The sequence below is a fragment of the Phasianus colchicus genome, chromosome 1 (genome assembly GCF_987193195.1).
Source record: "Phasianus colchicus chromosome 1, bPhaCol1.hap1.1, whole genome shotgun sequence".
Lineage (NCBI taxonomy): Eukaryota > Metazoa > Chordata > Aves > Galliformes > Phasianidae > Phasianus > Phasianus colchicus.
The window spans coordinates 115,703,381-115,775,469 of NC_143436.1; the positions used below are offsets into that span (position 1 = coordinate 115,703,381).

Consider the following 72,089-nt stretch of genomic DNA (forward strand, 5'->3'; position numbering starts at 1 on the left):
TTCATTTTACTCAGAAAAAAATCTTTATTCTTTCTGTGTCCTCTGATTTCTGTAGACCTTTTCAGTATCAGGAAAGCTACCTGCTGTAGCTACAAGATCTGAAAATAACAAAGGGGCAGATAGTGAATTTAGCCTCCAGGAAAGCAATTCAGAAAATGAGCTGCTTTCCTTATGTTGGTTTCATTGCTATATCTTCATGTTGATCTTTATTCTTTACAGCACTGTGGAATTTCAGGTCAACCTGAAATTTTACCTACAGGGCTAATTGCAGATATTGAACCAAAGTTCAGACTATTTCAGTTTTGCTCTGATTTTTCCCACCTCTGAGCAAATGAACATTTGTTGTCCTCCTTGTGTTGTGTGATTCATGCAAGGATAAACCCCTCAAATGAACAGTGAGGGCAAACTACAGAATATGTCCCCAGAACTGGAAAGCAGCAGCAGAACTGTGTAGTTTGTGGCTCTTCTCTGAAAAGAGATTATACAGTCTGGGTGAGAAAAAAAACATGCACTAATGGTGAAAAGAAGAAATGCAGTTTATTGTTTGTTTGAGAGGTCAGACATAGAGTTCTCTGAAAATTGTCAGCCAAACCAAAATTATTGTTTAAACTGCATGTCATGGACCACTGCTTCTCTGCAAAATGCATAGAGCAGTTGCATTATGGCAGATTTGAAAACAGTGCAGAGCCTTGGAGCACTGGCATCAAACAACACTGAATAAAGACACTGTCATCTTCCATATCTGAGTAAACTAAAAGCTTAGAAAATTTTAGAAAACCAGCAGCGATTGCATCGAATTCTGTAAATGTATCCACTCTTGAAGAACCTACGTTTTATTGGTATATCTTCATTCAGTAGCTAAACAGACAGTTCTTTTTCAAAGCTGTATTTTCATTCCATGTTTTGTCATTTCATCTATTCCATGGGGGGTTTTAATCAGCCTATAACAGTCTATACTGGTATCCTTCACACAGATCTTGACCATCCTTTACTTTTTCTGAACTTACTAAGATTGTACTTGAATAAGTAGGGTCAGCTATAACCTTAGAAGTTTATTGAAATCTCCTATTCATTTTTTCTCTTTTAACAGTTCCTTCTGAAGAAGAAAAAGGACAAGGAAAAAAAAGAAAGCATTAAAAATTTACTTTCCAACAGGGAATTTTACTTCTAAAACCAGAGAGGCAGAAGGAGGCATGGTTGTAAACAACAGTTTGTGAAGGCTTAGTGAAAGTAATGTGCAGTGCTGTTCAAAGGAAAGAAAGTTGTCCTTTCAGTTAGAATGAAATCACACTAAAGAAAGCTGCTATCAGAGAGCTGTTCATGGCCATCCCTGTAAATAGTACTTAATGAAAATAACAAGTGGAAATTGCAAAAATCTTCCACTTTTTATGTTTTAGAAATGAAAAAAAAAAAAAAAAAAAGACAAATATATGGAGACTTTGCCTAGTGAAACTGATAAACAGAAGATAGAAGAGACTTTAGTATGGGGTTCAGCAAGTGTTGGGGTTTAGCCCAGTGGGAAGCTCAGCACATTTACATTACAAACAGCCATTTACTGGCTCCCTGAGCACAGTGGGATGGGAGGGAGAATCGGGAAAATGGTAAAGCTTGTGTGTTGAGATAAAGACATTTTAGTAGGTCTGGAAAGGAAAATAACAGTAATAATAGTGATAAAAGAATATACAATGATGCACAGTGTGATCACTTGCCACCGACTGATGCCCGCCCACCCAGCCAACACCACAATTTTTATTGTTCAGCATGATGCCATATAGTATGGGTCACACCATTAGCCAGTTTGATCTACCAGTCCTGTTTCTATCCTCTCCTTGCTTCTTGTGCACACCCAGTGCCTCACTGGCAGAGCAGTTTGAGAAGTCCATAACTTAATATAAGCATGGCTCAGTAACAACTAAAACATTGGTGTGCTAACCTAAACACAGCACCATATTACAAACTGCTAGGAGAAAGTAGGCTCTATCCCAGCTGAAACAAGAGCAGTGACTTACACCATTAATATGGTGCATATGACTTACAATTACATGATTACATGCCTTCACTATCCCAACAGAGATGGTCTGGCTATTGTCCAAAGTAATTTCTGTTAAGAAATTTGGATTTGTATATGGAAGACGTCAAAGATGCAATGCATTGATATCCAGCTAAAAGGAAAGCTATTAAGTATGTAATTTTTTTCTGTAATATTAACAAATAATTTTAGAAATAAAGTACTAAACGTTAACAAAACTGTGGAGATGACTTTGGCCTCATCCTCACAATCTGCTAAGCTGAAAGGATGCAGAAAAATAATTAACGCAAGAACATCTCAAATGATTCTATTTAGGAAAAAAATGTGTTCAGCTGGCATATAAAGGATTGATATCAGTTTGTGCTGATGTAAGAGACAGTGGAGCAAGTTAGAGGTGGGAAAAACTGTTCAACAATCACAGTGAAATACTTCTGCTCATGGTCTGGATGGAGTAGTGCTGTTATTACTCTCCCAGGCAGTTGGATACCATAGCAAAGAGAACACAATTGCAACTAGAATTGACAAAGAGAGAAAAGAAAAAAGAAATTGCAGTGATAATGAAGTTCAAGCCATCGTTCCAATGTTTCTAAGGCTCTGAATTTCTGTATTTGTACCTGCATGAATACTGAAAAATATTACAGAACCCCATGAGGCCTCCAGAACATTTGTGCTACTCATGTGGAATAGTTGTCTATGGGCAACTATTTTAGACAGAATAAATTCTATGTCTGAGAGTGTATTTTGGAACTAGCAGTATATTTAGTATATTATGTTTATTTTTCTCTTTGTGTATGTTCTGCAAAACAATATTGAGTTTTCTCAAATGGATTTTCTATTCAAATAGTTCTGAGTGGCAGTTTGTTCCCCAGCTATTCCCTGTAAATATTAATAATTTGAGAGGAGTTTTTCAGTTGCACTCAGATCTCATGCTGTGGTCTTGGCTTCTTGGTTGAATGAGCTTAATTCCTAGCATCATGTTTTCGATGTGAGGGCTTGCACAGGAATTTGATGTATTTCTTACAAGTACTCTTGAATATTCATATAGTATCTTTTACATTGAAAAACATTCCCAAAAGTAAAATGCAGATTCACAGAACATGAAGCAGCAGTGAAATAAATAAGTGTAAATTCAATGCACGCTTCTGAAAGCTTTGGGAATAGAGGCACTGTATTGGAATCTCTCAGAAATTATAAAAAGTAAGTTCTACAGAAAAAAAAAATGCTAATTTTTCATCAAAAAATGAAACAGTTAAATTTGTGAGCTTTGGGGGAAACGGATCTTATGCTTTTTGATTTCATTTTTATTTTTATGCTTTACTAGGCTTGAAAGTATGGGGAGAAAAGTCTTCCATGAAAAAAATGAAGTCAACAAACAGCTCTCTCTCAAAACTTGTTTTGGAAGGGAAAAGTTATAGACTCTTTTTTGGTATTTGTCCTATTAGGAGAGCTGGTAACACAGGAGCCCACCCAACAAATGCAGATGGAGAATGAAACAGAATCAATAGCGAAGGGAGCCACAGGAGAAGGAGGTCAGTAGCTCCTTTGTCCTTGAGCTAGGATTCAGGGAAAGCTCATCTCAGTGACAGCCACTGCTGCATTGCTGTACAGCAGAGGAAGAGTACAGCTACTCTGCACAGTGCTGCAGCTCAGTGAGAGAGTGGCTCTGGGATTAGTTAAGATTCTAAAATTTCAGTGAATTCTTCTAAAAAATATCTGTTGCAATAACTGCTGAACTTCATTTTCATTTCAAACAGCAATCATTTTTATGACACAGAAAAAAAAACCTGCATTTGAAATTGATGTAATACTACATGTATTTACCCCTTATTTACTTATTGCAATAATGAAACAGTAGTGACAACAAAATTTTTCTGAGACAATAGCTTAAGTTTCACTTTGGGCTCATTTCCACAGCCACAATCCCTGTGTTCAGAGAGAGACATATAAATTGACACAGCTTTAACTTTAGATGTTAAAATGTACAGCTAAAAAACATTTGCACTTATTTGCTTTATGTTCTCTTCACAAACTGGTCCCATTGGAATGCTGTTGCTTTCACACTGTACTGCTGAAGTTACTTCATTTAACAGCTTTGCTGTTCTTCAGCTTGGCTGCCTTAGTATCCTGAAAGTAGATAATTTTCCCCCTTCTAATATACTGATGCTAAACTTTGTGGAACAGAGGGGTGATCCTTGTAAACAGACCTCAGTCAGTGCTTTCTATCTAACAACTGTCCACAGGTTGACCTTTTCCTCTTCCATGCTCTGAGTCTCCAACTCTCCTAAATGGTAGATGGTCATTTTTAATTTTCTTTAAATTCAATGACAGTTATAAATTGAAGCTACAGCTTGGTTCACAGGTATCATTGGAAAGGAAGACTATCCACAAGGATTCATACAGATGCAACTGCATGTGCATGGGGCTTAAGGAGACAGCATTATCTGCTGCATCAACTTTTCTGTGCACAGAATGGTCGACTAAAGAGGAGGGGGATCCCAATAGACCCTACTTGACTAGACGTAGATGGCATCTGAAAACACGGTGCCAACAGCTGGTAAAAATCACCTCTTTTCCCAGCAGTGAGCGCTTGAGCAATATAAACCTCAGTGCCTATGTGGGGCAACACCTGCTAAGTATCTGTTAAGATAACATGCTGGTACACTGTGGATGAGCGAGTATTCCTTAGTGCTGCATCTCCCACAGTTTCTGTGAATGTTTATTAGAAACCAATGGCTAAAAGCAACTTTGATCCTGACTCAATATATTTGGTCCTCTGGGACAGACAGGGTAAGAAGCCTTTATTTATCATCCAACTGCAGTGCCCTACAAATTCCTTTTTCCACTGCCGCTCTGACCTCCAGCACAGATCTTTCCTCATCTTTGTGACCTGTTTCACCCATGCCCACTTTCCTTCTACTGTGGACGGAGGCACAGGGGTAGGAGTGCTTCTTCCAAAAGGGATGCTTGGGCTATCAACTGTTTTTGAAAGCAGTGGTGGGAGAAAACAGTGTTGACAAAACAGTGCTGTTAAACAAGGGCATAGAATCATAGAATAGGCGTTGTTCTTCCTGACCTAGACAAAGAAGATTTTAAAGTAAAGTAAGGAGCAGAGCCTCCTCAGGAAAGTGGATTGAGTGGCTGAAATACAACCGCAAAGTCCCAGGCTCTGGGAAGAGAGGCTTTTTCTTCAAGAAAGGAAAACAAAGATGTTTAATACTAGACTGAAGTAAAGGTTGCTGACATCTGATTGGCATGAAGTTAATGGCAGCATTTAACACTTGTCCTGTTTCCTGACTCAGTCCATGTGGAATGTCTTTCCTCTCAAATCCAACCCATTTTTCCTACACACTAATCTAAGCACACTAATCTGAGATCTTTGCTTTCTTTGTTCCTGGTTGTATCTGAGAGCAGACCAGTTTTGCCAAGTCTGGGCTCTAGGACACATCTCAGGGAAGTGATGTCATTATAGTAATGTAAGAGGAGAGGAGAGTGTGACACGTAGCCGGTCTGGCTCTCCCAGGCCAGATGCCTAATTATTATAATACAGTCCATTAAAAAAGCAAAAAACAGCCATTTATAATAACCTACTTTGCCCTCAAGTCCCTTTCTTCCAATCCATCATCCTTACAAATGGGTAAAGAGGCACTCTTGCTCTATGAGTTGGTAGGAGAGTAGGTGTTTTTGACTTAAAAATGAGTAACTGAATTTTACTAGGCAAACTACCCTGGTTGGATTAATGTCGAAGTTGAGTGTGTCTCATGCAGAAAAATTAGTCATTCAAAAAAAGCATTGAGGATTTGTTGCATCCATACAAGAATTTCGAGTCGAGTGTATTATTGAGTGTGCTTTTAAAAAAATGTTGATGTAGTTGGTTGAAGGTAATTTGCATTAGGAGAAAGAGCAAGCTGAAAGTCAGTGACTTCTGTAAAAAAAAAATGGTGAGTTGGTGAACTGCTTCCTGAATTTTTGATTTCTTTTGCGCTGAGGGAAGCAGCAGTTTATTTGCATTATTTGAAATAAGATGCATTTAAGGGAAGTAATATTTGTCATCACATTACTTTCTCCTCTTCATGGCAAAAACTATGGAAGTCCTGAAAACTTACTAAGGGAAGTTGAAGAGGAAATACTATAGAAGATGGTAATAGTGATCTTTAATGAGGAGTCAGTAATCAATGTAGATAATAACCAGCTTTTTGAAGGATTAGCATCATTAGTATTTTCTCCTAGCATGCCTGTCATTGACTGCAGGCACGAATTAATCTCTTAAATCCTGTTCAGTGAAGTGATCTATGGCCTTCTACAGCATGTTAGGAAGTTAAAAGTCAAGCTTGATGGATTTGGCCTTTGCATTTACATCTTTTAATCAGTGCTATGCACTGCAGTCTTGTGTATTTAAAATACTTGACTGTACAGAAAGATACAAACGGTTGGGAAGGCTCAAAAGTCTTCATTTTTCATCTTTGCATGCCAGTAGAGTTCTTGACTAGCTTTAGTTCTAATTAAGTTAATTAGATGTTTATTCCCGGTGTGTTGTGCTGCTGTCCCACGCTCATACATGGGACAGTAACTTAGGGAGAACGAGCTCTCGGATAACTATGGTGTTTTAAAAAAATTCTGTAGATATGCACTAAAGATTAAATTATGAACTCTTCTATATTACAAACCTGTTGTGAGACTATATTGCTTTATCTGTGTCCTTATTGCAAAGGTTGAAGGAAATACATTTTATTGCACCAGCTGGGCTTGTGTAAGAATCTATGTCAATATAGATTAGCATTAGAAAGAAAGGCTTGTATTGCAAGTAATTTAATTGAATCTGGGTGGAATCAAGTATTTGGTTTATGCACTTCATGAATTGGACTTGATGAGCTTAAATATTTCCAAAGCAGAAAACTGATCATGAAAATAAATCTTAGATCATAGATCTTGACCATTAGAATGAATATTTTGAATACACCTGCTACTTTTGCTTAACACTCCTCACCCCACTAAAATCCAAATAGAAGTATAACTGGTAAGTTATTAGTAGTTTTTCAGGGTATATCATGCAAGTCCTTGAAACAAGCAGCCTTACAGTGAGCTAAAAAAAAGTATTTTAAAAGGACAAATCAGGGACATCTATTACAATATTTGATCTGTTTAAGATAAATAGTACTCTTGGATGAGCTACGGAAAACTAGATCTTCAATTACGAAAGAATAGGAAGTATTTAGGTGACATACAGTACTAACATCTTAATGAAAAGGCAATGGTCACGCTACTATAGCAATTCAGGAGAAATATTTCAAGGATTTGAGAAGCAGACTGAGCACTGACAAATCAGATTAAATGCTCCTAAGCCATGGGAAGAATAATGTTTCTTCTGGTAACTGACAACTAGCCACATGTAGCTAGTAGTGATGGTCATCTTCAGAATTTTCATCATTTCTGTTTGCCTTGGATAAGCAGCTGAGAGCTTAGATATCTGTGAGAAGACCATCCAAGTCATTTCAATATGGAGAAATGAGCAGGAAATCTTTCATAAACAGATTTTTCTCATGAGATTTCTTGCACTCCTAGGCCTGGCCCTAGGAAAAATGCTCTTATGTACACTGTTTCATAGTATTGTTTGTCTCATCAGCAAAAAATATGTAGATATACCCAGATCTACCAGAAACCAGGTGTTTAAGACATCATAAATATTTATGGCATAGAAAAAAGTCACTTCTCAACTCAGAATTATTGAAAAGGCCATTTTATATTTCACATTTTCTTATCCAGTACTTCCATTCATCATTTACTAATCTGGCAGCATAAAGAACTTAGGGGTAGACAGTGTTCCACAATATTCATTTCAGTAACTGGGATCCAGGTGACCAGATTTTGGTAACTGGCTATGCTGTGAATTCAATGTCTCTGCACAAAAGTTCACTGCTCTGTAACAATTTCTCTCTATCCTATATTTGTCTGTATAAACTGAAAATCCTAAGACTGGGACATTACAGTTTTTAGTTAAATAGGTATGTTTGCTAAGCTTAAAAGTAAGAAAGGAAGCAATATTACCAAAACTCAGCATAATGTCAGTCGTGAGTAACAGGAATGGCTCTTTGGGTAAGAACCATGCTGTTCCCAAACAGGCCACCAATAATTAAGTTTAAACATCTGAAAATTGATCTACTAAACAGTGAAAAAGAGATACACTGACAATAGCAGGACCTAAGTCACTTCTTAAGGGCAATCAATGGGACTCAAAATTGATGAGAGGAGCTGAGAAAATTTGTAGGCTAGCTAGAAGATGAAAAAATTAGGCACTTTATAGAACTTTATAGTTGTCATATAAACACAGACAATAATAGTTGTCATATAAACACAGGATTATCATAATATCAGAACAGAAATTTTCCTTGGAGAACTGCAGAAATAAATCAGATTTTTGTATTCAAAAGCTATGCAATGTCACCTTTTCTAAGATCCGAAAGAGTTAATGTGTTAGTAATTTTATATTTCATAAATATATTTTTATATCCTTTCCTCTCTCTTATACACTACCTCCATCTCTGACACTTCCTTTCAGTTTCTCTCTCTCTTTCCCTTCTTTTTCTAATGATTCAGGGGTTACTTCTCTTCCAATCGTTCTTCAGTAGAATTTTGTAATAAAATTTCCATGCTCTAAATCTTGGGAATTTGTAATTTATTTCTGAATTTCCGTAAATAGACCACATTTTCATAGACCACACTTATCACTTTGCATAACTTCTTTAGCCTTTATTATCTATATAGAAAATACTGTTTATTTTTTGGACAATTTTTTTTTCCATCATCAATCTGTAGACCCAATTGTATTGGGTTTCCAGTAGTTTTTTTTCCCAATAATACTTTCTGGAACAAAAGTTTTATTCCCTATAACTCAATGAAAACTGTCTATCTTCTGGTTACGTGGATTATACTCATTGTCTTCTAACACAAGTCCAACAGTTGCTAAACTCTGCTAGCTAAAAGAGACTTGCAGAGACATGATACCACTTTGAATATTTATTTTTTTCTGCAGCAGTATCTTAATCACTTTATTAGCAATATTAGCCTATCAATCACAATATTTATGCTTTTCATTGCAATTTATGTCCAGCATCATTATGCGTTCTCCATTATACTTGGGATTCTAAAATCCTGAGCTGCTATGGAGGCCATAACTTATGCTGAATCTATTTCTTATATAGTCCTTGACCAAAAACCTAGGGAAAGTTATAAATAAGAGTTTTTTTGTCCACCTGAATGAGAAATAATGATTAGCCAAAACTGAACCAACAAATGTGTAACATAGGTGAGGACTGTTTTATACTAAAGTGCAGTAAAGTTACAGTAGAAGTGTAACAGAGGTGGGAATGAATGGCAGACTGCTAAAAGTTCTCTTATTTATTATTTCACTGAAATGAAAAGAGTTGGACTTACTTGGATTTTGCTTCTATAAGAAAACTATTTCAGTGTAAATGTGGCTTTTTGTTGGTTTGGAAATAAATCTTGGATCTGAGAAAATCAGGAAAACACAAAAATATATCAGGAGAAGAAATAGTTGTAAAGGATAAGGAGTAAACTGAGGAGTGTGCAATATACATGCTATTGCATTTACAGTTTGACACACTGTATTGGTTAGTTCTAGCATTTTAACTGTATTCCTGTGGGAAGGTTTACCAGTTTTTTTTTTGAAGGAAACAAAACTCTAATTTGTATGCCACAGCAAGCTTTCTCAAGACCTAGGAAACCTGATTTCTAGTTTTTGTATTTGTTTTCTTTCTTTTTTTTTTTTTCCAGTACTGTATGCTGCAGAAAACCAGTGTGATATATATTTTGATTTAATGATGCTCAAAAATTGCAGAGAAGCCAGTGAAACCCTTAGCTTGCCTTCATAACCCAGAATAAATAGCAAGCAAATCAGTGAAAAAGCACTACATGCGTTAGGTAGTACAGATGCCTAATAGATCAGAAGGCTTGATAAATGCATTAAAGATTATTCCTCTCGTCTAAGAGTTGGTTTTGGAAAAAACAATAACAGAGCAACAGCAACAGAAAAAACACCAGCAGCATATTACACCAGAACAAAAAATAAATTTGTGGAAATATTCCACATTTCCAGTTTATTAAATGTTTCTGGTTTTTATGTCGATTTATGACTCTTGCTTTCCTAATTACTTCATGGGGAGAAGAGGAGGGTCTTTTTTTTTTAATTATTACATAGTTATTTATTTATTTATTTATTCCCTCTACATGACCTTCTTTCTTCATGATTCAGTCAACCACTGAAGGATTTAAAGGATGGGATAGATAGCTTCTCTCAGCATTGCCATTGAAGTGGAGCCAGGAGGAGGGAAGGGAACGGATGTAGAAGTACTGTTGGGCCAGGAAACACAGAGCAGGTAGGTAGCACAGGGGAGGTAAAAATGCATTTGCAAAATATAGTGTCGATATTTGTGCCCAGTAATATTAATATTGTTTGCTACTTCATGAATCTAGAATGTTAATAAATGAATGGTCTATAGAGCTCTTGCTATTAATCAAAGACTAATTAGTACTTCTAAATCTCTTTTGCAACAGGGTAATTCTTCTGTTTTCAGAATATGGGATTTTACACTACAGTTACCATTCTTATGGAAAAATGCAAAAGTATGTTGCAATTACATTGCAAATTCAGTGCACAGGAGCTTTAAAAATAGGCTAGCGGGAGATGAAGGAAATAGTGGAAACTATGGCTATAATTTTGTATAAGTGGTAATTTGTCCCAACTTTAATTCAACAAGGGTGCCAGCAGAAGTGGAAAGTGCTGCCTTAGACGAAAGAAGGAAGTATCAGGTTCAAAGGAAAAGAAATACATAGAGTTAAATTTCAATTTTCTTGATAAGGCAGAAGGTCACAACATTTAGCCAGGTTTTCTTGTTTCCTGCAGCCAAAAGGCAGATGGAAACTTTTTATGAATAATCAGGAAGATGGGTTGAAGAAGGAATGCCAAAAACAGCCAAGACTGAAGGAAGGAACAATATGAACTGTTGCTGACATTCTTTTCTGCATTAGTAGAGGCAGTATGTGTAATGTAAACAGTGTTTGCAGGGTGAGATGATAATTATAAAGAAAAAAATCATTAAGATAAACAATATCCATGAATATATAGGGAATCTTGCACATGTATTAACTAAAGCAAACCCTAAAATTACGTAGGATTTACAGAAGAATATGGGTTATAGATCAAGTTCTTGAGAAGTAATCTTGAGCAGAAGAGAGAGGAGAAGGGATAAAGCTACTATAATATTGACATATCAGCTCTCTAAAGGAACTGAGAAAGAGGATGGCTGCCAACACAAGGATCCATAGGAACAGCATATAGGAAGACGAGATATTTTAAAATACCAAGGATTCTGATCTAACTTGTATTTATCACAGTAAAGTCACTGAAAAACATGCCTACAAAATTACTCCACAGATTTAACTTTCCCTAAATATATCACAAGTGAAGCTAACTAAGATCACAGAGGAATTGCTCACATGCACCTAAATAAGAAATGCTACTCAGAGCTCAAGAGCTGATCTAAGACAAATAAGCTTTATGACAGTGGCTTAAGGCTCTAAAAGAGATAACTCTTGTTCTGGAAAGAGTACTCACAGATATCAATAAACAGTAATATTGACCCCAAGCAGAAAAATGGTCTGCTGTAAATCTTTTAGTGCCTGATTCACAACTCTTTTTGTCTATGGAGAGATTCAAGCTGGAGTAAGAGAACCTCACTGAGTGATGCTACGGAACTTCATGTATTTTGTCTGCATATCTCAGCAACTACGATGTTTAATGAGCATGATTTAAAACAAATTGGAGATTTTCTTCTTATGATTTCAGAAGGCAAACTGACTGTTGGATATGAGCCAGCAGACAGGTATATAAAATAAAGTTTAAAACTGAAACTTAAATCTACCTGTATTGTCTGGCCAAAAGGACAAGTGAAGCTTCTTCTGTCTCTTATGTTAATTTTGCAAAATATACTATTTTATTTCAATAAAACTGTAGAATTCTGATGTTGGCCTCCAGTGTAAAAGTCATGTGAAATTTGATTTATTGTATTTTTGCATTGTGGTAACCCCAGAGAATTCAACAAAGAAGTTTAGCTGATCTACTGTGTTTCTCTGCTTGTTAAAAGGCAGCAATATAGATATCAATGAGTAGGCAAATGATTACTGACTAAATTTGAATCAGTGAGAACTTCTATGGACTGAATATGTGAAGGGAAAATGTCAAGTAAAAACAATTGAAAACTCGATATTAAGACTTTTATTTCTGAAATTCTTATATTGGTTTTACAGATAAATCCCTGTTAGTTTTTGCAGTCATGCAGATTATGAGACATAGCTTGTAGTCAGAAACAGGTGGTCATATGCATGAAATAATCCTTTCTTCCCCTCCTTCAGTTCCCTTCTCACAGCCATTTGATACAGCCACAGCTGAGGTGAATAGAGCTTAATTTGGTTTCATTTTGAATCAGGAAAAAAAAAAAAACAACCACACACAATATATATTTTTCCCACTTACATACAAGAAATAGTAGCTTTAGAGCATCTTGTCAAACAGGACACAGTTAAAGTTTGAAAATGGAAATTCTGAAGAATGTGTTTTTTTGTGATCTCGACAAAAACAGCATATCTACACTGTAATACTCCAGAGCTTATTAAAAAAAAAAAGGACCACATTGATGAAATAAATAACTTAATGGGCTTCTTGAGCTTTCATCAGATCTGTTCTCTGAGAAAAGACTACATCATTTCTCTTGTGTGTAACGAAGTTCCTTCCTGTGTAGTACAATATGTGTGTGCCATGTGCTCATAGGATTTACTGCACTGAGTTGGATTAAACCTGGCTTACTTCTGGACAGATGGAAACAAACCAAGTTCAAACAGGTCCACAAAAGCCTGTGCAGATGTCTACTCAGCATTGGTGGGGCCACATCTGTAGTATTGTGTAGTTCCAGGCTTCCCAGCACAAGAGAGATTCTGGTGAACATACTGGAGAATACATCACAGAGTATCCCTTCTATGAGGAAAGACAGAAATATGGAACTGAGGAAAAATAAAATTTGATTGGGATCTCATCAATATCTATAAATATCTAAAAGGAGAGGGCAATGAAGACAGTCAGGCTCTTTTCAGTGGTGCTCATTGCCAGGACAAGTGGCAATGGGCACAAACTGTAACACAGGAAGTTGCATATAAACACCAATGTCCTGTTTTCAGCTGGGACAGAACTGGTTTTCTTCACAGTGCCTGGTATGATGCTTTATTTTGACTTCGGGAGAAAACCAAATGCGATAGCATACTGATGTTTTAGTTGTTGCTGAGCAGCCCTGCACAGAGCCAAAGATGTTTCACGTTTTTATGTCCTGCCAGCAGAGGAGCTACGAGGGCACAGGAAGCAGAGAGGGGGAAGAATCAGGACAGCTCACCTAAACTGGCCAAAGGGACATTCCATACTATATAACCTCATGCAAAAAAGCTTTAAAAATGGTAGAGAATTGGTGGGAGGTTGCTGCTGCCTGGGGACTGGATGAGCATCAGTCGGTGCATGGTGAGCCTTTGTATCATGCATCAATTGTTTCGTAAATATATATTATATTATTTTCATTACTATTATCATTTTCCTTTTGCCTTCTTTTTTTGTCTTAGTGAAAAGTTTTTATCTCAATGCACAAGTTTTTTTTCCCCATTCTTTCCCACTGGGAGAGGGACAGTGAGCAAAGAGCTGGGTGGTGCTGATTTGCTGCCAGGTTAAACATTAAAATCAGGTAACACTTCTGTACTGTGTTGGTGACAGAGCACTGGCACAGGCTGCTCAGAGATGATGTTAATCTCAATTAAAATGACAAAGAAAAAGAGAAAAATGCAGGTATACAGCTTTCTCTCTAATTTAAGAAAAGACTGTTTCTTGTTATGAAATGTTATGATATATTACTACTTCCAATAATAAAATCACATTTTAAAACTTATGTCTAGGAGAATTAAGGGAATGGAGATAAAGGATTTTTATATCTGAATGATTAAAAATATTTCAAGTATCTTGCATATTTTGACAGCCTGTTTAGTAGCAGATTTGATGTACTGACACACAGAGACACAAAGACATTTTGGAGCCCAGGTCTCAAGGGACTCAGAGATCCTTAAACTCCTAAAGTCTTTCTGATTCTCAGTCCTACATCAAAGATAATGTAATACATTTGCTGCTTAATTTTTTCCAGTTTTAATCTTTAAATTACAGAATTGAGTACTTGCAAGAGTGACAACTTGAAAATAATTGTGGCACTTTTTTTAACAATAATGAAAAAGCATAACAAATGACATTTAGAGATTTATATGGTTTAAAGAGTTCCAAAATGAAGGCTTTACAGCCTTTGTTTGCCTGACGTATCATGCAAGTACCATAAGTACATTTAGAACCTTAATTTTCAATATTGAAGCCTGACAGTTTTCCCCACCTCTATCAATAATTCCCCATATTTCACCACCCACACGTAATGGATGAGATATTCCTGCTCCTGGCAGCTAAGCACTGCTGGCTGTTTGCTGCTTTGATCTTTGTTTCTAATTCATCAGTGTATTGCTTTTGTCCCAGAGCTTTGTTTGAGCTTCTTAACAGATTTACCTAGGATAATTCGTTTTCTTCTGCTCATTTGCAAAGTAAAGAATCACCTAACTGAGTGTCAAATGGTGCTTGCTAAACACCTGTTGCCTACAGACTTCTAGTTGAGTATCCTGTGAGTTATTCTGCCTTTAATTTTCATCTTTGTTTAAGCTTCAGGATGGATGTTGGCTTTGAATTAAAGAATTGTTACATCCACGCAGGCATTTTTGTACAAGAATACCTTGTTTTCTATGTGTCAGAAACAAACCTGGATATATTCTTTCTGCTATCTGTGATCATACAAGCACACCCTGGAACTGCACCCTCACTGTTTGGGTAATGCTGGCTTATAGTCTTCAGCCTCCCTAGATGCAAGCAGCTGACAGGCACTTCAGCAAGTCTGTACTTAAAGCACTTTGATTCAGGAACCTTCAGTACTTGCACCTTTACCTTCAGCTACTGGGAACCAAAAGGATGCAGCAACAAAAGAGGATTGCGTGGTTTCTTCCAGGAGTCTGAAGTCAGCTGCTGTGGTACAGTTAGACAGGAAGAGTTAGTTGAGCCAATTTATCTATTTCAGCAGAGTCTCAAAATCTTATTACAGGTGTAGCTCTCAGCCCAGTTTACAGCCCAAGAATGACTTGGGAGGGGCCTAATGCATTGCAGACTCAGTCCTGTGGAGGGCTGGTCCCCAAGAAAAATGGCAAAAAAATTTCAACACATTAAATCTTTAGATCTCGTTATATTGGTATTTCACAACAAAAATGTATCTGGTAAGTGATACGCATCTGCACAAAGGTTAAATTAAGAGATATGAGTGTTTGTATTTCCTGTTTATTTTTATGATACAATGACAAGGTAATGTTTAGAATAGTTAATCTTCACTTTTTAAAGATTTTTTTTTATAATTCAAGTCTCCTAACTACATATATTTTCAGAAGTAACAAAGGTCCAATCCTAATACTTTTTCCATGAGATAGTAACTTTTGCTGTCTCAAAAGAGCTCCATATTATTTCTTTCATCTAAAATTTCAATTGGAATATTGAAAAGCAGTAGATTATTACAACTCTATTACCAGTGAACCAGTGTACGGTGTTACCACAAGTATACTCCCCGTCACACCAATGCATTTGACCATCTGAAGTCAAGATGTCACCAGTGTCTGAGACAGTCCAACTTTCCTGACCCTCGCTACTTACTTACATACTCTCCTCTGCTATGACTTAGCAAAATTCTGCTCTCTTTTGTTGCTGCACCAGCACAGGCCAGTCTGACCCTACTTTTCACCTCCATCTTAGAATACTTAATGCTACCTGTGGCAAAACAAGTAGCACTAAAAACCAAACCAAACAACAATGGAAAATGAATTTTAACTCCAATAGTTGAACCATTTTCCTATTCTTAAGAAGTAATGAAAAAAATTACCTTTTGACAAGAAGGGGCTTTGATGCTTTTGGCACAAAAGATGAAAGTGTTGGTGAGCATAAACCCCTAGAAACATAAGCCCAGAATAAACATTTCATGTGATCATCTATATTTGTATTTTATTATTTTGCAATCACATACAAATCTACTAAGTACCACAACTCCAGAGACCCAGGCTTATTAATGCTAAGACTTGTGCACGTAGTTTTTTCTCTCTCCTGTACTCTACATGCACATTAGTGATATCATAGAAGTAAAATGTAACTTACACACTGCATTTATTTCTAGTTTCCTACTGAAAAATAACTTTTTTTTCCCTATTCAAACTTGATCTTATATGGGACTACTGCCTACTAATATGTTGTGTCTACTTTGCTCTTACAATTTCTTGTTGCCTATTTTCATGCTCAGGAAGGTATTCTGTTTTGAGAAATAGAACAAAACTATATGTTTATAACTCATCTATTTTCTTCAGATTCTCCAGTAAAATTTTATTGCTTTGTAGTAAACAAAGGTAGGAGAATTCAACTCTAAACATTTTTCTGACAGTTCTCAGGTAATCAGTGGGTGTTACTAATTAAATTTGACAGAGTCCCTAACAATGTCATATTAACATATGTATGGGAACTGCTGAATCTTAGCCTGGCTCCTCCTCTCCTAGACCCATTTAAGAGCTGACTGCCTCTGGGCAAGGGTCTCTTCTGGAGATCCCCCCCCCCCCCCCCACTGGAGTTTCATAGCAAGCCCAGGGTATGGGTGAGTATTCTATCTGTTTTGGAATAATAACTACGTAGCCAAGCTCTCTGATATATTTCATAACTATAGCATCTGAATGTTCATTGATTATACAACATATCTTTCTAATTTGATTCAAGAATATGGTTTAACTAAGGGACCAAGATCTAAATAAATTCCTTTGGATTTTTGTGTTGATACGCGTGTTTCTGTATCACTGTTACTTCTCCAATTTAGGATAAAAAATGTCCTTTATACTCCTATCTAAACTGCTTGGATCTAACTGTTTCTCTCATGCTTGCAGAATAGTGGAGTGTTCCTTAATGGTAAATAGAAACTTTTTCTCTATCTTGTAAAAATGATTAATACTTTAGAAACAGCAACCTTTGTTTTATTGGAGAACTTGTGCCTGATTCTGCAGTCTCCAAGAATTTTTTCAGTATCTCCAAGGCAATATTCAAACATTAAAAAGACTTATTTTTTTAAGACTTTAAAAGTTGGTAATATTTCTCTCTCACAAACTGTCACTGTTTCCATACAGATGACAATGACAAACAAAAAATCTTTTTATTTCTGTATGGAATTGCAAGACTTTCTTGTGGTCTTATGGCTGTCATTTATAACCGTGATCAAACATCAAATGGAAACTTTAAACATGGAAATTAATGGAAAGTAACTTGCTTGCACTTAAAAGAACCAGTGGCCTTAAAGTACACTATTATAAAGATATAGGAGTAGATTAGTTTCCTTTTTATAAATAATAGTGGAAACTACTCACCAACACCTGCAGTCTGAATCAAGAAGTGTGACCCAGTTCTGGAAGCTGCTTTTATGTTCACATTTAGTTCATTATGATTTAAACCTGTACCTGAACCTCAGTGTGCAGATGGGTTTTAACTTATTTATAAATTGGGATGTTTTATGTATATGCGTATTCATACATATGTGTATATCTATGTGTGTATCTATCCATGGATTAAAAATGTAGACTATGAGAGCAGTAAGCGTGAAGAGCACATTACATCAGTGATACTGAAATACTATTTGATTTGGAGTGGAACTTAATATATCACTTGGGGGCAGCTCCATGTACTTAGCTCTGCCAGAATCTGAAAGCCATTGGTGAAGGAGTTTACCTGTAACTGGAGCATTACTTTTCCAAGAGTTGTGCCTTCGAGCCTAATGTCATCATCTGTGATTACTCAGTTATTTAGGGAGGGCCCTGGATATCAAGGGCACTGCAAAGGCCAGGACTAATCATTTTCTGTCTGTTTAATCTTTACCAAGTCAAACTTCTGAAGTGAAGGAAATGCACGTAAGCCCCGTTACCCAGAGTCTCCTCTTTGTCTCCATTTGCTTCTACACATATTGACCCAGTGCAATGACAGATTAATGGTGACATTAAATGAGGTATTAAATTTAATCTTCTTTACTTGATGTAGCAAAAGTTCCCTTTCCAAATCGCCTTTCTTTAATTTTGCTTCATGATTGCCATTTTTCATTTGCTAATTTTATTCATGCTAGACTAGGCCAGTGACCTAAAACTGCCAGTTGAGAAGTGAAATGCTAATCACATTTCTGCAATTGGAAGCATCAGTGCAAAAGCTTCCCATGCATTATTTACACTAATTATTTTCTGTCTTGAGTATTCTCCTGCTTCCTCCTAAATCAGTTCAAACAAAACCAATAAAATGGCTTATTTTAACTCTAAATGTTTATTATAGTTCTTCCTATTGACAAAATTCATCTTAAAATTGTTTACTCTGAGTAGTCTTACAAGAAGGCCTTTCTGGCTTTAGGAGGCTTCTTCGCATTTTTTACCAGAGGGACTTATAAGCCATTTAAGAGCTATTTCCCAGGATGTTCATGTAGCCTTTTCTCTCCTTATAATTCCTAGGATAATTTCTCAGCTCTAGGACAAGTATTATGTGAGGGTCTGATTCCATTGGATATTTCATGTACTCAATTCCTACTGATATAAATGTTTATTGAAAGTATTAAATTTATCATAGCAATTGCCAAAACTCCAGAGGCTCCAGTCCAGGGTATATATGCTATCCTTACTGTATAAACTCTCTAACACTGCATGTGCCCTCTGCATTCAAATGTGTTTTAATACGAATATAGTTTTGTAAATCTTCAGAGCCTTGCTATAGCGTGAAACCCTATCTGCAGGAGCTCAGCATAGCTATTAGAATACTTTTATTTAACACATCACAAGCTGAATGCAATACTTTTAGCTTTTAGTCACCCCATCTCATTTTATGTATGAGCATAGTGCCAAATCATTCTTTATGGAAGCACACAATTTATTTTAAATGAACCGTATTTTAATATATCTACATTTATTTTATCAAATACCAGTGAAAGGCAACAGATTATATGCGCCTAGCTGCTGAAGTAAAATAAACCCAAGGATTAAATAATGGAAAGATGTTTTAAGGAGGATATAAAACAGATCTTGGAAGCATCAGTCATTCAGTACCGTAAACATGAAAAGGTTTACTCTTCAGTTGCGTAAATCCAGAAATTATTATTGTGCACTTGCTCTGTTTATTCTCTCGAGGTCCTTCACATACACAGGAGCTTCTACAAAGCACCACAGAACACACTGAACTCCAGGGCACACTTCAATCAGAAGGGAGCAAATATCAGGGGTAAGCCATGAGGGGCTTTTGCTCCTGGCACAAGGAGTCGCATCTTATTCTCTGGCTGCACTGTCCTTTGAGAGGAGAACAGGAAGGAGGTGCCCCATTATCCCCAAAGAGGAAAAAAAGCTGCTGAGATGTGGAACTTGTAGGAGTAGTGTTATTAGGGAGATTTTAAAGAGACAGGATCTAAAAGCTTATGGTTAAGGAGACTTTTTAAAGTATTTCAATGAGCAAAACCTTGCAGCCTTCAGTACTAAAATATTTACTACCATGTCTTTGTTGGGGGTATTTTTCCATCTCACCTTTGTCCCTCACTGCAACAAGATCTGAATCTGCAGCCATTAATGACAACTTTGTTCTCATGGTACCATGGTTAAAATCTATTTTGTCTGAAGTAAACTGATATACAGGAGGCCAGATGAATGTTTTAAATATGAAAACGTAACCCTTGTGTTTACAGTGTTAATGGTTACAACATTCTCTCTATGGCTAAATGCAGCATTGTAATAAATGTTGTGGCTGCTCCTTCACAGCAGCATTGTTACCTTCTGTTTTGGAAAGTTGACTGTACGTAGAAGTCAGTAAGAGATTACATTATTCTACTTAATTAAATATTCTATTACTGAAGCATGACTACATGAGGTTTATAGCAGATCCCTTTGCAAACACTTATTTCCTCAGTCACAAGATAGTCAGTTTACATAGTCACTTATCTGGCATTTTTCAATACGTTAGATCCATCCTGAGAATTTGAATTACCAACTCTTCAATACAAAACTGCTAAAACAAAAATGTTAGTGAAGAGAGACTAGTAACTGCATGGATATGTTCTCATCTATCAGCATTCTTTTCCCCCTAAATTTTCACCCATGAATAAACGTTCTTAATTAATCTTAAGGATTAAGCCTTAAAATCTTCCTGAAAGCAGTGAAACAATTACAAATACGCACAAAAAAAGCATGAGCTACAGAGAATAAGATAGATTGCAGACAGAGTAGTAATCAACAGTGACACATTGCTTCCCCAAAAAATATATATAGATTATGCTGTCTATGGAGTATGTAAAACTTGGAGTATTTCCATTTTAATAAGGCCACAGCTGAATTATTTTGTTCAGGTTACATGTGACCTTTTAACAAATCCAGAGCAAAGAAAAGGAATGGATCAAAGGTCTAGGAAAAAAAAAAAACTTCTATGAAGAGAAATAGAACTGAAGCTGTTTAAGGTAGAGGACAATGAACAGAGAAAAGTTGTAACACTCACTGTATTTATAATTGACGACTGTTATTACGAGTTAAAAGGCAATACATTCCTTCTAAAGGATAAGACACCAAGTAACTTAATGTGTGGCAAAGAAGATGTGGATTAGGTGGTAGAGGAAAATGTGCTGAGTGTAAGGGTGAGAATAAATGGAGTTAACTGCCTCCTGAAAAGGAAATGGAGTCCACATCACAGGAGATTTTAAAGAAATGATTAAACAATTATCCATCAGAAATATCTGACATTTAGTTGGTTAAATGCCTTTTAAAGACCTTTCTGATTTTACTCACTCAGCATTTCTGATTTGGAAATCTTGGTTTTAGGGAAACAGCCTATAAAACATGCACTGTAGGAAGAACAGTATATTGCTCCTCCTCAAATTCTGTCTTCTGTGTTGATTGGATAAAAACTTCACAATGTGGATTTTTCACCTGAAAGGCAAAGCAATGCAGGCTACTCTGTTGTGAGCAGTGACAGACTTTGTCTAGCAGACATCAAGAGTTTAGTTAAAGCAGATGCGAAATGTAAAGACAGTTCTAATATTCCAAAGAAGAAAAAACAGACTTTAAGTCTCAATCCTTAAGATTAATTAAAACTGGGTTTATTCATGGGTGAAAATTTTATTTTGGGAGAAGAATGTCAATAGATGGAAACATATCCATGCAGTTACTGGCTCTTCTTTAATAACATTTTTGTTTTAGTAGTTTTGTGTTATAGAGCTGTTTATCCAAGACTCCCATTGTTCATAGTTTCTCAAGCAGATCCTCATAAAACATCCTTAAAATCTTTTTTTTTTCCCTTTTAAAGGAAATTACCCTACCTTCACAGGAACTGTATTACAGGGGATATAGTAGAGAACCTTCTTTAGGTGTAAGATATCAGTTACTGAGCAGGCCTGCTGTCCTCCTGAGTAAAGCAAGTTTAAGAATGAGAATAAAATAACAATAATAGAAATGTTAGTAACATAGAGAAAAACATGTATTTTATTTTATAATTTATGAAATGATAAGAATACTTAGCTTTTTATAGATGGTTTAGAATTGAAATTTTGTATTCAGACAGAAGTAATGCAAAAAAAAGGTGAAAAAGGTATTTCCTACCAGCATTATGTAACATTCAATCAGAAAAACTATAATGTTTTGGTTCTCAGTTTAAGTTAATTTTGTGATCAAGTTTATTGAAATTGTTGTTTCTTCAGATTCTATAATTTTATTATAGTAGAATTTAAGCTAAAATTTTGTCTAGGTAATATGCAAAAAGGGAATTAAGCAGATAGTAAATTGTTAGGTTTTTCCTAAGGTTTTGTTCATTTGCCATAGATGTGTGAGTTTAAAAACCTCACAGTATTACGTAGTGTGGTAATGGATGGTGAATGATGTTGACTGTTTCCAGTGATATGCTCACATCTAGAAGTATCTATAGATTAATAAGTTCAGTGAAAAGCTTCTTGCTTTTTCCTTTTCACTATCTGGACAGTAGTAACAGGTTTCTTAATTGTTTGATTGAAGAATGTGTGTTCCAGGTTTGGGGTTTTGTTGCTGTTTTTGCTTGTTTCTTTCTTTTTAGTTTACTTCTTACATGAACCTTGTCACACTGAATTTTCTGTTTCTTATTATACTTTGCCTAAAAATAGAATATTCCTATCTTTTTATATTTATTGTATTCTAAAGCTCATTATATTACTTTTTCTACTCTCAGGATACTGTAGTACTTGTTTGATTCAATGCTTTTTATAGAAAGAAAAGCTGTATATTCTGGAGTGTCTCTAAGAAGGGATGAAGAAAGCATGAAGAAATCCTCTTTGTAGGCTCTGAACTATAGTTTCACCACTGAAAGATTATCTTATTCTAAGCCCAGTGAGAATAAGTTCATTTTTTTTATCTATCTGTTTTTAAAAGGATATGTAATATCTGATTGACATGTATCAGAAAGAACAGTGTTTATTCACCCAGGATAATCCCCGTGGTTCCAAAAATCAGCTGGGTGTGCCAGCACACTGTCCATTGTTTGCTGAACTGGTGGTGCTAAAAAGACCAACAGCAGTGATTACAACTAACATGTACAGAGACTTCTGCTCTGGGACTCTCAGAGTCTGCCTTGTAAGACAGTGTAGACAAGGAACATACTACTGGTTTTTTTTTTTTTTTTAGCCAGAATGAAAAATACTATGGGGCAACTAAAAATGACTGCTTGCCTGGAAAGTGAATTGCTGAAATCTTTCAGGAAAGGCCCATTTACTTTGACAGACCATGTGATAGTGAAAGAGACATTAGCTGAGAATCAATAGCTTATGCTATTGATGCAGTGGCTGAAAGCTCTAGGCTTTCACAGTGCATTTTCAACCCAATACCACCCAGATAAAGTACAGCTTTCCTACTGAAGTAAAAGGTATTAGGCCTTTCCCATCAGGTTACTGACCCAAGTGAGGTGAAGGAAGGCATACCAAAGTATCTACAGAGACTTTTGGAGGCTATGGGAGGTAGCTACACTAGTTCTGCTGAGAAACTTTATGCGTTGCTCTGGCTCCCAGATCTTAGAGTAAGTGGCCTAGTGTAGGTCTTGGGTCCTGTTTATGAAGATATCTGATGTTGGATGGTAATTGGATGGTAGCCCTTGTATGTTGGGTCTTCCTTCAAGGAGAAAAACTTTCCCAAAGAGTTTGGAGGACTTGGTTGCTCTTGGCATCTTGAAAGCTTCTTTTCTCTATCTGCACTACCTTTTTTTACTTTAATGTTTTTCAAAATAAAAAGAAAGTGCTGATTGAGGAGGGGAATCAACTCTTTGAAAGGGTTGATAACTGCAGGACGAGGGGAAATGGTTTTAAGTTGAGGGAGAGGAGATCTAGGTTGGATGTTGGGGGGGGAAATTCTTTACAGAGAGTGGTGAGGTACTGGAACAGGCTGCCCAGAGAGGTTGTGGATGCCCCGTCCCTGGAGGTGTTCAAGGCCAGGTTGGATGGGGCCCTGGGCAGCCTGGTCAAGCATTAAATGAGGAGGTTGGTGGCCCTGCACGTGGCGGGGGGGTTGGAGATTCATGATCCTTGAGGTCCCTTCCAACCCTGGCCATTATCTGATGCTGGAACAATTTATTTGCATAGCTTAGGGAATGAAGAACCTATAATATGTAATTTAATCTATGCTAGGTTCTCTTTTGCTGATAGGAAAAAGTGAGCTCTTATAGTAACGGCTGCTTATTCCCTTTAGGTATCAGTGAACCAAATGAGAAGTTTAATGATATCATCTTGTTACTGTTGCCTATAGACTGTAAGCCTTAGTTTCATAATTGCATTAAGAACCATAGCTTATGCTGATCATTAACAAGGAAAATTTCACACTAGAGATTCATTGTTCTAAAGACCAGTTAAATTACAGTGTGTATATGCACATTACAGATATTATGATTCATTTCTGGAAGACTTTCACTAGAAAAAACTGTCTTGCATATATCTCTCTGTGTAAAACTAGAGCCTGGAAAAAGATTGCTTGCTGTTTCTAATATTGACTTTTTTCTCTGTAAAAAAATAAATAAATAAATAAATAAATCATTTTCTTGTTACTCCCAGATTCAATTACTCTGGTCACTGGAAAACTGACAACAGTAAAGGCGTTACAGAGGTAGACTTGCTAATGCTTTTTTGCTCAGTGAAGCAGTATCCCTCCTTGACTATTTAAGCAAAATAACAAGAATCAGTGTCAAAGGTGGATACAGCGTTACGGAAAGTGGCTAGAGAAGAACAGAAAATGTAAAATAGGAAAATGAACTATTTTACACAGGTCTGCCATTCTACTTCACTTTATTTAGCACTTCTACTCTAGAAAACTTACAGGAAAAATGTACCATGAATAGTGAATAGCAGCTTTCAAGTAACTGCATACACACTCCTCTTTTAGACTCTGAATAGATTGAATGGTTGATAAGATGTAATTAGGAGCCTATCTTGCAGTTCTTCATTTGTATGAGGAAAGAACTACAGATGAAGGATCTACCAAATAATTAGTTTTTCTTAAACACTTGCCTAATTAAATCGCAAGATACAGCAACTCTGATTCTCTCCCTAATGTGCTTCTTAAAGGGTCAAGGAATAGGGTTTCAGATATATCCTCCTTCTGGGAAATTAACACATTCCTCTTTTCCTGAATGTTACACAATGAATTTACTAATTAGTCGGGGCAGATAATGTCTCTTGTTCATTTTAAGATGGCCCGTTGTTGCAGGTGTTTTGCAGGGGAGTTGCGTGTTTGTGTGTAATGTTTTGTGGATTTTTGTTATTTTTTTTAAATTGATTTATTACCCACTGTAACAGCTTTTGCCTGTTAATAGTTCTTGCTTGGGTGATAGCTGCTAACAGTTCTTAATTCCAACCTTAGCACTGTAGTAAAAGAACTGAAAGTGCAATCCATGAGAATCAAGATGGCATGCGATCCAGATTTTCTTATAAATAACTCTAAATACTAATTAAAAAAAATCAATGGATACTTCAGTGGAACCAATAAAATATTCCTGGTTCTTACTCTCTCTGGATCCAGGAGAAGATGCCTCTATTCTGTGCTGAAATTTAGTCTAAAAAGCAGAGGCAGCCTGAGATGAAGACAGAAAAGAAGCTCTGTCCATTGTGTCTCAAAATGTTGATACAGATAATACAGATGTAAGAAAATCTTGCAACAAAAGAGAACTGAATTTTCTAATTCTAGAAGAGGGTCAGCTGTAGACTGCCTTCAGGGGAATGTATAGCCTTATTATCTCCTGGAGTGTTTTAGCACTGTATAACAATGTGTAGGAGGTTCAGACAAGCATATAAATCAGAACTAACATTTGCTTCCTGACCCCTGTATTGATTTCAGCCAAGCAAATTAGCAGTCATAGTCAGCTAATAATGTGGATATAGTTAATTTTGCTGTGCTCTTGTTTTAACAGTGAAGATATATGTAAACTGCAGGGGAAAAAAACCATTTTTACCTGCCCTTTACTACAAGATGAAATAATTTGTCTCAATAGCAAGACTCGGAAAGCTGCTGAGTCATAATCTTGGTACTGAATTTGTCTACACTTAGGTATGTAGATAAAAACTTCATAAGAGCCACCAAACTGAGCACAATGTTTGGGGTTCAAATTTACAGTTCACACTATTTTTTTTTTTTTAGATTTATGGCAATATACACAGCTGTTTTGCTAGAATTCTTAGTGTACTTCCAAGCTGGTTTCAGTTACAAAATCAGCCCCAATATTTAGCCAAAACTGTGGGACACATTTTCAATTGTATTGGAGGAAAAGTTTCTCTCTCTCTCTTTCTTTTTTTTTCCCCAGTGGATATCTTTCATAAAGTACTAACATTTTGGCTGTCCTGAGGATCCTGCAGCAATTTCAGTTACTAAATCTTTGCTCACACTTTCTGTTAGAACTAAGTCCTGCCAATAAGACTGTCTTGAATCAGTCAACTGGGTACCATGAGCACTTTTGCTCAGTACAGTAGTTTCTAGGTAGTGGGAACAGCATGGAGCACAATTACATCTTAATCACCAATTTACAGTTTATCTTTGGTCTTGTACTGACAATTTCTTTTTCTCTCTGCAGGCTTATCAGCTCTCACTGGTGTCTCACCTCATCCCTCATGTACCTGCTGTGGTTGTTCAGTATCAACTTTTCATCTTTATGCTAGTCAATTGGATGGTGCATTTCTTCCTCCTCAAGAAATGTAGGTACATATAGTATTGATATAATAATATAACTACGTATATTTTTTCACTTCTCCATGCTGAACTAACTCCCATGGGGAAAAAAGTAGATGAACAGCACTTATTCTAAGATCATTTTGCTCCTTGTCACTGCTAATTATTTATAAGCAGAGAGCTGCTCTGCTAGGCAAGTGTAAGATGTGAAAGTTGAAGGTATGGAAATTAAGGGAAAAAAAAGAAGAAAAAGATGTAAACTGTTATGAAATAGCACAACTTACCACCATTAACAATAAAAACTGGGAGATGAAAACATTGAGTGTAGTCCTGCCAAAAATGACCTAGGTGTTCTGATGGATGGGAAGTTGGACATGAGCCAGCAATGTGCCCTTGCAGCCCACAAAGCCAACCTATGCTGGGCTTTATCCAAAGAAGCATGGCCAGAAGGGCAAAGGAGGTGATCCTGTCCCTCTACTCTGTGCTGGTGAGGCCTCACCTGGAGTGCTCCATCCAGATATGGAGTTCTCAGTACAGGAGAGACATGGACCTGTTGGAGTGCATCCAGAGAGGACCACAAAAATGATCCATGGAATGGATCACCTCTCCTATGAGGACAGACTGAGAGAGCTGGGGCTCTTCAGCCTGGAGAAGAGAAGTCTCCAAGGTGACTTGATAGCCTTTTAATATCTAAAGGGGAGCTACAGACTCTTTTGCAGGGTCTGTGTTGATAGAACAAGGTTCTAGTTCAAAGAGTTTATTTAGGTTGGATATAAGGAAAAAGTTTCTTACAGTGAGGGTGATGAAACACTGGAACATGTTGCCTGGAGATGTGGTTGATGCCCCTTCCCTGGAGGCTTTCGAAGTGAGACTGTATCAGGCCCTGGCCAACCTGATCTAGCTGTGGTATCCCTGTTCATTGCAAGGGAGCTGGACTAGATGACATTTAAAGGTCCCTTCCAACTCTAGGGACTCTATGATACTATGATTTTACAATTCTATACAAAGGGCCTCAGTGATACTTGAGAAAGAGGCTCAAATAGAGACCCAAAATCATGAGAACTTGAATACTGCACCTTCCTTGAGGCATCCTTTGTGTAATGCCAATCCTCTTAACAAAACCTTCTAAATGCATGAGTTCATACAGAATGGTGACAAAACCACTGCACTCTGTCACTTTATCAAGCAATCATTAAGAATTTCCATGGTGTGTTTTTACTGTACTTCTCTAGCTGCTGCTGAGGCTGGGCAATACCACTGCACATAACCTTGATGATAGGTGGATGGTTGGACTAGATGATCTAGTCCAGACTAGATTCCAACCTTGGTGATTCTATATATATTTGTATGTTTTATGCACATGAGATTACAGTCAAATTATTTCTAGCAGCATGAAGCTTTCAACATGCTGTCAGGCACACTTACTAGGGCCAGCTCTACTGTCCCTTGAAATAGATGTTTATTTAGATGGATATAAACCTAGTAGAGGTACAAAAGAAATGAAGCTGGAGTAGTAGGGTGCTATTTAGGTAGTAGAAGGAAATATGCTGAGAACAATTGTTTACATACTACAGATTGTGTGAAGTCTCTGAAGATTTTCTACCTATTTAATACACTCACTCTTCTAGAGAATCCAATGCAAAATAGCTGGAACAAACTCTCAGTATGATCAAACCAGCAGAATCTGTACAGTGAAGTCAATTCCCTTCTCAGTCTCCTCAGCTGCGTGTACAGACTGAACTTCATTCCAAATCTGGCTGCACAGATACAGTAATGTGATACCACAATCTACAGCTATTTTTAGGAAGGCTTCATAAAAGAAAATCAGAAGGTAGATTCCAGTGTTCCAGGTCCCCACTTCTGGCTGTTTCTTCTTTCATGCACAGCAGTAATCCCAGCAATGAGACTTTTTTTCTAATGTGAAACCTGTGGAAGAGTGGAACTGAACTTGCTTGAGACAACTTTGCAAGAATTATCCCACCTTCATACTGAAAGAGACAGTTCCATTAAAATCACTGTCAACTTGAGCTAATTAACAAAGCAGAAGGCTGATATGTCTGATCTGTACACAATGATATTCCAGAGCCAAACAATCTTTTTTTTTTCCCCCCACCTCCTACAATGTTCTTGATTCATTTGCTTTTTAAGTGCAATATAACTTACTAAGATTTCCTGATTTATGCTTGGGCAAACTACCAAAGCAGTGTTACTCATCTTGTCTTTTATAGGAATTGAACATGACAATGAAACTGTGACAGCTAAAAAAGCAAAACAAAATAAAAATGCAATGTGTGCATATGGGTGAGGTCTCTCTTTTCCTCTCCTCATGTAACTTGTAAGGAACACTTTGGTAACACATTTGGGAGCTGTCTTGTGACTGCTCCTGTCAACACCAGCTGCTGGGCTCAGGATCACATTCCTTTGTTTAATTGTTTAGGGTGGAAAATTTGTAAGCCTATGGGTAAAAATTAAGGTCTACTAAAACAGTAGCATTTTTGTTTATTCAAAAGAAAAGTGATTTATTCTGTCCAAATGCAAATCAGTACCAGGTAAAAACTAGTTAATAGGTTTGTTTTGTACTGGAATGAATGCTGTTTGCTTTTTAATATAGTGATCTTTTGTTACATAAAAACAAAAAAAATAAGCATTAAGAAGAAAATAGAAAAGGAACAGCTTGCATATAATTGTGTCTGAAGTCAGTTAGTTCTTTGCAAGGATAAGTAGTCTTCCATAACCATATAAAGAAATGTAGATTTAAAAAATAACTATGTTAAAGTGACGTAGACATCTTTAATGTGTTCCTCTTACAAGATGGAGAAAACAATTTTTTACAGTTCATCTCTGTTGTCAGTGCTAGAAACATGGGACAATAAGCTCAGATTGTAACAGAAAACTTAAAAACACAATTTTCACCTGTTTTAAAGTCTGTTCCATTTACATTCCTATTTTCATCCTGAAAAGGCAATTTCAGCACAACAGACCCACATATGGCAGGGAAAGAGGTCATAAAGAGTTGGTATTAGCCTTTGATTTCTAAACACTGCTCAGTACTTAAGCCCTGTCAAATGAAAATAAGCTGGAGTATCTCATTCCAACCCCTGTTTGTGGATATTGCAGATTTGTTATATAGTTCAGCAGTTTGGCGAAAGCAGCTGTCCATGCTTCAAAGAAGCACAGAGAATGAAATAATGTAGACATCCTTTCTTTGGATAGAAACTTGCTAGTAGATTATAAGCAAATTTTTACTGAGGCTCATCTCTGCTGCGTGGAGTGCTGTCATTGGTTTCCCGCATTCCTGGACATGATGTCCTTGCACACTATAGGGAATCTGCAGAAATGAAAGTGAGACCAGCCAAGATGGAGCTTCCTGAAGGCCAGCTGTATTTTGCTCCTATCCGTCTCCTCAAAGCACTGTTTGTTTGTTCAAACAGGATTGACGATACTGACTGTTGTAGTTCACACTGCAACATAAAAATGAACTCTTGATCTCACCTCATTTACTGGTCTGCAAAATGAGATTGAGAAAGGATTTCTTAGTTGTTTCTGAGTCCATTTTACTTCATGAGAGATTTGCTATTTCACAGGTTCGTCTTGTGTGTGAAGTTTGCATGGGAAAGGGAAAAGACAAATGAAAAGGAAAGTAATTAGCTGCTCCTTCAAAAGATCCTTTCTGAAGCAACTTGGGATGTTTATTAGCCTTCTTCTGTTTTTGCTAAAGTAGCACTTTATCTTTCATGTAGAATGACTGAGCTTGTCATTTGTGACAGTAAACCATATGTAACCTTTCTAGTGCACTATTTTCCTCAGCTTCACTAGTTCAGATAGTTTACCTTCATTTCCAGCTGTACTGGAATTGGAAAGTACAGTTTGCCTTCATTTCATAGGCTGTACTACAGCATCAAGTTATTTTCCCTAAGCCTGAGACTCTACAGTGAAAAAGGGAAAATCACTCCCTTTTTAAGACAGGGAGGAAAGAAGACCTGGGAACTACAGGCCAATGAGCCTCATGTCTGTACCTCTGAAGATCATGGAGCAGGTCCTCCTGAAGAGATCTTAAGGCACGTGAAAGACGAGGAAGTGATCCAAGACAGCCAACACACCTTCACAAAGGGCAGATTGTGTCTCACCAAGCTGGTAGCCTTCTATTATGGAGTGAAGATACTGATGGACAATGGAAAAGAGCTGATGATATCTACCTGGACTTCTGCAAGGCCTCTGACATGGTCTCACATCACATCCTTATCTCTAAGCTGGAGAGATAATGGTTTGAAAACTGGACGTTTGGTGGATCAAGAATTGATTGGATGGTCACAGCCAGAGGGTTGTTGTCAATGGCTCTATGACCAGGTGGAGGCCAGTCATAAGTGGTATCACCCAGAGGTCTGTCTTGAGACCAGTGTTCATCAGTGTTGGACAAATTTGCTGATGATACCCTGCTGAGTGGTGCAGCTGACACAAAAGAAGGAAACCATCCAAATGGACCTGGACAGGCTTGTAAAATGGACCCACATGAACCAAATGAGGCTCAACAAAGCCAACTCTAAGGTCACAAACAGCCTGAAGTGTTGTTTCAGGTCATCTGCAAGATCTGGAAGCAAACCCTGCATCATGTTGTCAGCCTTGCCTTGACATCCCTGAAGAACAAAAAACTGCAAACTGATTGAAGCCTAGACCAGAGTAATTTTTATTTGTTTCAATAATTCTTCACAGCACATAAACTTGCATGTTACCCCATGACACATCTTCAGATTGTTCCGTTCATTTGGCATGGCATCTGCTCTCGGCTAGGAATCTGTGAAGACCCGCAGTCAGGCAGTAATACACACTGTAGAAACAGTCTCCTAGAGAGACTAGAGAAGAATTTAGACCTTTTGAATATGGCTACAAGGGCTGATACCATAATCCGGAGTCCTCAGGCATGTTCATTGTTCAGGCTCTCATTTTATTATTCCATGCAGTTCCAGAATATCTCAGTAAATCTCTTTCATGTTTTCTCTTTAAACCTCTTAAAAAGCAAAATGCTTTTTCTGTCAGACCTCAGCCTTCTGTTAGGAAAAAAATCCTCTTAAATATATGCCTGAGTTCAAGGTTTGTGTTGTGAAAATTTTGAAACTTAAATACCAAGTTCAAAGATGTAACCTATGGACTCCTTCTCATGTTTCCTGAGGCACAGAAATGATTCTTTGCTATGTATGTAAGAGCAAAACCTTCTGAATGTGGAGAAGAAGCGTAGAGGAAAAACTCTGGATGTTTTCTTCTGTGAATGAACACAGTATATTCATTGTTAAATACTTTTTTTCATACAAATTCTGAATATTTTTCACATTGAAATTTATATTTAAATTACTTTTTTCTATTAAAAAAATACTCTCTTTCTGTGTTGGAATAGTACTTGCAACTAGTTGTTAAACTTTTTTCCCACACTATTAAATTACATGTAGCTATCCAATTAGATCATGCACAGATCTGGACTTGAATCTTATGATGCCATATGTTTAAATTCTGATTATACTGATTACTTCTAGGCACGTGGAGAACTTTGGGTGGTCAATTTAGTGCTGTGCAATTAGTTTGGGTTATTAAGTTAATTGAATTAATTTGATTATTAGATTAGCAGTGATTTTATGTTTTGTTATTACAAGCTCATTTAAGGTAAATAAAAATACATTTTTCTCCATAACCCAGAATACATCTGTACAAAAACACTGTCAAAAAACAAGACCTCTGAAACCTGACTGAACCTGCAGGTCTGTTCGCCATTACAGTGAACACTGGGTGGATCTATTTTATTTTTCAGTGAAATATGTGTTAGGTTATTAACAACGTTCTCTGGAGATTATCTTGTATTTTTTTTACTTCAGCTTTTGCCTGCAGTTGCCAAAGCATACAAATGAGAGAATATCCAGAGGATTATTTCCTGTAGGTATCCCTTGCAAAGAAAAGGTAAAATGCAGCCAAAAACCAGAAGAAATGCTGTGTTATATCAGGATTAAAAGCACAAGAAAACTCACCTAGTAGGGATGTAAATTCTTCTGCAAGTATATATATCTTCAGGTCATGTGCCTTTGTGATTCTTTTTAAATTATTTTAAATATTGATTGAACTCTGTGTGAAACAGGAAGAAATGGAAATCCCTAGTTCATTGTTTTCTTCTCTTTCAAAATATTAAAATATCCTAGAGCAAAAAAAAAAAAAAAAAAAAAACACCAGAAACTCTGTTTGTGCCCAGAGTGGGCCCAGCACAGTTGAGGATCTATTAGAATAATAATTTTCCTGATGTTAACCATTATTTAATAAATTGGTTTGGTTTTGACCGCCTTTATTTCTGAACAAATGCTTTTGTTCCATTTTCCAAAAGAAATCAGAGTTAAAGATTTATATTATTGGTCTCTGGTCTTTCCTTCCCTTTCTTACCCAGATTTCAAGCACTGACAAGTCTGCAATATGTTTGACCTGATGGTATAGGTGAGAAAGAGTCTACGTTTTATATTGTGAGGCTGCATCATAAAAAAAGAGGGAAATCTCAAGGGAGATTTCAGCAGTGTTAAGAAAGTGTTGCAGTGGGAACTCACCACCAAAAGACAGAGAAGAAGCCAGGCTCAGAGTGTAACTAATCATAGTATTTTTATCCAGTGAATTAAATAGGTCAACATTCCCCAATGAAGGTGAGATAGATATGAAATTAAATGATGATGAAATTTGTGAACCTACAAACCACTCAAGTTACTCAACTCTTCTTCTGAATTTTTACTTTCCCTCACCCTCTGCCTTGTCTTTAGTACCACTGATCTTTGTAAATCTGTCAGATCAAATTCCACAAAGATGTGTAGACTATGTGTCATTGGCGTACAGTGAAATCATTTTTACAACTAAGAGTTTATAAGTTGACTTTTTTGTGGGCAGTACTTCTCAAAGTTGGTCAAAATAACAGGAGCTGATGAGCCAAATGTTTACCAGTTGGCAGGTGGGTTGATATGATACTTCTCATTTTTCAGGAGGCTGCAGCAGGTTTCTTCTCCATCAAAAATATTGAGGAGATCGTTAAATTTAACTGTTATCTAAATAGTGCTTTTAAATATACTCTAGCTTTTTTTTTTTAGTTGTTTAAAATGTTTTGTTTTTGTGGAGAACTATGAAATCTGAAGCAGAAATCTGGGCGAGAAGTGCTACTTACTGTTTTCCTTTCTGAGCTGTTGATTTACAGTCATATTGGATCCATCTTAGTAACATTGGAAGTCAATTTTCATGATAAAATATATGAGCTGATTTCTTAGGATGCATAAGCTTATAAATACACAAATTGCAATTAGTTCTTGTTTAACTGCTTCACTTGTCTCCACTGGCATTCTTAATTAGTGATTCATTTTTGTTGTGACATTCTATACCACTATGTACTCTCTTGCAGTGTATTTCTAGATATAAAGAAACATAACATTGAATGCTGAGAGGATGTTTGCAAAGATCTGTTAACTTAAACCAAAAGAACTGTTCTATTTTTCAAATTTCTCCAAAATCCTAATTGAGGTCACACCTTACCAGGTCCCTCCTAACTGAAGTTACATCACAGATTTTTGGACTACTTTAAAGGAACTGTTTTTACTAATGCAGCTTTAGTAGTAGGTGAAACAAGAATTTTATCTGTTGGGCACGTACAGTAACAGTTCTATACAATTTTTTGACCTACTAAAGAGACTCAAAAACTCCAGACTTCAGGTAATGCAAATTCTTCAGTTTAGATGTGCAAAATAGCTCATGTTTAATTCCCCATGAAATAAAATTTTACTATTATGGTTGGCTGTGATGAGATGACAAAGAGAAATAGGGAGTGAAATGAATGAAATTGAATTTATTTCCTTGAATGCTGCAATAGATCATACCTTCTATTTGTTTTACATGATCTAGAGGAAAATAATTTCATGACAGCCAATTCAGGAAGACTGAAAAATTCTTCTCATCAGACAATAATTAGGGAAAAATAGTATATGTGAATGAGTAGCTGATAGCTCAGAATATATGATTCTCTTCACTGTGTCTGAGAACAGACCCTAAAACTTAGTGTCTGTTTGGAAAAGGGGCTGGACAAAATGCTTTGTCATGAACTGAATCTATATTGTTGAGCTGTAGCTTTTACAGAAAACTGAAAAATGTACTGAAGATGCTAAGCTTCATAAAATATATATGTAACCATAATCATGATTCATATTACCAAGGATTTGTTGGTAACAAAAAGAAAGACTATAGGCAGGCAGGGTAGAATTCTGCTTAAACTATGGAGAAATGCATGTCACTTACAGCATTTCCAGCAGCCTTTTAGTTATACTTATCTTGCAGATTAAGTATATTAGGAGGGACAGATATTAAATATTAATCTGTAAAATAATTGATTTTGGAAAAGAATTGTAGGGACATCTACATTTATACTTTAGTCTGTGATCACTGTATCTCAGGGCAAAGAAAAGAGCTGTAAAGCTGAAGACATCATAAGGTAAGAGTACAGGCCATGTACCTGAGCCATGATTATGCAAACAGTACTGTTAAACCGAGGTGAAGAGTGCTTTTATGTATTTCATAGAATGGCTTGGGTTGAAAGGGACCTCAAGGATTATGAAGGTACAATCTCCCCTCACTACAGGTAGGGCCACCAACATCCACATTTAATACTAGACCAGGCAGCCCAGGGCCCCATCCAACCTGGCTTTGAACACCTCCAGGGACGGGGCATCCACAGCCTCTCTGGGCAGTCTCTGCCAGCACCTCACCACTCTCTAAGAAAAGAACTTCCCCCTGAAATCCAACCTAAATCTTCCCCCTGTTTCTAGTCCTTAGCCAAATGTTTGACCTTATGTTTTGTTGAATACATGTTCATCTTACTTTACTATTAAATCACAGAGTCACCAAGGTTGGAAAAGACCTACAAGACCCTGACACTTGCTGAAAAAGGTGGGTTGTGATGCAGGCACTCTTCTCACTTCAGTTATCTGAGATGGATACCTTAAAGAAAGCACTGTGTTCTTTTTGGGAGGGATTTCCACCTGAAATATGTTAAAGGGTAGCAGGGGCTTGTAGATGTTTTCCATCAAGGTCCCTCGATGCGATGGTTAGCATCCACTGGTACTACAGCTCCCACTTCCTTTTGCACAGTAGTGCCAACATAAGACAGAAAGAAGTATAATGACTTCCAATTACCTTTTGCCCTTTCTATATTTTATTGCCTTGTTTGTACTGTTACCATGTATATTGCAAAGCTTTTGTGGTTGACAGTTTAAACTCCTTCTTTTATTAGCCTTTTTAATCAGTAATGCCTTTGTTCTTTCCAGAAATATAATGCTTTGAGGCCTTATTACTCTGCATGAGCTGACTTGACTTATATGATTGTGTGCATAATTCTACACTTAATTCTAGAATACAGCTGAAGTCTTACAGTGGTTTCATCTTACAATTAGAGCAAATCTGCTTATTAACTCTCTCTTAGGAGGAATGCACACGTCTATATAAGCATGTGAAACAGGAGCTTGTGTGTGTAAGAGACTTTTGATTCTGGTGGAAACAAAGACTAAATATTGTTACTTTAGAATATATAAGGCCTTAGAAGAAAGACAAATTTCGGATACAAAGCAGAGTGGTAAGAACTTTGAAGCACAAGGCTAATTCTCTTAATAGCAATATGTTGTCCTAATGTAGTGTTATTAAACCTTCTAATTCAGGCTTTACTACTTGGAGGATATTTATTTAGATTCATGTAATTTTTTTACTTAGGGAGGAAAAAAGCTAAAGAGTATCTTGCTGATTTTATAGACGCATTGATATGTTTTATGGCTCATATATAGACTCAATGCAGCAAGTTAGGTCAGGGCAAAAATAAGGATTTTAGAAATATGGAATATATTGTGTGGAAATAAAGAACCAAGATTGAATTCTGCACTATTATCTTTATAACTTTTTTATGACATAACATCAGCTGCATTTTAATAGTTAACTTTATCCTGAAACTGCTTAGCTTTTGTGGTCATAGCATTGGAATGCAGAAATTAGAATCAGCAGTGGACAATTCAGATGCTGATACAGATAGGAGATAATAACCCACTACACATCTCCTGGGAAATATAAAAATAAAATAAACATAGCTCGACGCAGCTCAGTAAGTAGAAAGCATTTTATGGTTCTACAGTTCTTAAATATCATTATCAAAGACCTGAGCACTGCTGAAAATAATTTGAAGGGAGAAATGTAATTATGTATTATATTTTTGGTTTGACTTTACTTCCAAAAAAAAAATAAAAAAGAAATAAGAAAAGAAAAAAGAAAAAAAAGAGCTTACCTGCATAATGCTTGTGCTGAGTATACTCATTGCAAGTGTGCATTCAAACAAGTCGTGTAGCAGAAGCAGTAATGAACCCTGGTCTGTGCTAATTCTCCTCTTTACCCCGTATCCAGGCTTTCAACCCACTGATCAATGACTGCTGACCTCATGGTTCTGCATTCATTTCCATGGAAAAGCCAATTTGGCCATCTCTCTTCTGTTCAGCCCCCAGCTTTCATAAAAGTACACAAAATGAAGGGGGATTACTCTTCACAAACTTAAGACAACTGCAGTGCTCTGTGTGCATCTGAAGTTGTCATCCTCAGTTCCCTTTTTAGTCAGTAACTATGTCATCAGTAGAATGTTGTAAATCATGCGCTAAAATCCTCTTTCTCTTCATTGTCACTCTAGACTGTTTTTGTAGTTAATATCAGATGCAGACGTCTGCATTCTGTTTCTATCTCTCTACAACCTGTGTCGCACTGTCAAGAGCAGACTTCAAACTGCACTTTGGAGGAAATAGGTTACATGCATTTCCTTAAGAGGCTTCTAACATGCCTACGTGTTTCTTGGAAGTGAGAGCTACAAGATGCCATGTCTGTACCTATAGCTGAAGGCTTGGTACTTGAGGCACATCTGTTTCACATGCACATCGCCTGATCCTTAAGACTCTGAGGTATCACCGTGTAACTTCACAGACCACTAGATAAGAGAGTTAGAGTGAACCTGTAGTCCAGTTCCAGTGACTGGATAGGCCTGTCTCTCTGAGATGTGGGATGACAAAGATAAGCCAATAAGTAGTTAAAGAAGCTTTCTTGTTGATGAAGCAGGTATTGTATCTCCATGCAGAACCTTTTTGACTGTTTTCACTAAGGCAATGTGATTTTAAAAAAAGAGTATATGGAAAAATCTTGGTGTGATATACAGGAGCTTATCTCAGTCCTACTTAGCTTTCATCATGCTTTTTCTTCCCTGGTGTCAGAGGGAATAGGCTTGTCCCATGCTTACATAGATTATGTTAAACCCAGGCTGACTGACTGCGGTAGAGAGAGAAGTTGTACCTGTTTAGAATATGTTTGTGAGAGTCAGGTGAATGCCTATATCAAAATAAATCAAATAAAATGAGAGTTTCCAAAACTGAAGTCCTTACTCTAATACTGTAAGCAAGACAGTCAGCAAAGAGGGCAGTCTTGTGACTCCCAGTCAGTTTTATCTTTCCCTCTGAATGGAAAACGGAAACAGAAAATGAACAGAAAAATGAAGTCTTCTTGGAGTTGCAGTTCATTCTTCTCTTCTGAAATCAAGAGACTGAAAATGATTATAATCAATGGAAGTGCAGCATTAACTCTTTAACTCCTAGTGCGTTGCGTAATGTCATGATGTGGAATACCAATGAGAAACAATCAAACTATGACATTCTGAAAGACTGATTGGTGGAAGCATTCAAACAAAATTGCTCTTTCTAGAGAAATGGAATAAGGCTTAGTTCATAATTTGAGGATTCAGATTTGCAGAATCTGACAAATCAAGATCAACATTAATTGCTTAGTAGTAGAGGAAACCATAGACTATTATGTTAGTACCTCTTACAGTAAACAGTTTATGGGGATATAGTCTGTTAATCATAATGCTTTTCCTTTGTGCTGAAAGATTGTGGCCTAACAGAAGTGTTAAGTGATGGAATGGGGCTCTACTTCTCAACTACATAATATATAATTGTTTGAGTGCACAATAACAGATGGAAATGTAAGCTGTAGTATCAAGAAAAGATATTCCTTCATTTTAATGTGGGCAGGCATGATGAACAAGTGCATCTCATTCAAAATATGTCACAGAATACTTCGAAAGCCAAAAATACTCTGCAGAAGACCACTTGTTCCACAAGCTCTATTTAAGAGGTAGGTTTAGGCTGATTTAGAAATTCAGCATTTTTCTTTAACAAAGTATACACAACATGTTTCCCTCACTGGTAGGGCTCTCTATCAAACCACTTACTGAAGTGATACACATTTATGAGAAATAATTCACTACCCTTTCACCCTTTCTAAAACTCACCATCAGACTCATTGGACAAGTGAAGCTCTAAAGCCCCTAAAAAACAAATAAATAAACAAGAAAAAAAGAAAAGAAGAAAGAAAAAAAGAAAAACGAGGAAGAACTTTAAAACCACCTGCAGGTGGTAAATGCAATCAGATGCTCTGTGTAGATTCATCATATAATTCCCCCAAGGAAACAGATGAAATCATTACACTGAGCGGCTGTATGCTTGGAAAGTACTGTTTGTAATTGAGCTATTCTAAACACTGCCACTAAAAATGCATCCTTCAGATGTCAAAATCTACTCTGCTAAGGAGTCTACGTGATTCTCTGGAACAAGCCACCGCAGAGCTTGGATGTATCTAAATGAGACATTTGATCAAAGTGTTTTTCAGTGAATAGTGTGTGAGCATTTATTTATTCATTTTTAGCTAGATAACACTACTCATAATGTTCAGAAATCCAATACACCCTGTTATAAGAGCTTTTCAACTTTCTACTCCCAGTGAATAGAAAGGAAACAATACTAGGCCCAAAACCTTGTACCTTTTTGAGAATAATGGGTGAAAATATAGTATATGGTGAGGGGAGTCCCTAACTTGAGCTCAGTGACTCTTTCCTATACACAGATTTTTGGGGGGGTTTCTGTAAGATGATGTTTTGGTAAGGTAGGATGGCTATCAAAACAAGGGGCCTATGACCAGTCACTTCCACAGTGTTCAGAGGAGTGTCTGTCTGTCATTGATGACTGCCAATTATTTTGAGTGTTTGAGTGGTTGGAGACACTGCTTGTCAGCACTGTTGGCTAACCTCCGTCCAGCTAATAAGAATTTTATTTGGCTGAGGATACTCCATCCCTGTGTTTGTCCCAGAAAAACATTGTGTGCCAGCAGCTCTGCTGTGGATGCTGAGGCTGCCATCAGCTCTTGGACAGTCTTTGTTTTCCCAAAGCAAATGTGTTCTGATTATTGAAGCTGAATTACTGAAGCAATTTTGGAAGGCAAAGCTTCTTCCAGTATCTTTTCTTTCCTTGTAAAATAAATATTGTCTGTCTACTCCAGTCTGCCAGTGGGTCTCTTAGCTCTGCTACAGAAGTCATCATATCTGATCCTTTAATTTTTCCTCTGGAAATAATTCTTTTTTGATAGATTATCCTCAGGCTCCTAGCTGTTCTGAACATGGGTCTTCATGTCGTTTTACTTTACAACCCCAAAGTATAAAGGCTATACTATAGTATTCTATATAGTATTTATATACTTCTCCAACAGGACATTTCTTTGTAGTAAGACACTTTAGAAGGAAAGAGAACATGGATGGTGAAGGAGCAATGCATTTTATGGATTTAGAATGGCAAAATTGAAATCTATCATTTAGTCACAAGGTCAAACTATTTTCACAGAGAGAGCTGGGGAAAGGCTTAAATCCAGCTGCTTCCATTTGACACCAGTTTCTAATTAGACAATTTTTCAGGAGAGAATTTTAATTTGCGGGTTTAGTGAAATTTTTGCCTTTTTTTCCCCTTCAAAAAGGCAGCAATTTAAGGCAGGATCTTTTGAAAGGAAAAATATTTAAGGATGACAGTGGATAGAAGTGCAATTTTAGCAGTACAAAAGAGAACAGGCATGTGGCATCTTCTTGTATTAAACTTGCCTTATCAGAAAATGGGAAAGGCTACATGGAGAAAGATGAGCGGAGTCTGAGGCAGAAGAAAAAGAAAAATGTATATTTACTTATATATAGGGGGTAGAAGGAAACCCCCTCTCTAACCTTCAGAAAATAACTATAATAAACTCTTCTTTACTAGCTGAGAGCAGAAGTTGGAGAAATAGAAGTGTGACAGCTAAAACGTATATCAGTGTAGAGCTGTTTCTGCTACCATCCCTTCTTGCTCCTGCTAATGTTAGAAGCCATCACAGGCCATGCAGCTCCCTCGTGTGTTCATTCCTTTCTCAGAAGCTGCAGCCTTCACAGTGCACTGAGTATATTTACGGAACTTGCAGCTTGGACTGATTCCATGTACACCTTTACATGGTCAAACTGGATTTATAATTAATTTTTAATGAACAATGAACATGAATGATGGGCAACAGAAGTGACAAAAGAAATGTCTTTTGCTGAAGATAAAAGGCTCCATCTATTTACATTCTAGGAAGAAGATTAAGAATGTGATTGTTCTGATGCTGTAAATACAAGTCTGGTATCAGGCAGTCTCACGCTGCTTTTCCATCATGAACTTGCTTTCAGCCTTTATTGAGGCACTCCCTTTTGTGTCTATTCATGAACTGTAAAAGGGGAACAAATTTATCTCCTTGTTTCTACAGATGCAAGTCGTATGTGTCTTAGGTATCATCGTTATATGAACTAGAAAAATACCTAAATATACAAAATAACTAAAAGTTCAATTAATGGAGGAACAGAATTGCAACATTTCTTATTCAATTAGTAGGTGTGAGGTATTGCTTTTGGGCTTTGCATGCATTCCAAACTAAATTATTCCATGAGTCTACACTAACACCCATTTTCAGTGTTGCCACCTCCCTCTGTATGGTAAACACAAGGAGCAATAAATGAACCATTTTTTAAATGTGAACAGATATTTTCCTGCACTATTTTACGTGCTCTCAGAACTGGATTTCACTCATTCTCTCTTGCTTCGAATGTACAGTACTAAACATTGCGCCTTGCAGTCTGTACACAGGGAGGCCATGAAATGAACGCGGCAGTTTGTGGGGAACGCCAACTGTGTGTTGAGAGCCCCATCCAGTGGCTAAGTTGTGGTTCAGCAACAGAAACGTGTTAAGGCAAAAAGCATCCGATCATTTTCAACTCAGTGTCGAGAAGCAGCTGCATGGCACAGCAGGAAGCTAAGGGTCACGGCTCACATCCCAGATCAGAATCCACTTAAAGGTGCTAAGTAATCGATCATGAAAGACTTGGTCCTACTCTTGTTTACTTAGAAGAGGATCCATGTGTTCAGCTCGATTTACATTGTAACATATCTATGTATAAATTGAGGAATGTATGGACTTACAGTGACTGAGCGTGATGAAGATAGCTTTCACTCCATGAAAAACTATTTGTTACAAGTACTAAGGTACTGACCTGCACAGACAGTTATACTTACTAACTGGGTTCCCACACAAACCTACTCCAGGCTCTACCACTAGAACAGTATCTGAAATATTGAAGCAACCTAACATAAAGCTGAATCCTGAACTTTAACTAATTGCCTAGAAAATTGTTTTTTTGGTAATTAAGACAGTGGGAAATCCAATTAAGAATGAGTAGCCTGCCTCTTCTTTAACAATCCTCATTTCTATAGAGCTCATTGGATGAGATGTTGATGCCTGTAGTTTCAGCAAATCACCTGCGGTAAATTAAAATTATATAAGCATTGTTACTGTCATTGCTGCATTGGCAGCAATATTCTATTGCTTGCCTTTGCTGTGTCCTCCCCACTCACAGTCCTCTTTGACTCCCTTTGCTGTGGTAATCATGCATAGGCTAACTACTTCCATCTCTCATCTCAGTGGGAACAGAACATTTCAATCTCAAACATGGCTTTGAAAATTTCAACCTAACACTTCATAATAATTCTCAAATCCAGTAAGAATTGCAAGTTGACTAATGATGAGAAACACTTTCAAACACTTTCCCCTGATTCCAGCAATCAGGTTCCTTGGAGTCCTCTTCAAGACTTTTTTTCATCTCCAGAGTTGTATGCCAGAAGGAATAACTGTTTAACCTGAACATTCCATAAATTGGACCTTTTATAAGTAAAATGAAAGAAGACTGTATAGAAGAATATTCACTGAAGGTAATTTATTTGCATACTGTCAGACTAAATACAGCATCTGACAGTGGGCTTTGCAGTTAAGTGGAGAGCATATCTCAGTGTATGCTTCCCACTGTTGTACAATCATAGAAAAGAGAGCAGAGATAGAAATATGCAGCTGGAGCAGGGGTATGTGGGGAAGCTGGAAATGTGCTGCTGATTAGAACAGTGCTGTTAGAGCATCCACTCAACAAAAAAAACTAATTCCCTGTCGGGTGTGTTTGTTCAAAGGGCTGAACAAACAGCAAACTGCATTCTCAAGATGTCTATGGCACTGTGCTCAGCTTTTTTGTGTGTGTCTAGAGGACTCTGAGCTTGGTAGCAAGGACCCGAGATGTGAGTTGGTTCCGTGTTTGAAACTGATTTTAGCACTCATAGCATTCATAACTCTTCAGAAGAATTAATACTTAGCAGAAGCCTGACTAAAAAGACCATATAGATAAATTTCATCTGAATTACAGTTTCACTGATGGAAGGCAAATTTGAAGGCTGTAGCTGGTAAAACAACTGTATATGCAATATAAAAATGTTCCTCATTAAACTTTTGTTGAAAATCTGATGTTTGAATAGAAGTGAGAAACATAAAGTCAAACAAGACAAAGAGGGAGGGAAGCTCTAATCTAGTTTTGTCTTACTTATTTCTGACTAATGTAGTGAAAGTTCTGCAATTTATCCCAAAGCATTCTAGCACTTCATTCCTATGTAAGTGTGCTGGTACACATTCACTGTGCCATGCACCCAACACAAACTTGGACCCCCAGAAACCTCAACGAAGAAGCCCCAGTTAGTTGTTAGACGTGCTGCTTCAGGCACTTTTATGAAGCAAGGGAGTAAAGCTTCTGCTTAGTGAGTAGTCATCAGGAAGCGAAGGACAAAATGGAGGAACCTGTCAGAAGAAGAATGAAAATACCATTCTGAATGTAACAAAGGGAAGAAGGGCAAAGATCACATTGCTTGTTTATACCATGGAAGAAATATCACATAAACTTGATTAACAACTCTTTGCAGCCTCTTCTAAAAATGATCCTGAACAAACTGACAGTCAAAAAAAGCTGTGATACTAAACTCAGTGTTCTAGGTGATACTAAAATCTTAGTATGGACCTCCAGTTACAGCAGAGTTACAGTGCAAGCACTACTCAAATCTAGGTACCCAGTAAGCCATACAACATCATCTGTTTGTTTCTCCTGACTCCTACTGTGATGAGGATGGACAACAAGTGACTCTGAGTACTTGTATTAGGGTCTAAGTTTGATTCATCCTCTGTAAGCATCACTGCTCTGCCAGTGGTGGCTGAGGCAACTAGGTATTGTAAGCATCTGTAGCAAAGTGCTGTGAAGTGCCTTGTGACAGGACTGCAATTGTGTCTTCCCATAGTGACTTGGCTTGTCCTATATGGACATGACAGCTTTTTAAAAAATTGCACACCAAGATAGGTCTGGCAGAAGAGTTATGCTAAAGTGAACACTACAAAATCCTTCATCTCCCCTTGCATGGATATAAGTAGTATTTATAAGGGTACAAATTCAGCAGCTTCTTCACAGGAAAGAAAATAGTATAATAGCTCAGCTCTGCATTGCTTTTTAAGCCAACACATACAGGCTTTGACAGTTATTTCCAAGAGCCAACTGAAAACTCAGAATAGCATTTCAGTAGAAAATGTCAATTCAACAAAATCTAAATAGTAGCTGGTGACAGAAGTTTATTCTTAGAAAATTGCCAGAAAAGTTAATTACTAAACCTGCATAGGGAGCTCTGATTTATTATAGCTGTTGCTCTAGTAGAGAGCTTAAATTATCCAAAAACATTTGTTTTAATTATTCTGTTCTTAGGAAACTACAATTTGATTTTTTTAATTTTTGATTTGAAGATGAAAGGATATTTCATCAGAGCTCCCTTTCAAGCAAAAATTTTTATTTTTTAACAAGCTCTGCTACTTGTAACATTGCCTCTAATACAATTCAAATCTATAAGAGAATCTTATATATCTCTTAACTATGTAAGAGACTCTTTTCATTGCATGGTCAGGGATGTGTTAAGTTAACACATTCAAAATGCAACAGATGTGTTCTGAATGTATTGAAATATCACTGGTAGACTTTATGTTGGGGGTATCTGCATCTTTTTTGCATTCCTTCTAGAAGATTCAGATCCTTCAACAATATTTTTAAGAGTGCCTTAGATACTTATCTGGTAGTGTTCTCATTTTACCACGGAAAAACATTGCATATATAATAGTTGTCCTTGATAGAGAAGGAATGACAAGCATAAGAATGGAAGAAACATGCACTCAGGATGATCATGTGAAATGCAGGAGGCTCACGTTCAGCATGTATTCTGCCCACTTAGGCCACTTACTGTCATAGAATCACGTGGGATGATATGGTTGGGAACATAATGTTCTCAAAGATGTTTTGACACCCAAGACATCACCACTCATTACAATGTTCTAATTAATGGTAAGATTAACTGTGATGATTACCTAGCTTATCTAGTTTGCTGTGCTGCAGATGTTATATAAAAGGAAAACACAAAGGAACTGCTCTTACAGACAGGTCAGAAGTAGGTTCTGGGTTGTTGTATAGCCAGGAATGCAATCTAACTGTCATGCATTTTGTTCATATAAATTTGGCTTAAATTTATGTGAATCAGTCAGGAAAGCCACTTTTAATTACACATCCTAGAGTACTAGTAGGTATAGCTGCCTGTTTAAAGTTTCTTGTACTAAAATTTTCATCTAGGGCAATAGGCCTACTTCTTTCACTGTACGTTCCTGAGGAGAGGATAAAAATACGGGAGCAGATTTAACAGAGCTGGGCTGAATTCTGCAGTCATCAAAATATAGACATTTCCTTGGTGAAGGGAGACTGTTTTTTGAAAAGAACTCCTCAGCCTTGAAGAACCAATTCAGATTTTAAAAAATAAATAGAGGAATTGAAGTTTCCATCTTCCAGTGGAAGATGCTGAAATGAGAATGAAATTTTTTAAGGGATGAAATAGGACTAACCTAGATTGGACTGGACATAAAGGACACTACAGTCCTTCAGAAGACTGTCCACTACTGATTAGACTGTAGAAACACTGGGAATTTTGAACAGAGGAAGATGTTTAGACTAAATCAATATATATTTTCAACAAAAGTGATTATTTCTATATTTCCCTTTATACAATAAAGAAGTGGCAAGTAATAGGAAAAAAAGTATTCCTATTGATTTTTGTTTAGCAGTCCTTTCTCAATACTACAGCATCAAGACATCGTGAGATTGGTGCATTTGTTTTAGGAATTAATATGTAGAGACTGTTCTGAAGTCCTGTTGACCTGTCTTGTGACAAGTTAGCAATCTAGTTATTCATTTATAGATAGTTACACCTTCATATACTTATAATTGGTGGTCATACCACAGATCTCCTGGTTTGAGACTAAATAGAGATCAAATGTTTGCCTCAGAATCCAATAAGCAGAGACTTGAAATGAAGGAGTTGTTCTCACCCAGATATGTGGTTAAGGTTTTTGTACATAAAATCAGACACTTGAACACAGCTTGAGATAATGTTGGAAGAAGAGGAACTCAGATTTGCTTGATATTTCTAAATGCTGGTAAAACTTTCCCTTTTTTCTCTCTAGCTGCCCAAAATGCATGACCAGATGTAGTTAGACATGAACAAAATGGTCCCAGTTTGTATCTGAAGACTAGATTTAAAGCAGTGTTGTACTATGAAACTTCTAGATTTTGCTAGATTAAAAATGTTTTTTTTTTGACAATTCAGAAAATCACAGAAGAAATAAATTGTTATTTTTACTGGCTGCATGTCATGTCATCACTTATATCAATATTGATATCTTTTTTCTTTTTCTTTTCTTTTTTTTTTTTTTTTGTGTGTGTGTGTGTGTGAGCTGCCATTGGGAGTCATTTGAACCTTAATTTTCTTTATTTTGACTCATCACCCAACTTTCACATTAAAAGAATTACACACAAAAAAAAAATTAAATTAGTAAACAAAATCTCCAATTTCACAAGCAGTTTTGTCATGAACATCTGGTATTATTTGGCAACAAAACAACAACAAAAAAGTAGTACAAATTTTCCATTTATCTTTGTTAATGAATTATTTGCCCTTCAGCTGCCAAAGTTTTCTGCATGTGTTAGTTCAGCTGTTGTCAAATATTTTATACTGTCAATGGGGTAAATAAAGATAATCTGATTGTTGGTCTGATGATACAAGACTGACTTTCACTACAGTGTAGCTATTTCTTAAAGGTAAAAAAAAAAAAAAAAAAAAAAAAAGTGAGAATTCAACACTTTTCCTATCAACTCTTAAAAAGTATTTAATCAATCAAGAACGCAGGTTCCATCTATTCTATTCTGCTTTTCCAGACAGTCTTCTCATGCTTCCAATCAGTCAGTAACTATGATTTGAAGATAGAAGAGCTTTTGTTGGAGCTGCTATATGATAATAAGATCAGAAGGCTCCTCTTTGGTATATCAGTATATATACTGCAGGCTTAAACAGTAGCTCATTTCATAGACTCAGTATTGCAGCAGTTGGAACAGTCAACATTTTTGGTTGATAAAATCAAGGGATGTTTGTTACTCTTGTTTCTTTGTTACACTTTTTCCTGTCCTCTCTGCCACAAGCGTATCATGAATTCTTAGGTGTTGCACACACCCATTTTTCTATGTTTTGACATTCATTGTTTATATTCTTTTTTTGTAACTTCTCATCAAACAACATCATGGTCTCCCCTTTACTTTGAGAGCTGTTCTTGTTATGAAAATGATGGGAAGATGCTCCATTGCTTCCAACATGCTCCCCAGCATCTCCCTCCTTGCCAAAGGGCCTTATTGGTTACCACCAGAAGCTGGAAGACCTCTCTCCGTCTTCTTCTCCTGATCCCTGTGAAATGATCATTCCTCTTGCCCTGGAAGCTTCTAAAGGAATTAGCTATGTGACTCTTGAATACTCTGGAGAATATGCTAAGGAACAAGAATGCTTTAAGGCACCCCAGTGCCCAGTTTAAAGATGTCTTGGACAGCGAGTATTTTGCTGCTATCCAGTTACAGTGAGAATTCTCTTTTCTCAGCCAGGCTAAATGTAATTGTAAGTGGCATAATTTATTCATAACACTAAAAACAGACAACAGAGTTACAAATGCTTATAAAAGGTGATATTATGTAATATAATTTCATTAAGAATTAAATTAGCTGAAAATGTCCTTCCCCTTTTTAGGTAATTTACTTGTCAAACACAAAAAGGACTGTATCTTTGCATACAGCTTGCTCCCTTTCAGTGTTTATTGCAGAACAGCTCTCTTTTGTGGAGCCTTTATGGACGGATTTGATCTATCTCTTTTCTAACAGAGGGAATAGAATCATGATAATTTAGAAAAAAAAGCTGTTGTTTTGCTTGGATAATATATACTTTTTCATTTAGACAATCTCATGTGTTTCTCCTGCATTGAACTCCCTATTACTGTGAGACACAAAAAATGCTTCTCCTCTTCTCTCTTTAGTGAGTATTTTTCAGTGTGAAGGATCTCTGTACTCAGGGCAAAACTCTGAATTATGTAAATCACAAAATATGATACAAACCTGTAAGTGAGAGAGCTCATTACTGGCTTTTGACTGAGAGGAGACATGGCAGTAATTAACCCATTCAAAGATCTTCAGATTGAGGAAGCTGGCTATCCCTTTTCTTTCAAGCACACTGGAACTACCTCTTCAAACATTTGTATATATAGATTTTCAGTGACTAATTGGACACAGTTATACTGAGACCATAATAATTATAGAAGTCCATAAAGCTTCACACTCAAATAAAATGGTATATTTTGGGGATTCATTAAATCAAATAATGAAGCAACAGTTTCTGAGATTGACTGAGGTAAAAATGAGATGATTACAAGAAAAGCAGTCCTGCACTGTCCATCATTATTTTAAAAGAATATGCCCAATGATTAAATAGTGTAAGCTTTTGCTTTCAAAACAGAGGTGTCTACAGTTTTCACATTTTGGGATGCATGGTACATGTCGCCTCCTTGCTGAAGAACCATGCAAATCGCACAGATTACACAGAGCATGAATCATGAAAACTGAGGAATGAAAGAGGAGGAATAGTTTCCCAGCATATTTGAACTATTGTGATTGTAGTGTTGAAAAAATCAGTGTGCTGTGTGACAAAAGGCCATGGAGTATATGACTAACATTGTCAGCAAAGCCCAACATTCATATTTTAAATTATGTTCTGCTATGTGTTTTGCTTTTGTCAATGTGGACAATTGTCTTTGTAATTTCTATTCAATGAATTTAGCTTTTTTGTTTTCTTGTGAAGGAGATCTTATCTGCTCTGTGCTTCAGCTATTACAACAGAGCTTGTTGACAGGCAGTATTTTTTTCCACCTATTTTAGGGGCAATAGTTTACCCAGGATAAATATTCACACTTGGTCACTGAACAGCATTTGTTGATACGGTCTGGTGAACAAGAGAAAAATGCAAGTTTTGTCAAATTGTTTTTATCTTCTCTCTTCCTCCCTAATAATACTGCTGGTACTTGTTTGTTGCCTTCATTTCCTACAACCAGCTCCAGAGTTGTTCAGCAGATAATTGTATTTTTTGTCTTCTCAACTTGTTTTTTTAATACTTCTTGTAAGCAGTAGACTGGAAAACTATTGTTAGACTCTCCTGTGAGGAAGAACTGTGTACGTATTTAGATCCAGTGGGGAGAAGCATCCATAAGGTTAAAGGCCACCCACAAGTTCTTAACAATCACGGAACAATATGGAAAAGCTGAGCATTATGTAAATGATAGGTCAGAAACACGAAGTTATAGAATCATAGAATCATAGAATCACCAGGGTGGGAAAAGACCTCCAGGGTGATCAAATGCAACCATCAAACCACCAGTATTTCTCCACTAAGTCATGTCTGTAAGTGCATCTAAATTTCCTTGAACACCTTCAGGAACACTGACTCAAGCACCTACCCAGGCAGCCCGTTCCAGTGCCTGGACACTTTTTCAGAGAATAAATTTTTCCTAATACCCAACCTGAACCTCCCCAAGTGAAACTTGAGGCCATTCCCTCCTGTATCACTAGTTACGTGGGAGAAGAGGCCAACCCCCACCTCACCACAAGCTCCTTTCAAGCAGTTGTGGAGAGTGAGAAAGTCACTCCTGAGCCTCCTCTTCTTCAGACTGAGCAATCCCAGTTCCATCAGCTACTCTTCATATCAGGAGGAAACAGAGATACGTGCAGGCTAAATCTCAGAGAGTAAAGGTTTAAGTATGGGAGCTGTAAGTAGATACTGAGGAGAATAAGGATGTAAAATGAGATGGCCATTATTCAGCTATTAGTAATTTGATGGTTTTCACTTAAAGTGACTTCCTACTTCTGTCAGAAGCATTCTGATTAATAATCCCCCCACACTATGACTCAGTATCATAGCTTCCCCAGGAGTTCTCAAAGAGCAGGTGCTGCATGCGAGTGACTTCCAGCACGCACAGATAAGCTTGCTATAGCACTGTTAGGGAGGATACACACTGTTACAGTGGCAAGGACCAGCACTGTGAATGACTTGTATCTCACTTCAACCTTACGTAATTTTCAGCTTGCTTTTTTTTAAGGACTTCCTTGCTACTTCAGAGCATTTTCTTCTCTGAAATTAAAATGTTATAAGGAGGAGAATCTCCATTAGAAAGAAATAGATATTCTTATTAAAGAGGAAAATGTTGATGATTTTTTTTAATCTTAACCAAGTCTACTATAGTAAATCATGTGGGGGAGAAGAGGGGAGAAAAAAAAGGGGGGGATGAGGGGAGAGTGAAGAAAGACTGTAAAGCTGAGTGTTACACTTTAATATACTATATTATATATTGTTTTTCAATGTCTATTTAAGGAAAACAACAAAAACAGTAACATTCTCCTAGCCTGTGCCTCTGCTGATTCAGCAGCATTGAGAGATGTGAGAGATGTTCTATGAACACTATTATGTTGTCAGGCTGAAATTAAATGGCAACTTGTGTAAAGAAACCTTGCTCTGATACAACTAAAAACTGTGATATCAGACACAAAGACTGTTGCCACATTTCTGTCATTAAATGCAGACACAAAGCTGCTTAAAATCTTCAGTTGTGTCTGATTTGTTACATCAACAAATATTTATCATGAACTCTGTTGATCTGAGGCAGAAATTTTATGCACGCAAACTGATACCCTCTGTCTCAGTAGTATTGTAGTAGTAACACACACAACGTGTGTTACTGTCTCTGAGATGCAAATAGAAGTTCAACAGTGAAAAGTGAATTTTAAAGGAAAGATTGCTTTTGCAGAATTACACCTGTATGTATGGTCACAGATGAGCAGACCTGGACAATAAATGAAAAAGTAACGCAGAGAAAAGCTAGACTGGAGTTTACAATTCTTAACCTTTCATGATCAAAGGACACACTGAACAGTGTCTATGCTGGGATTACATATTTGGTACCATCTAAAGTATCATCTGCCATTTAGAGTAGATTTTTTTTCAGTGTAAATATAAAGTTATATATTAAAAGAAGAAAAACTTCTAAACAACAACAACAAAAAAAGCACAAAACATTATGTCTTAATAATGCTTTTTTTGGTTCTTCAACTGACAAAAATATAAACATGTCTTCCTTGTTGTCTCCCATGACTGCTTCCATATCCTTTCAAATGCTATTAAAGTGTGTTCTGCTTGCTTTTAAAGGCAATAGCAATAAAAGTATTTCAGTCAAAATGACCTTTCCTTTCAACTTTCTTCACATGATATCAGTTAAAACCATTCATCAGTTTTGGTTTCTTTGCCATTAAATGGTTCTATCAAACTAAAAATAATCCATTTTGACCTTTCAAAAGCAGTGAAGAGGTTCCCCAGAAAACTTCAGTCTGGAAGATTCTTTTGTTACTGGAGCAAAAAAAATATGGAAAAAAAAAAAAAAAAAGAAACAAAAAACTCTCCTTTGAATAATATAACACAACTTCTATCACCTTCATACCTATGCCTTTCATACATGGTTATCCTTGTAATTCATAAAAGGGAAACACATTTTTCAATTTTTTTATGTTGCTAATCTTCCCTTTTCCCCTGAAAAAGTCCAGTTCCCCCAAAGTTGTAAGCAGTATAAGTGTCAGAGCAAAAGGTTGTTTGTTTTTACAGGATGCAGGAGCACAGCTGGCTGTACTGAAAATTTCAGAGAGAAATGCAAGGTAGAGCAATTAAGGGCAGCTGGCTTTGAAATGCATGTGAAGTCTTTAAATCATCTTGATCATCTCTTGCTTTTGAAGTAAAAAATACATGTATTTTTGAGGGCATTGGAAAAAAATGATATTTTTCAGCAAAATATACTTGTGCATGGAATGACTGATGAAACCTTCCCTCCAGACCCTTCCTTGCTGCTGCATGGAGTGGGAATATATTTTTCATTTAGTTTCCCTTACAACCTCATAGAAGTCATGTCTTTGAAATGACTTTTGCTGATGATTAACAGCTGCATATGAAATGAACATGTTTCAGGGGTTGACTGTCTGTTGTATCCTGAGAGCACTATCCAGTGGTAAAGCAAAACATAGACTGGTTATGAAGAAGAGCGACTTTTTTCTACAATAAATAATAAATATTTACAAGTTGAAAGAAGCTGTATGAAACTACCGACTTCTTGGGAAATGCTTCATTGGTAACAAGTCTGATTTTCAAGTTCAGAAAGAATCAAGAAAGGAGTACAGAAAGAACTCTACCTCTCTGCTTATAAGCAGACATGTATGTTATCTTGCTTGAATAGTTCTGTGCATATGTGTACATAGTCCAGGCTGTGTGATAGCATTATTGTTTCTGGTAATAAAATGACATCATTGAGTATATGTTGGTGTAGACATATGCTTTCATTTTTAAGAAAAATTATACCTAGCCTGCTATATCAGAAAAAAAAAAAAAAGAGTATTGTAGAACTTATTTTAAAATAAAAACAATTAAGTTTATTGCAATCAGAAAGGCCACATAGAGTGTGAAGAGAAGAATTTAATAAAGAGCTGAGCAATATATGTCCAATGTGTACTAATTAAGAAATAAGTACATCAGCTGCAGCTTGCACTCATTTTCATTGTTTTTTTTCAGATCCAGTAGCATCCTGTCACACAAAGGTGACTTTAGGAAAGGAACAGAAAACAAAGATATGACATATTTCATTTCACAAATATGCAAAAGCAATGAAGGAAAAAGTGTTTTGATATACTGGCAATTAATAAAGTTGTACGCTTAACGTAATGTATAGGTGCTGTGTGTAGGAACTAAACTTAAAGCATAATATGGGCAAACTCCATGTGTTTGTTCAGTATTAAAAATCATCTTACCTAGGGACAAATGGTAGATAACTTTCAAACTGCTGAGGGATCATTTGGTGGTGAAATGTTGTAAAACATCTTTTGCCAGGTTTCAATTAACATAATGTTCATTGGAACTTTGGACATTCAAATGGAAATCTGAGCAAAAGTGGGATGAAGGAAGGAGGCCACCCCTTGAATCAAATGTGAAATTCCTGTGACTTAGCATCCAGTTCTTCTGAACCAGAGCGGCTACACTTCAGTGCAGCAGTCTCACTCATGTCCATTATCTGAGAAACCTTGCTAGCATTCAAGCATCCTCCAAGATCAGACATCAGTAGGGATCTCCAAGTTTCCAAAGTGAAAATCCTTCCTTTTTCTTCTTGGCCCAGTTATGAACTCCAGAAGCCCTGAAATTCATAATTTCTCACACTTCCAATTCTATATGCATTAATTGAGGCTAGAAGATTGCTGGAGACATGAGAGCTCCAGAAATCTTTGTGTCCAGAACTATTGGTTGAGTGCTGATGGAAGATATATTCTACGTTTCTTCAGAATTTTCCTTTCACAAAAGCTTCACACATACTATAATTTGTTCTAAAACAAATAAAAAATAGGTGCTGTGTAATTAATTTGCTGCTGAATGCAAAGCTTTCTCTTCACAATTAATTAGCAGGGAGGAAACAGCATCTCATTACCCTGGATAGTGTATTCTGGCCATCTGTCTCTATGCTATAGCAAGTTTGCAGGCACTGAATACATCTAGCTCTATCTCTTCTGACCCAAACTGTTAGCGTCGTGTAGTTTCCACTAGGCAGAGAAACAGATAAACGTCCTCCTTTCCATTTCAGGGAACATGTTTGTAACCCCTTTCTCCACCTGAAGTCCTGCACTCACATTTTTTGACATAATATTTTTGTTTCTTTTTTAATTTTAAGGGGAAACAAATAAAACTACATAGACTAAGGACATCTTCGAGAATCCCAACTAAATGACAGATTTCAGTTGGCTCAACCATAATTAAAGTGACAACAAAGAGGGCCTCTAGCTCTTCTTTCACATAGAGAGAAATAACCAAAATCAGAGACCAAAAAGTCCTGCCTGCCAAGTAGTAAAACTTGTCTTTTTGTCCCACTAGCCTTTCAACTGCAGGCTATTATCACAGCAGCTGGTAGCAAAGACTTTATTTCTCCTTTGACTAAAAGCTTATAATGTCAATCCTATGCTTTAAGTGTAGCTCTGTAGGCAGAATTTCTTTTGTAAAGGCTTGTTAAGCTTTCCACAAAACCTTTGCTTACATCATGATTTGATATGCCATTAAAGATGAAACCTCCAAATTTTATTCAGGTAGTAAATTAACTTTCATTTTTGCCTCCAAAGATAAAAGAGTGAATTTCCTTTCAAAACATAGAAGGCTAAAGAGGTGAATCACTGATAGTTTCTGACTTGAATGTGGATTTTTTTTCCAATTAGTAAATCTTTAAAAATCAAAGATCTAAAGTTTAGTGTTTAATGTTAAGAGATGAGCATAAGCACTGAAGAAACAAGAGCAAATCCAAAACCTGCCTTACTGTCAAAGAGCCGTAGTGATGAATCTTATGTATTCAGAATACTGTTTTCAAAACAAAGCTTGATTATCCCCACCATTTTTTGTAGTAAATTATCAAGACTGTCTGCATGACAAATGGTTGCCCAGACAGATGTTTGTTCATCCTTTCTTCATCTAAAGAACACAAAGAAAATCAGAGGCAAGTTGTAATGCTTCTCTAGAAATGGTTTCCTATAAACAATGACTTGGCACTTTAGCAAGTGCTGTTTGTCCCCCTAAGCCTTGAGAGGAAACAAGGCACAGTTGGCAGATAGTACAGCAACAGAAATTCAAAAATTAATTATTTTGTTTCAGAAGCTATTATCAGCCAAATTGTAACAAGAGTGGGTAAGTCCTTGGGTCTCTGAACTGTGCTACCTGCTCAGATACTCCAGTTGGCTCATTATGTCCGACCATACAGGTCTTGTCATCAACTCCAAAAGGACCTCAGTAAGTGCACTTGAGTGAGGGCTCTCTCCCATAATATGATGAATGGCAATGCCATTCCCACCAATGCTCACCATTTAGCCATGCATCAGGCTGCAGACAGAACAACAAAGTGTTCACATGCTGAAATAAAATTCACAGTTTGAAAAGATGTTCCTTATTCTCTCCAGGAAAAAAAATGATGCTTAGATAAAAGCATTGCACAGATAAGGTATTTGTCTGTACAAAGGCATAGTTAGATAGTATGTCTAGTTAGAAAATTTGCTAAGAATAGACCTGTCTTAAAATATAACTCATTGGTGATACAACACTAAATTCCCTGCAGACTGCTGAAGTAAGATGGAAACCTCTCATGTCTGTAAACTGACACAGGTTGACTAATGTTCCAGTCACTGGAAGGATCATACAAACATTTAGAAAAAAAAAAGAATGTATTTTGTTCAGGACTAGACTCTTTTATTTTTATGATGTACAAAGCAGGAACATGAGTGGAGTTGCATTATTTCACAAGGAGGTTAGGGAGGCATCCTCCTATGGCAGACGTCTCCCTCTCTATACAGAGAAAGATGAGTAGTTCTTCCCTGATATGACTTAATGGTAACATAGTACTGACTGCCCCTGCAGAGGGAGAGGCTCCTTTTCTCCATCCTTATTTCTCATCTCTTTTGAGGGAATTTGTTGGCATGTTATGTTTCCTACTGAACCATACTACTCCTTCTTGGGAAATGACTTCTTGCTTGCTGTGTCTGGAGTTTATGCATTCTCTCCTTCAATTTTTTTTTCCAAAACAATTCATATTGGGAGTTCCAATTTGACAAGGGTGTACCTACCAAAATTCTAATGTTCAGTTTATACCTTCTGATCTGGCAGATCGCACGATCCTTTCAACAGAGGTACTGTTTTTAGCTATAATAGGGTTAGTTTCCTAGTAGTTTTTATGATACTATGTTTTAGATTTTTGATGGAAGCAGCATTGAGAACACAGTAATATTTTAATTGTTCTTGCACAGTCAAGGACTGCTCTGTTTGTCACACTGTACCATCAGCATGGAGCTGGGGGTCAGAATGAGCTGGAAGGGGACACAGAAAGGAGAGCTGACCTAAAGTGGTCAAAGGGATATCCCATACCGCATGACGTCAAGTTCAGCAATAAAATTAAGAAGGTAAGGGGAACATTCAGAGCTGGCCTTCCAATTAAATCTTATAACACGTGATAAACCCTGCTTTCCTGTAAATGGCTGAGCATCCACATATCAGTGAGAACTACTGAGTGAATTCCTTGTTTTGTTTTGCTTGCACACAACTTTTGCTATTTTTATCTTAGCCCAGAAATTTTCTCTTTAATTTTCCCCTATTCCACCCGAGGGGAGTGAGTGAGCGAGCATCTGTGGGCTTAGCTTCTAAGCAGGGCTAACCCACAAAAATAGCATAGAGAAGGTACTAAGTTATTACATCCGGATTTGTTACTGCTTTAATTTTCTACTCATTATCACTTTGCCACAGTGCAAAACACTGGGGAAGGCGCAGTGTTTTTCCAAGGTTTCCCACGTGAACAGGTATGTGACAGACTAAGCATCTGCCATCAGACATGCTGAAAGTGGTACAAGCAGACTTTTGCCTTAGATTGTGTAATGCTAAGCAGAAATGATTCTTTTTCTGGAGACAAGATGTCCCTGTTGATAAAAGACAGGTTGTTATGGATCATCTGCTACACTGATGTTGACTAAATAGAAATTTCAGAGATGGCAGCAGTCGCTGTTTCTGTAATTTACCTCTCACAGTCTGCCATCACATATGTGGATCTCAATTCACCAGTGTGTCACAGCTCAAATTTTCAGTTTTTTGGGGCTATTCTCTGAGTCTATGTTGGTTATTTAAAGTAGAATCAGGCTGAAAGTTGTTTTAACTGTGTATTAAGCACATGAAATACAGATAAACCCAGATACAGAATTGTGGCATACTATACAACAAAGCATGATATAATTCCCTTGTAGCATGTAAAATCATCTTAAGTCATCATTTTACTTCATCTTTCTCTACGTACAACATAGCTGCCCACATCCCACATAATATGCACAGGGTGCCTATTCTTACTCAGTCAGAGCTGTTGATGCAGTATCTTTCCTTTTCTAAACAAATGAAATACAACTGAGAGAGCCAAATACCCAGTAGGCCTATGAATGTTATTAAATGTACTCTAAGTTTGATATTTGTGTTTTGATGTGTATTGTACATGTGCTGGTAAGAGGTTTGGGTCTGATAAACTTGGAAAGATCAATAGAAAATAGAAGGTGTTTTCTTTTTTTTCTTCAACATCTCAGAGTACTGAAAGCATATTTCTTTGATAGTATTCTGCTAACGCATTAGAAAAATTTTTTGATTTTTACTGGTATAAATTTTATCATCTGGCATTCAGACAGCTAGCAATAGTTGGGCATTAACATTTGTGTTCAAATAACTTGAGAAAAGTTCTTTCTAATACTGCTTCTTCATCTTAAGCATGCTGTTGTATTGCATGCTTGGATTTAAGGAGAGTGATGAGATACATGTCATAGTATAGGAAAATCATGTGAGTCTTTCATGAGGAGTCCAAAAAATACATGATAGCAGTATTTTAGAATAGAGAAGTGTGATTTTTGCAGCAGGAAAAAGTAGCAAACTAAAGAATCTTTGAAAGAAAATAGCTACTTTTTTCTTAATGAGGAAATGGGACATACAAATACGTATGAAAATACAAATATGTATGAACATACAAATATGTATGCATTTTATTAAACAAAGAATTATCCTGAATTGCTTAGCACTTAGAGCTATAAAAGTTTAGAAGTTCTGAGTCTGCTCACGCAGACCAACACAATGATAGACTGCATGGTATCTTGTGGCATCCTCACACAATATCGCCAGCCAGCAATAGATTATCCAGTACATGGGATGAGCTTTTTCATCTGTTAAACTGAGCACTATGTACTCATTTCTGAACCCAGTTCACAAGGGATGTAATTCCACAACTATCCTGCATGTGCAACTTTGCACTTCAGTAAAAGCCAAGGAAATTTTTGCTTTTAGATTGAGAGTACTCTGGTTCTGTTCCTAGTATCTGGCTGTCACGTCTGCCATTATCTCAGTTTCATGACCTCTTCAAATACAGAAATGCTTTACAGACAGCACTTTCCTTTGGAAAGAGTTTGTGGAGTGCAAACAAGTTTAAGTCAACCTGCAGAGAAGGGGAAAATGTAGAACTGAAAACATGCATTACTTCAAAAATACATTGTCAACATACAATCCCAGTAAGTCTGGTACACTGACAGCTAGAAAATCCCTCTCAGTTAACAGACAATGGAACAATTATTTTTCAAGAACTGAGAAACTACTGAACTGCATGCTATTCTTCAAGAAAAAAAAAAAAAAAGAGCACCTAACTTAAGGATAATACATAAATAAGTATCTGTAAGTGAGCAGAATGTGACAGGTTACGGGAGAGTAAATGCAGAGGTAAAAGGCAGATTTCTGGATCACAATTCCTTTAAGATGAAAGAAACTCAGTGCTAAGGCAACATGGCAAACATTCAGGATACAAAAGTAAATCTAGGATTTCGTATATTTTAGATGATAACTGGAAGGACAGGAATTTTTTAGTCTTCTTAAAAAAAAAAAAAAAAAAAAAAACAACTGAGAGATGATTGTTTGCAGTAATGGTTAGCTTACAATGAAAGCATTATTTTTATATCTGAATTTAGAAACTTCTGATGAAAGCCAGAACTTTGCAGTGAAGAGGACCTCGTCAGTAGAACAAAAAGGCTTTGGCTTCTGATGTAATAGTCTCCAGCTACAGAAGTACTTATTAGCTAATAACTTCTGTTGGTAAATAGTGCTTTATTATGAAGTTTTCCATATCTGTCCAAGACCAATTCAGTTTCAAGCTTTTGTGAGAGCATTTAAGAGCTTTTACTCTATCAATATTGCATCCTTGCCTGAAGAGCCCTAAGACTGAGATGGGATCTTAATAATGCTTACAGATATCTAAAGGGTGAGTTTCAACTGGATGAGGCCAGTTTTTTCTTGGTGGTGCCCAGCAACAGAACAAAGGATAATGGGCACAAACTGGAACACAGGAAGTTCCATATGAACATGAGAACAGGCTGCTCAGAGAGGTTGTGGAGTCTCCTTCTGAGGAGATACTCAGAACCCCCCTGGACACAATCCTGTGCAACCAACCCTAGGGAACCTGCTTTAGCAGGAGAGTTGGACTAAGTGATCTCCAGAGGTCCCTTCCAACTCTTACAATTCTATGACTCTTGAGCCATTCTGGAAACAGGTACAGAAAAGGTCCAAGTTTAAAACAGCAGTAAACAAAATACAGCTCTTCATATTTCAAAAATACTTTACATGAAAATAGATCCAGTAGAGGAATAGTGGCAACACTGAATTTTTATGTCCAGAGATGTGATACAGATATATTAGGTAAAATTTTGCAGAGAGAATCCTCTGGTTACTCCTTTAAAAGCAATTTGTTGATCTGCTTTTTGAATCTAGAGAGTCTCTTGAATCCAGAGATGATGGTGTTAATGCCTACAGGTCTGAAAAAACTAGCACATATTCTGCTGCCAATAGAAAGACTAATAATGTGAAAGCAGACTTCCATGTGAGGTCATCTTAATGTTCCTGTTAGGTCATGTGGCTTTCAGTTGGAAGTTTGATATGTTGTTAGTTTGTACGTTGAGAAGGACAGAAAAGATGGGCAAGAGAAGGAAAGGAAATATATTTAAAAATTTGACTGATAAAAAATAACCTTTCCATTATAAATCAGTTGTAATAAATGACCTAAATCTTATGTCGGAGGCACAGAAAAGAGCAAGGTAGTGGCTCAAAGTATTATCCTTTGATGGCTTTTTCTTCCAGTTTTTGTTTTAAAATGCTCTCAACTGCATTTGTATTAAAATCTTTCCTTAAACAAATATTTTGCAAGAGAAAATTCCATTCAAAAACTCCTAATAGCTGTCAGTGCAATGTTAGCTTGACAGTTTGTCACTTTCAGCAAGAAGGATGAAAACAGGGTCCTCACCATCGGCTACTTCTGCCTCTTAGTAAGATTTGTGTGAAGAGTTCTTAAGAGCATTAGATATGTGAAAGAAGACAGACAGAGGATTAGCTGGAGAGAACACAAGGCTAAACTTTGCGAAAAAGTGAGGCTGATGACTCTCAAAAATCAAAACTGCAAAACTGGGTATAATTTTGGCAGAGAAATACAGAAGCAGGAGTTTAAAAAGTGAGTAACTATTTCCCCTCCTGGCCCAGCTGATAAACCAAAAAAAGAGCAGCTTTAAAATTCAAGTGTGCTGCCAAGGACCCAAACTGGGAACTTGTAGGCTTTATATAAATCTTCTTAAGACCTTAGCAGAGAGTAGAACTTAAAAGGCTGGGATTATTATATGTGAGATTACTTTCTCCACTTGGATCCTGGGCTGCCTCAGGCCCACAAGACTTAGCAGTTCATAGAGAATGTTCAGACAGGTTGAAAAGTATGAAAATGAACATAATATCCAGTATTTTTTCCAAAACAAATAATTGAATCTCTCAAAATGTGTGAGTTAAATGTTTTGCTACTACACTCTGTTTCTGCCTTTTTAAAAACTGCTGTTTTATCAATACTCTACTGGCATAAGAAAAGACAGGTGCAAGGAAGAATTCTTTTGGGTATGAAAATAACAAATTCACTGTGAAAATCAAAATAATTTCTAGTATGATAATTACCTTAAAATAATTTTTTGTTCGATAGGAAAGTAAGAAGTGCTCTTTTAGCCCACTTATTGTGAAGGAATAAACATACCATTACAGATACCAGATAGAGCACTTCTCCATCTACCCTAACATCGCCTGGGGCTGTACACAGAGACCACTATCTTCACACATAACACTATTCTCTCAAAGTATATTAAAAATTCTATATTATCATTAAGGAAATTGTATTTCCCTCAGAATAGAAGTAGTGCAAAATGGAACAAAGAACTCTAAAAAAATGTTTTTAATTTTTTCAGTGGACAGAATATTGTGTTCAACTAAGGATCTGCTATGATTGTGTTCAGCTAAGGTTCTGCTATGATGAAAGAATTCTTTCTTAAATTCTTTAGCATTAGTGCAGTAATATCATGAATAAACAGTTGGATGCTTCTAAGAACACTGTTTTCAATAAAACTCTTCACACTCATGCATTGCTGACCTGTGAGCCATTCCTCTCACTTCCACTGGTAGGTCTATTTCTCTTTATAGATCTGTTCCCATGTTCAGGAAATTGCTATTGGAAACTTGGACAGCTTTTACTATGGATACTCCTGTTACATTAACACAAACAGAATCCAGTGTTAAGCTTTTGAACATAAAGTTTAATGAGTAATGACTGTATTGTTTATTAATTCATAGTGCAAGCAATACACTAACATAGACAATGCTAAAAGAGTGAAGGAAGGTGAAAGAACACATAGGTTCTTCTGTTTTAAAGAAATTTTAAAAGATACGTAAGAAAACTCTACTTTACTCTATTTTTTTTAGTTCCACTTTCCTTTTTAAGGTTTGTGCTTATTTTGACTACCAACAGTCAACTATACTCATAACATGACTTAGTATAACCTGTAGTCTTTATCTGTCTGTTATAGAATTCACATTTGTTCTCATGCAGGCATTTTCATATTTACTTCATATAAGTTTTACATAGAAATGAAAAGGAAGAACGAGAACGGAACTTCTGCTTTGCAGTGAGGCAATGGAAGTTAAGGACAGGGCAGCAGAAATGAAATAACTTTCAGAGGTTTCAAGTCAAATTTAAACTCCTGGAAACACACTCCATATCTTCTGGTGTGCTTGACAGAAATGGCCTAATACTTTCTAGGTCTGTTTTCTTAAAGCTAATTCCATATTAGCAGTAAGGCTATTACAGAATCATGCTGGTAAAAACTAAAAGATCGCAGTGAGTTCAGACAAATGAGGAAACATCTGTGAAAGAAAAATGAAAGCAAAATTGACCTTGAAATATTACTTCTATATGGCATTGTTTTACCTTTGAGTCTCTGGAACTTCAAGAAGCAAATATCATCTGCTAAGAGCATTAACACTGCAGGGAAATAAAACAGTTTCTGGAGAACAAAGCCCTCTTCTCTATTTGTGCATGTCTTCAAACAGCTTCTCTGATGCTTTCAGATCCCCCTTAACATCATTTCCATATTAATTTCATGAAACAACTGATGGCTCAGTAGAGCTCACAGTCATTTTCCTTCTACCTCTTACTTATCAGCTTAGAGTTTCAGTAAAAGAGCAGAAAAAAATTCTGCTATTTTTTGAAGGAGTTACAAATCATTAGAGCAGTAGATATCCTGCATTTGCCATTCTGGGGACGTGTGCTTTCCCTCTCATCTGTAGGAAGGTTCATTCTTAAAGTAGAAGCATAGAGTGTACTGCTAAGATTTGTCAACCTGGATGATGTTCTGTATATAATTAAAGATAAAAATTTTTGAAGGTAAAATTTTAAATAGTGACAATTAAAAGATGTTTTCCTTATACCTAACGCAAACAGGGGAGAAGTCACAAAAGGGTGAAATGTTTCCTATAAGTTGAGAATAAAAAACTAGTAGTCTGGTGCCTACTGACCTGTGATCTTAACGTCAACTGGCATCTAGTAATACTTTTGCCTCAAAGGGTTATTCTTGAGTATCATATTATATTACTGAGGCAGCCTCTAGATAGTCCAGAAACTGCTCCAAGTCTGCTGTATATACTACTGTAAGTACAAACTGCTATTCATCCATAGCTATATCAAACTCAAAAAGCCAATTTGATCCTTCCCTTGCCCATTTACGCTCTCTACTGTTTTCTTACCTGAATAACATTATTTTAGTTATACCTCTTGACATCTTATCTTAGTTTTCTTGATATTCTTTATTCCTTCCTCTAGTATGTCTGTTATTCTTCAACATTCTTGCATGTGCTTCCTCTCCACACACATGTGCACACTTTGCACAGGGAGACAATGAGCAAGATTACTGATAACAATGCCACTAAAACAGACAACAAATCTGTTTCAAGGGGTGGCTGAAAGGATGGATAGCAGACACCTGGTTCAACAGCTGAGAGTCAATTAAGCATGCATCTAAATAAAACAACCTACAACTATGAGTTCTACCTTATCATTACTCTCAAAATAGTAAGTAATCCAAGAGTTCCTGGAGATTTTCTGCATGGCAGTAGGTTGTATAACAGGATTTCTCCTTGAATAGTGATGGCTCTTGAGGTTATGCCTGTGCAGAGGCATACACCTTCATACCAAAATGCTCTGCTGATAAAGAGCCTTGGTAAGGGACTAATAGATTTAGTTAGCTTTGTCAAGATTACATCTCAGGTTGACTGTAAACTTTGTTGAGGTTGTATCTTTGTGCACATATAATTCCTTAGATATAAACTAACTCTGGGACTAGGAGTGGATCCAGCTGTACCTAGGATCCTCTGTGGTTCAAGGAGTTTATAAAGCAAGGGTGAAGGCTCTAAAACTTTCAGCTTGGTGGGAGGGTCTCCTATTTGAGTGTGTCTACCCTACCCCTTATGTAGTAAAAAATCAAATGTATTCAGTCATCCCTGATCTTATTAAGTTGCTGTCTTACATTTAAGCTTTGTTAAAACATTATATTGTAACAGAGAAGCTATATTGATATGATACAAATACAAATGTTAAGTAGTTGTTTCTATCTGTGACACTTCATGTTCTCATCAGAAAAAAAGTGCAGCTATTCTGAGCAGAAACATTTCAGTATTACCTACTCTTTTTTAAGTAGAGGTTTTGAGAGATTTTTTTTTTACTTCCTTCTTCTTCTCTCTACTTCACTGATACTGTTTATCTTTTAGTCAAAGAATTGTGCATGATCTCTCACATTATCTTCCTGAATCAGCAAGCTGTAGGTTAACATTTAGAAAGCAACATTATAACCCTATTTTTGCCAGATTCTTTTCCTGTAATTGGCCATCCTGGTCACAGTGGCCATGAAGTTGTTGATTTTAAAATCTTTGATATGAGGAAAACTGCCACTAAACATTTAGCCCTGATGTGGAATATTCACTGTAAGTGACTTACTGAAATGGCCACCTCTTGAGAGAAGGTAAAACCTGTAGGGTGGAATGTGATAGATAATCCATTCCATTATACTTCCCTGAGCAATGTGACCTGTGTATTTATCCGTTGGCAAACACTAGGAGAAGCAGGCATGCTGACTGTAAGAAAAAAAAACAAACATGGAATATGAAGAGGTGTGGAGATCTCATGGCCAAATTCTGTGTTCATCTTGTAGGGATGGGGACTTGATACTATTGAAACTGATGAGCTACCTCATTTTCCCAAGCGAGTAGTTTTCCACCATTTCATCAAAAATGTGGTAAAAAGGCCAACAAAATCCTGGGGTGCTTCAAGTACTAGCTGCTCTGCACTTTTGAGCACTAGAATCCAAGAATGATATAAAACTATTAGAGAGAATCAGAAGGATGATTCTCAATCAACAAAGACACTGAAGGGTCTAGAGGTTAAGGCATTTTAGAATCAACTGAGGTCCCTTGGTTTGTTCAGGCCAGAGCAAAGGAGGCTAACGTGAGTCCTCATGGTGGCCTAGAACTCCCAAAAAGGGGAGCAGAGGGGCAGTGCTGGTCTCTGCTCTCTGGTGACAGCGACAGTACTCTAGGGAACAGTATGGAGGGTCAGGTTAAGTATTAGGAAAAGATCTACTCCAAGAGGTTAGTTGGGCAATGGAATAAATTTCTATGTGAAGTGAGTTTGACTTCTTGTTACTTGTGGGTCCCTTCCAAGTTAGGATGTTATCTGATTTTATTTACAAAAGTCATCAAATTGATGTTGCCATAATTTTATCTCAGATGGGTCTGGCATCCTTACAAGAAGATGTGTGGGTAGCTCTTTTCCTGAAGTCTGAAGATGCACCATTGACAATTTTCTCCCTCATAGATATTTCAAATGAGTGGATAAGAACGACCAACTACTAGATTTCATTGAGCAGAGGCCAATCCAGCATCTGCCTTTGTAAATTGTGCCTCAATAAAAACTGGTATAATCAACACTGATTGCGCTGCTATGGTTGTTTCACATATTTTACAAATACCTCATAGATGAGAATCAAAGGATTAACTTGCATATGGATTTCATTTATTTTTTCTGTTTGATGCAAGTGATTAATATTTCAGGATGTATACTTTTCTTTAATGGATCCTTCTCATCTCAACTTCTCAACTTACAGTTTCATTTAAAAAATATATCTGCTTACTCTGCCTTGGAATTTTAGAAGTTTCTGGGCATTTTTAGTCACAACTATTACTCAAAACATTGTTTTAATTAAAATATTTTTGGAGAGCTTATTTTTGGGGCAATATATTAAATTCTCTAAAGCTGTTGTAAATGCTTTAATTTAACTTCTAAAGAAATAAAAAACAAACAAGAGTTTAATTCTATTTCTAAAAACAAATAGGGCTTTCTTTTCTATATTTTTTAAAAATGATAGTTTATTAGAAAATGCTTCAGGTTGTACTGTTTGTTAAAATATGTCCAAAAACAATCCAGCAAAAACACAATAATAATTACACATTTGCTGTGCAACATTAGCCATTCACTAGTGGTTTGTTCATTAAGAGATGTGTCTGTTTTGTTATTCAATATCTTGTTATTCAGTAGCTTATAGTAAATGTTTTTTCACTATGAATGTGAATTGCTATGCCAAGCTCTCCTTTGGTCTCTTACCAGCACCTCTGTCCTTGCTGCTGTTTTTTACTTTTTACCCAAGAGAGAGTGTGGCTAAAATAATGTAAGTATATCTTGTCATGGAAAAAAAGAAGTCATAACCTGAGAACTGATATTTTAATCTTGGTTGCACGTGAAGCAAGCTGGCCAGCTTAACTGGTATTATATTTGACTTCTGCTGTTTCACCTTTTGAGACTTTTGTTTCAGCATTGGCTATTTTACTTCACTACAGCAATCTCAGGCTTAACAGAAAGAGAGAAAAAGTTTTATTAGGATTTGAAGGTTTGAGCTTCTGCTCAAAAGGGAAAATGCATTTTTCATGTTGATGAAAGAAAAAACACACAGAATTCTGAGGACTGTAAACATCAATTTGAAACATGCTGGTCAGGAAGATGATATAGTCACAAAACTCCTCCCTGCGTTTTAATTGATAAGGAGAGTGTGAAACACTACAACATTTGTAGGCTTTTGCTGATTTTTTGCTGATATCAGAATTAATGTTTGTTTCTAACCAACACTCATTTCAGTATTTTAACTGAAAAATGTAGTGACTGGCAGCAAACGCATTCTTGTTGATCCACTTCCTCTGTTGCACTTCTTGTGTTTTGTTGTAGGCTTTTTTAAAGCATTCTGGCAAGTCAGCTAACAGTATTCTCAAATGAGTACCCTCATTTTGAGGAATCTGAAGACTGCACCAGAACCCATTAAAACCCATTAAAAAGGAATTCTTAGTTTTGATTCCCTAATTGTATTGTATATTAAGGGTTGGGGAAGTTCCTGAGCAATTCTGTACATTTCTGGATAAAGCACTTTGGTTGAGTCAAGCAGCTGCATTCATTCATGTTTTGAGTTTATACGGCAAGATTTGGTAGCAGGGGAGCTGCAGATTTGCCTCTGTGAGCAGAGTCCAGCATTGCCCCATGTCAGAACATCCAGCTGCTTCAAAGGGACCCACCACTGCCAGAGCTGAGCCATGAGCAACACTGAGGGTGCTCGGGGAGAGCAGATTTAAGGAAAAGAGAAACTGCTGTGCACCAGCTGTTGGAACAAGTCCAGAGGAGGGCCACAAAGATGATCAGAAGGCTGGAGAACTTCCCCTATGAGGACAGGCTGAGAGAGTGGGGGATCTCCATGTACAGCCATGGAGGAGTCCATGGGGCAGCAGTGAGTGATGCACAAAGGAGGAACAGCCCATGGAGAACCCTTGCAGCAGCAGCTTATGGGGACCCATGTTAGAGCAGTGCCTGAAGGGTGGGCCCCATGGTACAGAGCTGTGTTAGGGGAGTACTGGGAGAGATAAAGCCTGTGGGAAGCCCATGCAGGATCTGTTCAGGAAGGACAGCATCCTGTGGAAGAGACCTCACATGGAGCAGAGGCAGAAAGTGACCATGGAGGAGCAACACAGACAGAGCATTATGGACTGACTGCATCCCTCTTTCCTTATTCTCCTATGCTGCTTGTGGGGAGGAGGTAGAAGAGAGTGGATGTGCAGTGGTGTCTGTGTTTGGCTTTTGCTTCTCACTGCTCTGGTCTATTAGCAATTGGCAATAAATTAAATTAATTTTCCCAATGCTGAATCTGTTTTGTCTATGATGGTAACTGGTGACTGATCTCCCTGTTCGTGCCTCAAATCATTAGCTTTTTTCTTTCTCTTATTTTCTCCCCATCTTCTCCAGAGGAGAGGGATTGCGAGCAGACTGTGGTGGTGCTGAACTACCTACTGGTGTGAAACCACCTCAAAATGGGACTGCATTTGCCCAGACAGAGGGGAACACACTCCCTGTTAAGAAGCCCTGTGAGATTTTTTTGGCCAGTATAAGAACCTACGCGAAGATTAAAAAAAGAAATTTTGGCAGCTGTCTCTCCCCAGTGTAGAGAGTTTGTGTGGTTTTCTTTATGTTCAGATTCAGTGATGAAATTCATATATTGCAGCCTAAAGTAATGGATGAAAGATAGACTGCCTGCAAAGTTTCTACTATAAGAATAAAAGAGAGAATGCATGACATGTTTGCTCAAATCTTATTATAAAATGAAACATAAAACATGTTCAGATGTACAAATAGTTATGAAATGGAATGACTTCTCATGGACTTTTTTGCTTGGGGCATGCAGCATAGAAAGTCAGACTACTTTGTACATTTAATTTCTCAGATGGCAAATTTACAGAAATAAAACAAACCCTAGGGAATAATAGTGGAATGGAAAAATTATATAGCATTACTGAATACTTACCGTTAGTCTCCCAGAATATTTAGGTCTCTGCAACTTGAACTGCCTGATCACATACCACTAAGCTACCAGAGCTGAAAAGATCTTCAGTGAGTTTTAAAATACTTTGTTGTTTTACAACACAAAAAAATGCAGGAGTGACTAGGTATAGGTGCCAAAAATTTGGTAATTGAATGCTGTGGGATTAGCCTCTGTGAGAACTCAGGGGCTACCTTATGTTGCATACAGCCAGTTCCATTCCCTTCCTAGACAGACCTACCACAGGGCATAGCTGAGCCCATCAGCCAAGCTGGTGGCTCCTCTGGAAATACATAATTCAGGAAGGGCAGGAAATGCCAGATTGACTGATAAAGGGAGAACAAAAAGTGCGAGAAGCAGCAGAGGTAATGCAAAGGTCAGAGGATTAGGGTGAGATGCTCCATAGCACCCAAGAATGTATTCAGTGCAGTCCATGGATAATCCACACTGGAAGAAGGAAAAAGCAGTAGAGAATTCATGGCTGAGTGTAAGTTTGGCTGTTGGCACGACCAGAGCCACCCCAGACTAAGAAGGAAAAGACAACAGTATTTTTTGAATGTGAAGCAATATATGTCTTGCAGCATATGTTGAGAGGTTATCTTCTATCAACTTAGTTTCTAAATAGGCATATTTCTTCTAATTGTTCAGTTACGTGACACAAACTTGCTTGGCCTTCAGAGCAGTTGGTGAGTCAGTAAATCCTACTTTCCATTAAAAGCCTTGGAAATGGGTGCTGATTTTACTTCTGTTCTAATCAATTTAAGAGCCATTAGGCTTCCTAGTAAACTCTTGTAGACAGTTAGGACCTATAATCTACTGTTCTCAGGGTAGATACTTAGAAGAGGTGATCTCAAACCAGAGAGTGTTGAATGCACCAGTTGTTCTTTTTGATACTTGCAGATTTTTTCTATCTACAACCTTGGGAAGGTAAAACTGATAGAAGAAGGGAGGCGTATTGAAGGAGGGTCAGATTTCATTCTGAAGAGGAAATGCCTTTCACTTCTTCTGGTTTTATACTTAAAATGATGAAAGTTTGTGAACAAACATGAGTTTAAGGGAAATTGAATCAAGGAGGCATCTGTGAAAGGTGTTTCAGTTTGTGATACAAATTTCAAGAAATACTGAAATGACAGCGCATAGTATGTTCATGCAAACTTTTGTTTGGAAATGAAAAGAAAAACTCCCTACTTCTAAACAGCTATTTTTCTTCTTTTGTAGTTTTTCACAATTCAAACATGATAAACTGAAGAGCAATTCATTCAAATTTCTGCTTTCTTGTTGGCTGATGGGGTGATCTTTTGCCAAATTACAGCTTCTTGTTTACTTATATCAAAATCCACCTAGAAAATACTAAAAACACCATTAGTTCTGAGAAATTATTATATGGTGATAAGCAAAGAATCAGATGTTCAACTCAAGGTACCGGTACTTATTTCCAGTTGCTTTCATCTGCTCAAGGCACTTCTAGTCCAGTTTTGAAGTCAGTTGATGAATTCTCAATTCTGGTTCCAGAAATTTGTATCTGAATTAATTAGAATTATAAATTAAATTTAGATTTTGAAAATCTTAATATTTGTTCTGATTCCAGTTTGCATTCAAAGCTTACATTTGCATTTTCTTTTGTATCTGTCCAATTTTAGTTGCTATCATCGAGCTTTGATATAATCCAGCAGACAAAATGTTCATACTTAAAAATAAGAGCTATTTCAAATTCTGCCAGAAGCAAAGCTACAAAAAAACTTTACTCTGACTGCACATTCTTTTCATTCACACAAGCAGTTTTGACTGATTTTAGTGAATCTTCTCGTAGCATTAAGAATAATAAAGAATCTCAAGAGATGGATATTATGTCATCAGCTCATTTAAAATGCAGTTTAGGAATTGGAAACATTTTCCAAACTGCATTTTATAAAGGAATATTTTCCGATAAGCATTTTAACTGTGTTATCTTTACTACTTTATGGTGTTAAAAATGTGACAACCCAAAAGTACAAGTCCTTGTTACTTTCCATTATCCAATAATTTTATGTATTCTTAATTAAAGTATGGTAGTATTCAGTACATCAGGAATGATTTGTCCGCAATTATAAAAATAAAGCTGTTAAATATTTCATAATGAAAAACATTTTGAAACTGTGTGAGATAAAATAAGCACTGCATTCTGCAGAGCTAGCTAGTATCAGCTGTAGTTTTTATCCCTTTTTCTTTCCTAAAGAACTCTAAATAGACAATTTTTTTTCCCTTTTTTTTCTCTTTAATAGGCATGTATTTGTGTCAGCGCTCATGTTAAAGATGGTTTTATGAAAGATGGAATTGATTTTTTTTTTAATGGGCTGCCATTTTTGTGGTGTGGGAGTTATTTCTGTGGTCTTTAGTTCCAGGATAAGATAGCTATCAGAAGGAGCTGCAGTCCTGTGTCTGTGTGTATTTATACCCATTGCCTTTCTTTGCTTCCCATCTGAAGCAACTATTTTCTACTTCATATATGCAGATTTCTTTCCTATGGAAATTCAGGTATAGTAGTAAGTCAGACTTTTCACAAACCTCAGTCTTACCCTCGTGTGAAGACAGGGTATGACTAGGACATGAAGGCTCTGATGTTGTCTGTGTTCTTCACTCCGGATATAGCCTTGGTTATCTAAACACGGAAGTGAAGTGCTGAGATCTTAAAGTTGATTTGATATTCTGTGGGAAGCAATTGTGAAGAGCAAAGGACAGGCTTAAGGCACTCCTGGTTTCAGTGCTGCTGAACAGATGTGCTGTTGCATTCCCTATTAGCTGGAGTTCTCCAGGTGTTCTGCTGCTTAGAAGAAAAAAAATTCAAGACCTCAAGGAAATAATTACTTCTAATTTTTTCAGAAAATGTGCACACAGGCACATGGTGTCAGTACAGCCAGAAGACTTGGTCAAGTGGAATTTTCTTGTAGTTTGTCACTAAGCACAGATTTTTCTGATGAACTGACTCTTTAGAAGGGTAGATAATAGCAGGACAAGGTGAAATGGTTTTAAGTTGAAGGAAGGAAGATTTAGGTTGGATAACAGGGGGAAGTTCTTTACTATGAAAGTGGTGAGGTGCTGGAACAGGCTTCCCAGAGGTTGTGGATGCTCTGTCCCTGGAGGTGTTCAAGTCCAGGTTGGATGGGGCCCTTGGCAGCCCTTTTTAGTAGTAGATATAGAGGTTGGTGGCCCTGCTTGAGGCAGGGGCGTTGGAGCTATATGATCCTTGAGGTCCCTTCCTACCCAAGCCAATCTATGATTCTGTCATTGTATGAAGCTTCGTCTTTTTACCTTAACTTTGCATTATTTGAATCAAAAACAAAATAACAACAACAAAAAACAAATGAACAAAAAAATACCTGACACTGTGTTATGGTTTTATGATTTTTGGTTATCAGTACTCCACATCATAACATCATGTAGTACATGGGAATTAAAGACTGAACACTCTAGTTCCAGGCACCTGCCCCAGAAGAGAACTACATCTTCCCAAAGGGCTGTTCACTGTTCTGTTACTGTTTCTGCTCAGAAGGAAAGACTGTTTTATCTCTCTGCTCAGACGAAAACTGTTTGCAAATCACGAGACCCCCCTTTTTTTCAACCTTCCAACTCATCTATACTCTCAGGCATACTGCCTCATCTTACTTAGACTAAGGCCTTCCACTTTCAGACACTCATTTTATTTGATTTATTATCTCCAATTCTAATTCTATTCTATTCTATTATATAGTGTTATAGTGTGTTATCTTGCATTCTGATGTCTTATTTAGTAAATTAGTTTGTTTCTCCTCAGATCATTCGCACTGTTTCGTTTTAGGCCCATCTCCCTACCCTTTCCCCTTCCCCCTTTTCCCTTGCCAGTTTTCCTTTTCCCCTTACCTCTTTTCCTTTTCCCAGGGCATGGGTCCATGGGTCCCCCTGTTCTGCTAGTCATGGAACCTGGCCAAACCAGCCCATAAACCATTGACACACTGTTACGTTTTCTCTTTGTTTACTATTTTGGATAGTTTCTACTTAAATCTTTGAATACTTTCAGAAGGAGACTGAAAACTGATTAAATTAATAGGAAAGACCATGGGTATTGATTTACTTTAATCTAACAGTGATGTTATAGCTAGCTTTAGAGTCACACAGCAA

The 72,089-nt window shown here is 36.9% G+C and overlaps 1 long non-coding RNA gene across 1 annotated transcript; it reads left to right on the top strand.

The window, feature by feature from the left end:
• The first annotated feature begins 16,800 nt into the window (after positions 1–16,800).
• Positions 16,801–28,680, top strand: LOC149919975 (uncharacterized). Its single transcript, XR_016471825.1, has 3 exons — positions 16,801–16,836; positions 26,298–26,418; positions 28,021–28,680. It is a non-coding gene; the product is annotated as an uncharacterized LOC149919975 (long non-coding RNA).
• The last annotated feature ends 43,409 nt before the right edge of the window (positions 28,681–72,089 follow it).